We start from the raw sequence: 66,128 nt of genomic DNA, 5'->3' as shown, positions 1-66,128 counted from the left end.
GCATGAATTTCAATCTTTAGTGAAGCATTTTAACTTACAATGTGGGTCTCAGCAGTGTGTTCATTGGAGTCAGGAGAATAGGGGTAAGAAATGACTTCAGTGTGTGAAGTAAGCTGATGGGAAAAGGGTCAACAGAACGTTTAGCCTCCCTCCTACAGGTCCGTCCCTCCCCCTCCTGTTGAGATTGAGACTGATTGCTATTACATGTACGCATTAAGTGCAAAGCGGACTGTCAATTTGATAATAAATTCTGAAAATTAGATCATCAACTTTTATCTATCAATCATTCAATCAACAATCTGTTAGTAAATAAACTCAATCAATGTCATCAATCAAATATTCACCTTTTTCAATAAATTATCAATCAAACATTCAGCTTTTTCAATAAATGATTTCATAAATTATCATAATTAGTCAAGTTCTTAATAAATCATTCAATGGAAAAGAAAGACCCATCAACCATCAGTCACTTGGCATTTTAAGTTTTAAATACCAACCAAGAGAAAGAAAGGGGTGGAGGGCGGGGTGAGTACATGACATGTAATTTGTAAGAGAACACAAAGAAGAATGCCCCTTTAACCCAGTCTTACCCTATCTCATCCCCTTGCATGTAACAGGTACCATCACATTACTCTGACTCTCACAAGCACACTTGATAAGATCCACATAATAAACGAAAAATGCTACACTAAAATTACAATTCCTGTTTACTCATGCATTACATTTCAATTTAGTAACTCGTGAATTTGCTTAAGAAACCGAAACGGATCTCCATTTATCAGTAATTTAGCATAACACCCTTAACTTTGCAAGTTCCAAAGGACTCACCTAAAAAAAAAATGGAATTAAGGCTAATTCCTGCTCACCCTAGCAAAGGCTAGTCTCTCAGGAGGGGTGAAAGGGGTAGAGAGAGAGAGAGGGGGGGGGGGGTTAAGTGTTCTGTTGACCCATATCCCGTCAACCTACTTCCCCCACCTAAGTCCTATCCCTATTCTGACTTCCATGAACACATTGCTGAGATCCACTTAAAAAGTGAAAAATTGTATTTAATGTTCACTCATACATTAAATTTCAATTTAATAATTCTTAAAATTTGCTCTAAAAACCTAAATTGATAATGCTTGATCATTGATTTATCAAAACATCCTCAACTTTGCAAGTTCCAAGGGACTCGCATCTCAAAAACTGAAAGAAATTGGAAGGCTAATTCCTGCCCACCCTAATTTTCATACCCTTTGTTTTAGTGGGCAGTGCTCGCTCAAGCATGAAAAGTTTTCCAACTTTTTGGTGTCATTTTAAAGTTGACTTTATAGGCTTCAATGTATGTAAGTGTTTTCCCCCAAAGTGATATATTTTTTATTTGGCAGCCATTTCAAAAGTGTATAGTTTTTTTTGGGACGCACTGTATATCTCTAGTCTGTGTAACAGGTATTTGTGATCAATTAAATCGAACGTTTGTGACTAATCTCAACGACTATCTAAATATACAGACGAGGTCGATCTGAAAATTTAGTTCAATCAATAGCAACTCTTTGTAAAATGGGCCTAAGATATCATCTGACCACTAAAACAACAAAAATGTCAGAAGGATGTAAACTAAGAATATAATCTTCTGTGTCGTGGCAGAGACATTGAAATACAAAACATAGATAAATGAACACAAACATTTTTTAAAGAAAAAAAAAAAAATGCTTTCTAATTATCTACAAGGTAGCATCAAATACAAATAATGTAATGAATGTGTGTGTATGAGAAATTTTGTTTCACTCATATCAAAGGTGATGTATATAACTGTACTATATAAAACAAATCATTTCATATAAAAAATACTAATTTATTTAGCACGTAAAAAATATGTACATAAAAACAATTCAACATAATACTTGTAGGCATTATATTTTATACAGCAAATATAAATGTATCATACAAAATTCAAGTGGTATCACTTCAAGTGGTGGCACCTTTTGATTGAAAGGAAGAAGTGCATCAGTAGCTTATGCCAAACATGGCACATCATCTTATAAAGTATATACACAGTATATGCCTTCTTGGCTCAAAATATAAATTCAGCCTTGCAATCAACAGCAACCATTATACTATCTCTTATATATATATATTTATATATATATATATATATATATATATATATATATATATATATATATATATAGTATATATATATACTATACTCAGGGCTGCGAAAAGGAAGTTACGAATTGTAAAAAAGAAATAAAAATAATGCGACTAAAATACCACAAACAACCCCCCTCATGACAATCTGCAAACAATTTAACCATGTTTAGAAAAAATCCAAGTTCGATTGAGTGGAAAACCACAAAGAAAAGCGATTTCAAACAAACGGAAGGACACACAAGATTAGCCAAATTATAGTAAGGATAGTAAAATCATACAGTGCTGATAAATTTTACTTTAAGAATATCCCTTTGCCCCCATCATTGTCTCCTCATGGAGTGGATCTATTTTAGTATTCATATTCACTATCCAATGGAATGTAAGTCAAACAACCTGAATGAAATATGACACAGCTACATGTATTTAGGTTCACACAAGAGATTCACTGCAGCAAAAAAAAATGTCAGTTTTAATTCATATGTATGAGAAATGAATGCACACAAAATTCTAATTTAATAATCATAATAAAAAAAATTGTAATAATTATCACATGATTATTATGTATGTACAGACCTGCTTATAAAAAGCCACTGGATGAAAACCCATTACAATTTTTGAAATCAAATCAAATTCAATGTATGTATTTATAATAGGATATGAAATGCAAAAAACATATTGGCCTGTATTCTGAAGTCAGACCATGGTCTAACTCTGTGCTAAACTCATGGGGAGCCAAAAGTTCAAAAATTTTGTTTATATTGTATATTTTTTATGTTTATTATTTAGTTTCCTTTTGCTTTCATAATGAAGAAAAATACTTCAGTTATCATTCCCAGACAATTAGGGTGTCATATGAGTTAATAAATTGGATGTGCACTCTGAGGGATTCGTGCCCCAATTGGCCCTCCATAGTTAAACCACAACTTTAAACCGGGGTTTAATTTAAATTCGAGTTCAGAATTGAATCTTCCTCCCCCCCAAAAAAAACCAAATAAAAACAAGAGAGTAAAGGTTGGGCATTGCATTTTCAACAAAGTTTCAGTTCAGGCAAAATCTCACATCATGTCTGATAAATCAGTTCTTTACTCATTTTTGTGGCATGAGTGACTTTATATTATAACTAGATTAAATTTCATTACACAAAGTGGGCTAAAGGCTCTGAATCATCATAGAGCTGTAATAGCTCCATGGAATCATATACTTCTGATAATGAGAACCTCAGGAATCAACTTCATTTCTCATACAGCTCTAAGAGGATTTTCAGATGACCAACTCTCTACAGGAATGTTCCTAGGTTTATCCTCATTCACTTTGAGTGGGTGGCTTCTATAACGTACACTGGCTGATAATGTAGACTCTGGTTGAATCTGAAATATATAATTGAGAGGTAGAAATATCATTGGATACAAAGCAAGAAAAAACATGTAGTGCAAATATGCATTTGTAGAGTGACCAAGAAAATATACATCTATCATCTATGCCTATGTGCCAACTTTCATGTGTCTATATTCCAATAAAAAGCTTGGAAAAGTGCTTGGAAAAGTGATCTCCTTTCACAACAGGGGGTTAAAGCAATATTTGTTATCAAGTACCAGTACATGGAACAAACTTTACTGACGCTCATGACATCATAGGTCAGGAAAATAACCCCCTTTTTTCTTCTTTATCTGCATCTCAAGAGAATTGAAGACTCATTCAAGTTTCTTGGCTACATTCCAAATGAAAGTGAACTTGTATTAAAGAAAAGGTTACCCCCACACGTCCACCTGCCCAACAAAGAAACACTTGAGGGTAAGCAGGGAATCATTTGAGACAGATATTCATTGATTTTAACTGACAAATGTTATAAGCTATAGAATCTTTTTGCATGTGATTTGCCAAGATTAAATTTGTCAGTTGAAATCACTGACAAGATACTTTATGAAACCGTAGAAAACTGCAAATGCCCCCCAAAATCAAGAATCATGCCCTTTCTGTGACCCACTGATTCATAGAAGCTTGCTACAGAACATACTGCAACTTTTCTTTTGGTGTATTGGTGGTTATTCTAACTGACTGCATGAATGAATGCTTGAAAGCAAATAAACATAAGGACCAATGACTTCAAGTCCTCCATGAGGGACATGGTAATGAGGAGCAATGCCTTATCAAAAGACAGCAAAAACATTATTGTGATCCCTCATTTGAACAACTACTGGACTATAATCCCACAGATTTAAATTCTGAAATGTAAACAACCCATTTCAATAATTATGACACTAAGAATTTAAAGAAAACCCATATTTGTAAAAACTAATTTAAATCAAATTACTTCAGAATATGTATCACAGTAGTAATTCTCCAAGTTAATTGATGAATAGTATGCTGTTAGTTTTTAGCTCACTGTTCAAGAATGGTAAAGTCAAATGGGTTACTGTTTATTTCAGATAGTTTCTTAGCACAGATTTTGAGCATAGAGAATGTCTCCCAGCCAAGTGCACATGGCCAGGATGAGCACAAACCCAGCAGCACCTCAAAAAACAAAATTTTGAAAGTAGCATTGCCACTTTCGAGGGACAAGTACTATACCTACACAGAAATGTGTATTAACTTTCATCTTATTTTACTTGTGTAAGGTTTTGTTGTGCATGCTAGAACTGTAGTAAATTTCACCACTTTCCCTCTTTTTTTCTGACTGGAGGCCTATGAACTCAACATGTCCGATGGGGCAAATGAGGCCACCCGGATTAATACATAATTAAAACTCTATGGTTACATCTGTTAAAACTTTAAAATGCAGGGTATACATCACTACACTTGATTGTATATAATGTGTCCACTCCCAATAAAACATGTAGATACGCAATAATACTACGACAATAGACAGCACAATATGAGAATCTCTTTTCTCCATAATATTGGACATGATTAATAAATTAATTAGTAAACTAAATTTACTTCATATACAGCAATATTAAATTTTTTTTTCTTCGGGTGGCCTCATTTGCCCCATTTCAATGGGGCAAATAACTGTGGCCATCCAACAAAAATATGTATGGCTCATTAATATGCAAATTAGGCTAATTAGTTCTAACATTTCTAATGGATCATGTTTATCTACTCTAGATCTAGTAATAGACATCGTATCATGTTTCTACTGGTTTACATTAAAAAGATATAATTGGAATTATAAAAAATGTGACCTTATTTACCCCACCCTCCCCTACTTATGAAGGAGAATATACTGCAAATATACATATCAATGAAGTTGATTTACAACCTCAATATCACAAAGGTAGTTTGAATCCATGGTTTGAAACCATGATTTCATATGTATATTATATTTCATGCACTGACTATGCTTTTTATTCAGTGCATACATATAGAGTACCGAAGTGTGACGGCATCAATTTTCAAATTATGCAAGTCAGTATTTTGATACCATATTTTGGTAGAGCATGATGAAATACCTCCACTACCAAAATTTGGTACGAATTGGTCCATGGGGGCCTGAGATATGACCTCCTGAATACATATTTAGCCCCATTGAAGTGAATGTATTATTGGCCTGGTTCCCAACTTTTAGAACCAGGCCAATAGTACATTCACTTCAATGGGGCTAAATATGTATTCAGGAGGTCATATCTCAGGCCCCCATGGACCGATTCACACCAAATTTTGGTAGTTCATTTCATCTTCAATTCATCTTTATTTCACAAGCCAATTAAAAAGGCTCTTAAAACAGTTCAAAGATAACAATGTCGAGCAGCTCATCACAGAATATGTAGATGTTCAATAATACACTGAAATTACAGTGAAAATAAAAAAAGTGTTCTAAAAATAATGAAAGGTTTGTGAGGCACATCCAAAAGGGCCTAGAGGCCTGCTGGCAAGGTAGCCTAAATAAGAATAAAAATAGCTATAGATAAAAGAAAAGAACACAGGGTTGGAGCAAGAGGCTAAAAAAATGGGTCAAGTACAGAGAAGAGACAAGAGTTGGGAGAAGAGGTAGATGTAAAAGGAAATAAAAGGTAAAGTGAAAGATAGGAGAGAAGTGAAGAATAAAATGAGCTCCAAAGTAGAAAAGATGAGCAAGAGAGACTGGATAAAAATATGCAAGTATATAATAAAAGGAGACATTCCTTAAGGCCAGACAAGCCCAGCACAAAACAACTACATACACAAATGGATACCCTGATGTAATGCTATTATTCAATGTGAGCTTGTAGAAAAGACTTGTCATATTTTTAAACATATTTAATGAAGGTGAGTTCTTCAGGTCGGATGGATGGATGCTTTGAACCATGCATTCACTGTTTGATTTCAGGAATGGGGTGCGGAGATGTTTGTTTTGTCTAGTGTAGTAAGAATGAAAGAAGTCTGCTGTAGAAAACATAATGTCAAAAATATGTTGTAGAATTTGTTTGTGGTACTTATCCCAGGGGGGGGGGCCACTTCCATTGACAAGTGGATACCATGCGCGACCATGTGGTCTCGAAAAGCACCCTAAACACGTATTTTCAATATTCTGAAAATACACCCCTTAACAAGTATTGGCGTCTGAAACCCTACCCTTAACAAGTATTGGAAACAAAATGATACTCTTGGCAAGTATTCCCTGAAATGAACCCCTAAACAAGTACAGCGATATTTTATTGTTGTCACGGGTCCGTTGGTCGTCGGTTTTAACACACCATTTGGTTTAGTACGGCCCCACCTTCCAGTGTTGTGGCAAAAAGGACATCCTTTATAAAACATTTTAATTTTGTTTTATCATCCCCGCAAATTTGACCCTAAACACGTAGCTTTCCTAGCGAAATAGATACCATTTTTTCATTATTTTTGTGTTTTCGATACCCTTATCACGTTACGTACGTAACGTGCCCTATCTTGAAAAAGACATCCTTTTTACATGTTTTTTTGGTCGCACATGGTATCCACTCGTCAATGTAAGTGGCCCCCCTGGGGTACTTATACATGAATAAAGCCGTTTGGTATTTTACAATGTCTGGAAGTCGTAAAAATATTCAGCTGCATGGAAAGTGGAGGCAGTGGAGGTATTTCATATGTAGGCTATGCATTCACCTGACAATAATCAAGTCTAGTGTATTCCATGCACTAGCATCAGTGTATTATCATATTTCAATTCATTATTACACCTTACCACCTCACCACTCAAATTAAATGAGGTCAATGGTATGGATCTATCATTTTCTATAATAGCCAAGGGGCTTTAATATTGGTTCACAAACTTCCAAAGCTATATACACAATGGGATTATAAAAGGCACAATGGGATTATAAAAGGCACAAAAGAATGAGCAAGGTTGCAAAAAAGGTCAATTGATGTATATAAATGGTAAAGCTCATAAGAGAAAAAGGAGAATTCCATTATATGTTGGCAATTACATTTTCAGTAGAAAAGCAAGTAATTTTTCTTCGCTTTTCCTAAACATTAATAGAGGTATCATAATAATTTGCTTTGATTATAAGAAGCAAAATATAAAGGAGTTACAAATTATATTCAATAAACAAGTGGAATGCCTCTGGCGGTCTCACCTGCATCACGCGATTCAATATATAGTCTGGTCCAGATTTTTGAAAAAGTGCTCAGAAAAAGTTCTTTAGGCATTTTGTGTTAATGCTGATTTATCAATTGTTTTTAGGTAATTCAGGGATGCTGAATCCAAACATGGTGTTTGCCAAACTTGATTCCCACGTTTTCATTGTCAAATTTGCAAAAAACAAAATGGCGGCATTTTGAATGCGCTTTCCCCTATTAAACAGTTTCTATAGGCATGGACCTATTCGTAATAGGTCCATGCTATAGGTGATTATATTTCAGAAATTTTGGTCTATGCTTTATTTTTGATACCCATATGCAGGGTTGCAAACGTAAAGCATCCGATTGATTTGTCAGCCTTCTTTAATTCCAAGATGGCTGCCGTGATTCACAGCTGCTGATTGACAAATAATATGGCCAAATGTTTGATAATTTTTTGGAGATGCTGGCAAAATCATAACTTCACTCCAGATTCGAAGATTTTTTTTCTTGCCTGCATAGCAGAAGCAAGACATATGGACGTCGCCTTTCCGACGGCGTCAATGACTTTGGCGGCGGCGAAGTCAACATCAAATTTTAACCGAGGCCAAGTCTTTGAAATGTCATAACTTTTAGGGTATAAGTATCTATATCATGAAACTTATAAGGTTAAACAAAATCTAGTGAGACAGGTTATAATTTTACAAATGTCGTCCAGGGTACCTGGAAATCCAATATGGCGTCCAAAACAGCAGTCGTTGTACTATCAACTCCAAAAAATTAAATTAAATAATCTATTGCTTGCTGCATCGTCAACAAATTAATTTATATCAAAAAGCTTTCAAGGCAAAAATGCATCAGGACATGTTTACAAGATAGTCAGTGAGTGTGTCAGAGAATCCAAGATGACCTTCCAAAATGGCATCAATAAAGGACATTGTAACTGTGAAATGGTCCAAACTGATATAATATCCACCTGGTAAACATAATTTTGGGTTCTACCAAAAAGACAAGAAAAAAGTAATGGTTCCAAAATAATGAAAAAAATATATACATTGGAAAAGTTTCAAGGTTTGCCAGCAGTGCAGATTGTCAAAAAATGCTTGATGTCTTCAAAGATGGTTGCTGTTTATAAAAAAAAAAATGGATGCAAAGTGCATTCTTGCTGTCTACCTAAAGACATTTTTTTTTAATCTTTCCCATGATTTCAAGGGTCAAATAATATAGCTTAAGATGAATTGCAGGGATACGCTGTTGTCCAAAAATTGAAGAAGGCTCGCATAATTGCATTCAAGTTGGCCACCATTGATACAAAAATGGAAATACTTCTTAATTTATATTATCCCATGTAGAACCATTATTTTTGTGTCTCTGCTATGTTTTTAAGGCTCATAAAAATAAGTGTTACAAGGTACAAAATTAGGCGGTGGTGCAACAATATGTAAAAACCCGAATAAAATAAACTTTAAAAATTGGGTACACTTTTACCTGAAAAGTACTGTTAACAAGCTGATAAGTACTTCAAGACACGTCATTTTTGTGCTTAGAACTATTCTAAGGTTTCATGAGTAGGGAACAACAGTCATTTTTATGCAATTTTAAAAGTCACTTTGGATTTTTTTATTTGAAAAAAAAAAAGGAAATTGACCATCCTTGTTACTTGTCCCGATGTATTATTCGAATCTTCAAACCACAATAGCGTAGACACAAATTTTTTATCACATAGCTATGCCTATGACTATTTTTAACTTAATGGGACTCATGTTCGACACATTTTTAATCCATCTTTGAGGTTTTACGCAAAATGGACTGCTTCATACCATTGTAACTAATCCAAAAGTATTATTTCACCACTGAAACAATACGATAGACACCAAAATCATATCTCCCTGGTGGATTCTTAATGAACTATGTCCATTATTAAGTAACAGCAGCCATCTTTGACTCCTTTTTCTGAAGCCATCTTGGATTTTTGGATACACAGGACCACTGACTGTTCTTGTAACTTATTCTAATGTACATGTACATGATGCATTGCTTGACCATTTAAACAAAGGGTTAGACAACATAATCATATACCCCGGCAGATATTAAACACACTATGTCAGCTTTAGGTAATAACAACCGTATTAGACTCCATTTTTGGGAAACCATCTTTGATTTTTGGACATGGTGGACCACTGACTGTCCTTGCAACTTGCCCTAATACATTACTTGACCCTTTAAACCATGGGTTAAACACCAAAATCATATACCCCAGGCGGATATGAAACAATCTATGTCAGTTATTTGATAACAGCAGTCATTGTAAACTCCAATTTTGGAAGCCATCTTGGATTTTTTGACATACTGAAACCACTGACTGTCCTTGTAACTTGTCCCAATGTAATATTTGGCCCTTCGAACCACAGGTTATACACCAAAATCATATTCTCTAGGCGGTTATTTAAAGGACAAGTCCATCCCAACAAAAAGTTGATTTAAACAAATAGAGAAAAATCCAAGAAGCATGACACTAAAAATTTCATCAAAATCGAATGTAAAATAGGAAAGTTATGACATTCAAGTTTTGCTAAATTTCACAAAACAGATGCACATCCTGGTCGGTATGCAAATGAGGGGACTGATGACGTCACTCACTCACTATTTCTTTTGTATTCTATTATATAAAATATGAAATATCTTAATTTTCTTCTCATTGGAAGGTAAAATAAGCTTTGTTTCTCCATTAACACGGGGAATTACAATTGTTTTAACATTTTATGGTTCAGTAAAACTGGTCCTTATTGTCAAATCTGTAAAAATTGAAAAATTATATAATTCAAATAATAAAAATAAAAAAAATAGTGAGTGGAGGACATCACGGACTCTCTCATTTGCGTGTTACCGAGATGTGCATATAACTGTTTTGTGAAAAATAAGCGAAACTTTAAAATGTCAAAACTTTCTTATTTTACATCCAAATTTGATGAAATTTTCAACGTTATTCTTGTTTAATTTTTTTCTATTGATTCAAATCAACATTTTCTGGGGTGGACTTGACCTTTTAACAAACTGTGTCGGTTTTAACTTAACGACAGACATTTGAGACTCCATTTTTGCAAACCATTTTGGAATTTTGGACATACAGGACCACTGACTGTCCTTGTAACTTGTCCCAACGTATTACTTGACCATTTAAACCATGGATTAGACACCGATATCATATTTCCCAGGCGAATATTAAACAAACTGTCGGTTTTAGATAACAAAAGCCATTTTAGGCTCGGATTTTGAAAGCCATCTTGGATTTTTTGACATAGTGAATCGCTGACTATCCTTGTAACTTGCCCCAATTTACTACTCGACATTTAAAACCACCATTGAATGAAACCCAAATCAAACGCACTAAAATAGGTAAAAGATAAACTGTGAAATTTTAGGTTATGGCAGCCATTTTGGATGCCATCTTGGATTTCCAGGTACCCTTGCATGCTTATTTTCACCCTGCCTGTATCAGTAGACCCTTTACCCCCTACACCATTGAATATGCATCGAAAATGGATGTCTAAGGTGAATAAAGAGTTGGATATGTTAATTTTCAGTGAATGGCGACCATCTTAGACGCCATTTTGAAAATAACCACTTTCCCGGATGCGGATTTTTAAAGTTTTCAGTATGTTATTCCTGAGATCAAATAGTACCAAAAACAGTCGAAAAACATTTTTGTTGCAAGTTTTTGGGGTCAAAATAGAGCAAAAAAGTGTGTAGAATGGCGACCATATTGTTTTTGCCAATTTGAGGATTTTAACATTAAATTCAAGGTTGGCAAACAACATATTTGGACTCAGCGCCCTCGAATTATGTTAAAACACTTCTTAATTCAGCATTAACACGATTTGCCTATGGCAGTCTACTTTTCTCAAATCTGGACCTGACTAATAGCAGCAGTGCTATAAAATAATTATTCACAAAAAACACCATTCATATAATGATACAATACTACGTTCATTGACATTTGACCTTGATCATGTGACCTAAAACTTGTCAGTGATATTTGATTACCCCTACATCCACATTTTATACACTATATCTATAAACTTTGAAAGGTCATGTGACCTGAAACTCGCACAAGATGTTCAATGATACTTGGTTACTCTTATGTCCAAGTTTCATGAATCAGATCCATAAACTTTCAAAGTTATGATGGTAATTCAACAGATTCTCCCACATGGCCAAAGTTCATTGACCTTTGACACTGGTCATGTGACCTGAAATTCGCACAGGATGTTCAGTGATACTTGATTACTCTTATGTCCAAGTTTTATGAACTAGACCAATAAACTTTCAAAGTTATGATGGTAATTCAACAGATACCCCCAATTTGTCCAAAGTTCATTGACCCTAAATGAACTTTGACCTTGGTCATGTGACATGAAACTCAAGCAGGATGTTCAGTAATACTTGATAAACCTTATGTCTAAGTTTCATGAACTAGGTCCATATATTTTCTAAGTAATGATGACATTTCAAAAACTTATCCTTAGGTTAAGATTTTGATGTTGATTCCCCCAACATGGTCTAAGTTCATCGACCCTAAATGACCTTTGACCTTGGTCATGTGACGTAAAACTAAGGCAGGATGTTTAGTAATACTTGATTAACCTTATGGCCAAGTTTCATGAACTAGGGCAATATACTTTCTAAGTTATGCTGTCATTTCAAAAACTTAACCTTTGGTTAAGATTTTGTGTTGACGCCGCCATCGGAAAAGCGGCGCCTATAGTCTCACTCTGCTTTGCAGGTGAGACAATAAAACTGAAAAGAAAATCCCTTTTCAAAATTCTCTCTCTCTCAATATACGAAATAACACAACTATATCAAGGTAGCTTCCCCTTAATGTACTCGTGCTGATAAAGTGGTAGAAACAGAACACTAGAGGGCAAGTTAGTGGAAAGTTAAATGGATAGATTAGGTACCTGAGTTTAGTCACTGCTGGGTGGATAATTCCTTGTAGAGAGATAGTCAGAAACAGAGAGTGCGGTGTAAGCCCAGCAACACAGTAAATAAGAACATGTCTTGAATAGTAAAGAAATACAAGGAATATAGAGAATATATAGGATGAAAATCCACCACAAGCATGCAGGTTGAATATCAAATATTTGAGTTACAGTTGCAAACTTGTGGGTTTTACGATTGGACCTAAGAATTATATGAAAAAAAAAGATAAATTCTAAATGATAATCATATAACTAATTTTGGATAAAATATACATATTTTTTACAATATACACATATGTATCTTATATAACTGATTTTAGATGAATTTAGATATTCATTACAATATATACATATGTATCTTTAAAAAACTAAATCTATGAATTCTTATTCCTAAAATAGTTTCCTCAATTTTTTTTAATCTAATTTTAGATTACACCATATTTTAGAGTAAATCATATTTTGGCATTTAATTCAAAACTTTTAGTGTACTGAGCATATTGCAAGAAATATCAACTATCAGAGCACACCTTGCAAATAATCTAGTCAGTCAAGCCAAAGGAAAACTTTCAAATCTAAATATGTTCATCATGACTGATAACAAAGAACTTAAAAGTAATTTTATCAAGATGTGTATAATCATTCTTCCTATTAAAGCAAATACACCGGGAAAAAAATATTTCAGTGTTAGAATGCATACCACAATTTTTCAGAATGGTTCACAAATTTGAATTAATGACAGCAACTGTAACACAAATATTTGATACAAGCCTTTAATCACTCTGGACAATGACATGCAATTATTTATAAGCCACCATAAATATCAACCATTCACAATCAAGGAAAATGGCAAAGCCAGGTTTTATGGAAAAATATTTTTTTTTAATATTCTACTAAGTAAAAAGATTTTCAGAATAACAATCTTGATGCAAGAGTAAATTCCCCCTTCCAGCACTTTTTTAATATGAATTTCAATTGAAATTGTTTGAATATAACTCAATTAAATCTGCATAAGTGCATTATGCAAGCTAAATGCCAAGGATAATTGCCCTGCAGTGTAAACATTCAATATAAAGTAGATTAAAGTAATATGCACTGAATGATTGTGTGAGATTTTCATGCTTTCAAATTAGCTGATTGTTCAATTAAGAGCTGTAATGAGATAAATGAGCAGAAAATGAATCTTGTTTTCAAAACTGTCACACATAATGATGGGTGACTAGATGGATAATAACTGAAAAAGACCAAGAAGAAATAAAGTGGCATGTCCACAAGTCTCATGATTTAGCCTGAATTCACAAAGGTTTTTAAAACATGGAGTGTGTTTAAACCACAGTGTACATTTTTTAGTGCACATTGCCCATGTGTGCATACAAAAAATTAGATCAGAGTTTTAGCAACAAATAAATTATCAAAAGATAAATAACACTTCAGAGGATTCACAGTCTCTTTATGAATTCAAGCTTTTCTGTTGTTTCTGCTGTTGGTTTATGATTTTTTTTTTAGTTAGTTTATTTCACCCGTATTTAAACAGTTAAAAGGAGGGAGAAATATGGATAGTATACACTGTGCTAAAATGCTCTTTGACATGAAAGATGGAGAAATAAATAGATACATATTGCTAAATATAAGAAAAATGGTGCAAGCAAAAAGTGAAAAGCAAGACAAAAATTGTTAGGGAAAAATGAACAAAAAAATAATAGAATATTATGAGGGAATAGAAAGCAAATATATAAAGATGAATCTGGCAATCATGTTGTGCACAAAACTCAAAGATAGCACAAACAAGAAAGCAGATATGAACTAAGAGTGTTACAAATTCAATCATATTAAATAGGGTTGAAAATCATGAAAAATACATCACATTACTTAAAATGTACGTCTCTGACCTCTCATTTCAACACCCATTCATGCACATGTGACATAAATTGTTTTATGAGATCAAAGCCCTGTAACATATGGGTTAGCAATTAATCTCTAAATGAAATGGCCTAGCAAGATAATAATACTAATATACAGTTCTTGTATAGCGCATATCACAATTATGAAGATCATCATTGCATGCCCATTTTGCTCAGTAGAATGGCTAGGAACCAATCAGAATTGTTCTTTCAAAATAGTTATTAATCACTAACCTTTGTGTAAAAGAGCCCTCATGTCCAAACTTCCATGAAAGCGTATTTGCGTAATTACTACCCATTCCAATCACATCACTTCGAATTCCAGTAAACTATAATCAGTCCACTAATGAGTGTTTCTACTGACCTTTCCAACTTTACTATAATGTTCAATGTCTTTGACCATCTTCTTCTGCATGATCCAATCTGATGCTTGCCTCGTCATTGATGATGAAAGCTTGCGCTTCTGTTCATCAAATAAATCGTTTAAAGATATCAATACATACATTTTTTTAACATAAAGATTTTCTATAAACATTTCCAAAGCTCTATGAAGGAGGAAATGATCAGTAGAATTAAGAAGAATTAAGAAGAATATCATTGATGTAACTCTCCCTTGTACATGTAGTTACAGTTATGATGACTTGACATATTCTAAATGTTTTACAAACCATGCTACACATTATCAGTGTGAAAAATTGAAGAAAAACAATTCTAATAGTAGAATGCAGAAAGCAAAGCAATTATTTAATACAAGAGGCTCAAATGCTTACCATTTACATTTATGCATATTTCTGTTAAAAATCATTTTAAAATGCTTTTCACATTACATCCATCATTAATAGTTTTCTGTGTTATGATTGTCATTTGATTCAACTTAATTAAATCAACATGGTATTAGAGAGGCATTGATTACACAGAAAGTAGAAAAGTAGTTTTGACCATAGGTATACCATTCAACATTACAATTCAAGAAAATTAACAAAATTTATCCCTTCCTCAGAACAAGATCCCATAACAAAAACTTGTCTTGCCTCTCTCTTCCCTGTACTAATGACTAAATAAATGAAATGTACCTCTTCCTGTTCTTTCTTTAGTCTTCTTCTTAGTTCATCCCTCTGACCTGAACAAGTTGCAACATGATTCTGAAAAAACACATGTATGTGAACATGGAGATAAAAATAAAACAGAACAGATACAACACACTCTGTGCTTTATAATTACTCTCAAGAATAAAATCTCCTGTCACAGGTCAGAAAACTATCAAATACGACTTGCAAACCAGTGACAAATTTGATTGCTATGTCTAATGCAATCTCAGCCAGAGCAACAATGACATCATCTGCAAAACTTAATGCAAGAGATGTTCCACAAACATCACATGGAGCTAAAGTCACTGATGAAGTCCAAGTCTAAGGCCAATTGCACGAAATTTAACATTCGCTATCATGGCAACATTCTCAACAGTAAGCAATTAAATGTTCAATGAAAATCTTACAATTAACGGCAGGTTTTTTACATTCAAGTAAATTATTATATAAATATGTGCCCTACTATGGAAATTCCAGAGAACTGAATACTAAGATTAACATTCAAAAGTTAATATAAAATGACTCTGAAATCTTTTAAACTTTGGCTTAACAAAAATCCAATGTACAGCATTATCTGTATAATCTTGTATTCCTTTTCTTTTTTTGTTTTATTTAATGTAGGATGTGAGAGGCTCAACTGCATCATAAGGCATAAATCTGATAGTAATGTACACAATGAAGGCTTCAAAAATGGAAATCATATGGATTTCATGATTAGCATTTCTCTAGGGGTTAACTACAAACATGTATGGAATTTTATCTATGATACTATAATTAGCTGAAATTTCAAGACCTACTTTAATTTCAGAAGATACGAGTAGGGCTCATTGCCAGGCCCTGAAACATCAACACCACTTTCCTCTAATCTTTAATTGTTTCTGATTGCCTAGCAACGTAGCCTATGAACGCTGAGTCATAGAAGTAATCTACTCTATATAGGAAGTTATACTCCTTGATTTTATGGCTTATTGCTTGGACCAAATCCAAAGACCTGCTAAAGGGTGATACTGTTGAAGGTATTCATTGAGCCAAGAGGAAGATTATACCTTAAATTTGAAACTGTAGATTTGATTATTCATGTATACTTCTTTCTAGTTTTATTCATGTATTTATTCATTCATATTTTTAATTCCTTTTTTTGTTTATTCATTTATTTTTATCTCTATTTTTTGGACATATTTCTCCACTTTCTGTATTGATTTCTTCATTAACATCACGTCACATGAATGGCAATTATCGATCATCCAACATAATGATATAAATGTAGTTACTACATGCCTTTTATGTTAGTCTTAAATAATCAGTTATTTTGAGTATGTATACATGTTTAGGAAAGACATCTCTTCATATGATATCAACCCCTTGAGGAAATTAATCCAATGCTTACCTGAATAGTTTCAATATCCCTCTGAGCTTGCTTGCTCTTCCTTAATAGATGTACATTATCATTCAGTAATCTATCTACTTCTGCTTTTAAGGCCTTATTTTCCTCCGTAACAGACTAATAATCAAGAAATGGAAAAGAAAAAAACATTCAAGTAACTTTGTATTATGAACAGCCCACGATGACAAAAGACATATATCTTTTATAGCAAAGTCTAGGGTGGTTAAAATGGTTATAAAAGTTTTAAAAAGTGAATGATTTCAATAATAATTGAGTCAGATCTCTTGACAAAAATGCAATTCTATTAAACCATGCTTTAAATATGTAGTTTAAAAATGGGTATTCACCAATTTACTATAAAACTTATAAATATTTTCAGTAATTTAAAGAATGTAGAACACCTTGTTTTTCTCCAGACTTGGAGGCAGATGTTAAATCTGTGATGATATCATGATTACAGACATATATCTACAAATTGTTATTTCATTAAAAAATATTGAAGTCAAAGAATAATGTTAACTTGAGTCATACCTGGTACTGAGGGTCGATGTGATATGGGTCGATTGGTGTTGACTTTGATCTTTTCACCGAAGTCTGAGGTCTGTTTATTAAAACAAATATGTGAAGAAAAATATGTGATGCTGATAAGAATCTACATCAACAAACTGCAACTAGAAATACCACCGACAATGACTCTAATCCCACATCCTCACTCTACAGTGTTGTTCTCTGATGAGGTAAATAATATTTTGAGATTGTTTCTGAATCCATATCCTCTTTCTTAAAAGAAAAATCCCACAGATGTCAGAACCTTGTCAATTTCAGAATTTATGCTTGCATCACTTAATTCTTAATGAGGTAATATTAAAAGAGATGTTTGTAAAGCTAACATAAGGTCTTTGTAATTAACGATTCTTGTTTTACATGCATGTGAATGCATAGTTTTACCATTCAATTTGATTGTGGTTGAAATGAAATCAGTCCAAAAACACCAGGGAAAATTCTAGATATGTCAAGACCATATTCCAGTCATTCGTAAGCAAACACTATCAGTATACCGGTAAGTATGAAAGTACTCATGATAAGACCCATCTTTGATCCAAATGTAAAAATCCAAAAGTTAAACTTTAATAGCTCTTAATAATCTTACCTTGATATCAAGACTGGTCCTAAACCATCACCCTCATCATCTCCATTCTCCATCTTGAATCTATTCTTTTCTCTCTCTTTGTGTTCTTTCTCAAATCTATAATTAGACTCTTTCTCAGCCTCATACATGGCTTGGTACTGCTTGGCCTTTTCTTGGGTCCTCTCCATGGCTTCACGCAGCTCACCTATTCTATTCTCAGCTGCAATCAAATTTAGATGAAGGATATATATTACTAAACCATTAGAGGGAACACATATTGTACATATAATGATCAATTCACTACAAAATAACCAACAACTAAACTGTTGAAGCTTGTTTCAAGTAAACCACAACACTAAAATTTATGGGCATATGATGCAATTAAACTTAAAAAAAGCTTTGTTTATCTGAGAAGTATCATTAGATAAGAGGTAGTGTAATGGTTGATGATTTCCTTTAGCATTTGATACAGTTGTACCAAAAAAATCTTATCTTGAATCAATGGACTAATGCAGCAACAAAAATAAAAAACAATCACCATTCTAAACTCTAATGATAACCTATAAAGTTCTAACCAAATAACTTCTTTTGATTGTTCCTTACAGACACAAATTTCCATGAAAGCCCTGACATTACTCACCTTCTACTGCCTTTTCTTCAAACATATCAAGAAGATTCTTCATCATTTTCTTGGTTTCCACAATCTCCTCTTCTAGTTTATCAGCTTGTTTACCAGACTCCTTAAGAGTCCCCATATGCTCCTTAAGTCTGGTCTCCAACTCTGCTTTCTCCTTATGGAGAAGGACATTATGATTTAGTTGGGACTTCAGCTGGAATTCCAAACCAGACTTTTCAGCTGCAGATGACCTTGACACAGAAAGAAAAGATTAATAAAATGCTAGTGATAATGTCTTCTTTATCCAGGGTAGCCGCTACAGCTCTCGTGGGGCCCTGCATAACATAGGCTCCATATTAAAATGCAGCGTGACTCATTAGACGACAGAGGGTACCATTTCTAAAGTCTTTGGTATGAATTGGCCAGAGATTGAACCCATGACCCACCTCCCATTCTTGCCTAATAACAGGATAGTAAGAAAGCATGGAAGTACTAAATGATATTTGACATTACACTCAGTACCCAAGAATCAAATAATTATAATGTACTACATGTTAATATGCTCGAGAGAGGAAATACAGTGTATGAAATAAATAAATTTTGCAATCTTAGCTCAGCCTGAATCTATATCGACCATTAATAAAAGTGGACAGGGTTACCAGAAACGGTGACATAAATTGTCCAGGCATAATGCTTTTTCATTTTGTTACCATTCACTGGCAAATGTAGAGCAGTTGTTCACTCATAACAAATGACCTTGAACTTAAGGTTTGGAACTGTATTTGCTTGTCATTTCATCAAAATCATTTTTTTGTTATTCGCTTTCTAATCATAGTATATCATGTGTGAAAAATGAATTAGTGAGTAATTGCTTGCAAGTCTGCTGACAAATGGAAAGAACCTAGTTTCAACCTTCCTCCAGAGAATATACCTAATAACTTAATTACTATTTGAAGAATATGTGTCAAGGACACATAACTCTTAATCATCCGCATGATAGACAGTAGCCAAGTAATTCTGGAATTACTCTAAATATTCCAAATTTACTGCATCATGCAATATCGTCATTGACCTCAAAATTACTAAATGAATTTTCAGGGCAATGATGGTCTGTCTCTGGGTATTCTGAAGAGAATCAGAGCAAAGAGGGTTAATTCTGCTACTCAGTAACTTGTGACCTATTCCCAACTTTATCAACACATATTAAGCAAACAGAGCTCACACAGGCTGAATAAAATATTCATAACTTATGATTCAAACTTGTAATATACACTGTGCTACTTATATCTGTTTCTGTGAGTTCTAGTATTCCTTCCTTCCCTCTATATTACACCAAATCCATAGGTATCTTCCTATAAAAGATGGTATTGAATATACATGTACAGGGGCCGCGGAAGTGGGGGGGGGGCTTCAGCCCCCCCCCCCCTTTTTTTCCAAAACCGTGTGCAAAAACGTAAAAATGACCATACATTATATGATTGTGATTTTTTGCATGGTCACTCCCCCCACTTTGAAAACCGTTCCGCTGCCCCTGATAAATTTGATATTTAATCTAAGACAGAGATTAGGCCAAACCCCACTGGTAGAGATGTTGCTTTGGCATCAGTATGCAACTGGCATTCCTTCAAAAATGCAAGATGTATTTGTAGCTCTTTATAACCTATAGATTGGGGCCAGAACAGGTTTAATGCAATATAATTTTGGCATTTAATCAACATATCATCATTATGAACACACAAAAAATCTGCACTACACCATGAATATTTCCCTAAAAAAAAGTCTAAGCCCATGAATTATTAAATAATCAACACATCACTCACATCAATCAACATTCTGTCCAAGCAATTTGATATGATACCCATGTTAGATGATTCATTAACCTAATTACAACAACAAAATTGGTGCAAAAGTGCAAAATATTACAAGCAAAATCAAGCAACAAAACAAACTTGAAATTGTCCTGAATAAAAATATTGCACAATGTTTTCAATTAAAATACCAGTAAACAAATAGTGCATCCACATCAAGCCAAAGTGTGATAAAATGCAGTTACCTCCTTCTGCCTTTCCTTGGTGTACTTCCTGTGCTTTGCCTTTTTAATGTAAATAACCAATCACATAGATTTACAAAACAATTACAAATTATTGTTTGGAATCAGAACTGTGTAATCATTATTTCATCAACAGTACAATACATCAATATAAAGTATACCTTAGGGGTCAAAATAAGGTGCCCAAAGTCAATGTTAGAAATGACTGTATATGGCACGAGCTATCATTCAAATATCAAGATATTCTGTTAGAAGATCACCAATAATTGAAACAGCTGAAAATGTGCAGAGGCGTGAGCACTGAGAGATGAGTTCTTATAGTACTGGTAATTACAGGTATAACATTTACCGGTATTTCCCCAAAAAATATGTTGAATAAAGTTCTGCCAAATACCAGGCATGTTTCTTTCTTTGAGGAAATATTTTGATGTCAATACAGTCAACATTTAAGTTTCTTATAATTTTTACAGGAAAGACAAATATTTTGTGATTTTCAAGCAGAATATAAATATTAATAGAATGAATCTGAATATCTTTATCATCAGTTGTCATCTATCCTACTACCCTCATTTCCCTCTTTCCCTATGCCCCCCCCCCCCTCTCTCTCTCTCTGAGAAAGAAATACCAGTGAATGGTGTACGGTATATAAATTATACATTTCCTCATCCAGTAATCATTGTATTCAATGATGAAAGTATAGAACATAATACCAGCATCTAATGGCAAAGCCATCAATTACAGTGTTGTACAATATGTGGAGTGCCCTTGACTACCTTGATCTATAAAAACTTCTATTTTATTGCTAAATACAAAGGGAATATGAAATAAATTGCTATTTCACTGTACATTAACATGAGTATGAAGTCCTCGCATGCCTCCTAAATGTACATGTGGCATAATGAACAATTTTCAGCAACTATCATACAATACCTATATAATGTACAGCCCAAATATAGACCTACTTTTCCATTTTACGAGAGCATTTTAATCAACTTTCATACAGGCGGTTAGTTACAATTTGACACATTTTTTAAATTGCATGAAAATTAGTCTTTAATAGTAGGTGACATGTAGTTTGTCTAGTTAAGTCGAGCAAAATATCTTTTTGGGTACTTATTCTCACATAGGGATATGCACTTCATGAAAAAAAATATAGTAAATTATAAATAGGAGGAGTCTGTTCAGAATTGGTTTTGATATAAGCAGAAAAGAACAGTGAAAATTTTAATCATTGTGAACCTCTTTTCATCAAATTCTATTTTGCTGTAAAACTGGTATTAGGTTTGGGTCAATATAAACCACATATTTCACAAATCCAATTTCTTGTCAGATAAATGAAAAATGACAAAATTAAACATCATGTAAGATACTTGGTCCAAAATTTGATATGAAATAACATAGGGTTTACATTTAAAATGTCTAAGGAAAAGAAATTAGGTTCCAAAAAAGTGCAGTGGATCAGCCCGATCTACATAAATAAGAATGATATATACCTGTACACGTACATGTACATGGGCGATTCCACTGTAAGTCACATTACACTTTTACATGTCTTCTTTAAACTTGGTGCCGTCAGTTTTACAGGGGTCAGTCTTTCTGTCAAGTTTATACTATCAATTTATCTTGACATCTGAGGCTTTAGAACAATACATACAGAATGGTTCTAGGATGTATATTGTGGACACTGTGACATCTAAAAAAAAAATCGGTCAGTCACCTTAGATAAAAAGGACATGGAAAAAACATGACGGATTACTTTTCTATAGTTCTTTAAATCAAAACACTGTTGCCATATTTCAATACCTGCAAAATATTACTTAAATATAGAGGTGTCAAATAAGACATTTGAATTTGGGAAGCAACTTCAAGTTTCTCTTGTGGATAGAAAAAAATCTGGTCAGTCGCATTACACTTTGTCTGGTTCCACAAATTTGACATTTTTTAACCTTTCCCCCAACCTATATTTGAAGTTTTCCTTTTAATATGATGATGACCTTCAGATTGTCCTACTGAAAATAAAAAAAAACAATAGTTTTCTGTTAAATTGATGTAGTCTCATGTGTATAATTTTTGGTATGGTTCGGATTCTCCTATAAGGAGATGCAGAAGAAAAATATTTGAGGCTAGTAATGATCCCCTTTGTATTTATGAACTTCCATGAGTTTTAAAAGAAAATATTGATCCAGATTTTAAATAGAGCCAATTAAATGTCCGCTTTTGCTTGGAATCGCCCACATACATTATTAGGTGGTCTGTCTGTGACAGATCACCTCTTAATTTCGTCAGAATTTTCTTTATTATTTATTTTTTGCACCTATGTTTGTCGCCAACTTTTCTCTGAATCGGCTATATCAATTTTGCTGAATTTTTCATCATATATAGAGTCTATCATAGAGACGCGCTACGTAGCTTTTCAAGGTCATCTGGTCATGATGACTTCATCTACGCGCCATTTTGTAAAAATCTTAATTTGATCATATCAACATAATGGATCATCAATAATAAATCATATTCACATGAAATAAACTTTAGGTCAAAGGTCATCTGTCAATGTCATCAAAGGTCATGCAAAGGTCATAACGCGCGCGTCAAGGCAATAAAAATGCACAAAAAAATCGCCTATAATTAATTTTGGGTACGTTTTAGGTCATTTTAAGCATTTCAAGATTTTGCGCGTTTTCATGCGTAACGGTATTACGCAGCATAAATTCGCTGTTTTTTCTATGCGTATCTATTATTGATATAATTCTGATCGAATTAATACCTCGATCAGCTCTCTATGATCATTAATTAGGGAATGAGCACCCATTAAAGTTTGCAGCACGCGTGCGCGCGAGCTCTTTCCATAGGCTCTATATGGGCAAAAACATGCCTATTAAAAATTCACTGTAGCTCTTCAGAACGAACGGGGACCCCCAATTTTTTTTTATATTTCGATAGAGTATGAATCATACATATGATTTCATGTCTCATTGGACCCTAACGTATATTATGACGTCATCAAATTGGCGTCGGAAGTCAAAATATCCATCTTGCGTGTTATGACGTCATAATAATTACGCAAATTTGGCTCTAACTCCGTGAATATTGATCAATTTTCGCCCAATTTTGGATATGTTGTAGCTTAGTTCTTACTCTTTCTGATTTATTGCCTTTAATTTTCATTTTGATAAACGGATCATCCTGTAAAATTGCAAATAATAAAGGCATGTCATTTTTACTCATTTTGCGTGTAATCTCTATGGGACATGACTTTTTCTCAAAACTAGATTCTACATTCCTATATTTCGTGAGCCATATCACCATTTTTTCTTGTCAGTTATCCATGAGCTTTTAATATGTTGTAGCTGAGATTCTAAGCTTTTGCAGATGTTGCCTTCATTTTCCGATCAGATGCCGGAATCATGCCCGTATTTCACTTGCAAAATTGGATTTGAGATTCTCATATTTTGCATACGTGTAAAGTCTATGGCAAATATTGTAGCTCAATCGGTTAGGCGTCAGACTTGCATCTCATTCAGTCATGCGGGCAGGGGTTCGAGTCCGGGGGTGAACATGATTTTTTTTTTTTAACTATCTTGTGCGCGATTATTTATAAGAAGTCCAATGAATAATAGTTAAAACATTGCAAAATAAAACAGATTATAATTACTTTTTTCATATTATATCTATCAAATCATATCCATCTATCTATCCGCTATCTATGTTATAAATATATCTATCTATCTATCTACCTACATGACATATCTATCTGTCTATCTATCTCTCTGTTTAATATATATCTATCTATTAGAATATGTATATCTTTCTATTTATCTATCTATCTATCTGTCTCTCTCTCTTTTTCACTCTATCAATATATCCATATGTCTGTCCGTCTATCTATTTATCTATCTGTCTATCTATGTATCAAGATATAATTTATCTACCTTTCTTCTATTAATCTATCCACTTATCATTTATATCTCGATCCATCTATCTATTTATTTATCTTTCTTATGTGTATCTATTTAAATATGTATCTAATACGTATTTATCTGTTTATATATACATGTATCTCTATATCTATCTATCTGTCTATCTATCTATCTGTATGTCTGTCTGTTTGTCTGTCTCTCTATCTATTTTCTATCTATCTATGTTCTATCTATCTATCTATCTATCTGTCTATCTATATTTAAAGATATAATTTATCTACCGTGGAGCATTGTGGCCCAGTGGATTAGTCTTCTGACTTTGAAACAGAGGGTCGTGGGTTGAAATCCCAGCCATGGCGTAATTTTCTTCAGCAAGAAATTCATCCACATTGTGCTGCACTGAACCCAGGTGAGGTGAATGGGTACCTGGCAGGAATTTATTCCTTGAAATGCGTGTGCGCTGTAATCTTAGTAATTACGGCTGCCAAGCTACAGCTGGGGTAATAATATCCAAGTCCTTTGGAAGCGCATAGAGACATTATTCATGTGATATGTGCTATACAAGAACTGTATATTATTATTATTACCTTATTTCTATTAATTTATCCACTTATCATTTATCTCTCCATCCATCTATCTATTTATCTATCTTTCTTATGTGTATCTGTTTAAATATGTATGTCTATCTGACTGTCTATTTATCTTTCAATCTAATATCAACTCATTTGTTTAAATAATTATGTCTGTTTATCTACTAGTATTTATCTTTCTACGACAGACCACCTAATTCATCCGCATGACGAATTAAAATCTAGTTTGTCTTTGTTTTTGTCATTCTTGGTACAAAACATTTTCTCATGTGTGGAATAAAACAATTTCAAAGCTTTCTCATACTATTTAAAATATTATAAACTTTAGGATTTAAAAGGGCCTTAGTAAAGAAAAACAAAACACCACTGACTACTGAAAGAGGGTGATAAATCTGATTTAATTGTCAAATTAAATTCATTAAGGAATAATTATAGATAGTATGATGGTCCCTACACTGAAAAGGATTTTAAAAGTGTGTGTGTGTAATTTGGGTTTATACCATATGCTCACTCTCATCAAATCATACTATGCAGGGGGCCTGTGTAATGAATTGACCTTTTCAATTAGTACAAGAGGAATGTTTGACACGACCTTAAGTGATTGTGTCCACATAATATACCAAAGTGTTTGTATGTACCAACCATGGCGAAGGGAATGTTTATTTTAATTTTATTTGTCTTTTCCTCTTTCCTTAATACTTTCCTCTACCCCTCTCCAATTCCTATCACTTGCCCCTAAAACTCTCTTTTAAATTTGAAATAAATTTGAAAAACAAGGACCAAATATCTTGGATCTGCTCATACATCTGTATGTGTGTACAACTAGAACCATCCATATTGTCACCAACCTCAGCATGATGACGTACTTGCAGGCTTCATCAAAATAATTGACTATATTGATTTCTACCTTCTTTGAATGCATTTCTTAGGCACTGATGTCAAAGCACAATAAAGCACATCTCCATGCTTTGATCTCACAGATAATAGAGCAGGATGATTCAAAGAAAACCTTTTTATGTTCAAACTCTGTTTATGTACTCAGAGGTAGACCCTCTCTCAGAATAAAATCAATAAAATAGTGGAGGTTTAATCTGTGTCAAACTACCATTTCAAAATGACGCTGACTCAACACATGTTTTTTTTATTATATTTATGTTTACTTTATACATTAAAAATTCCCATAAATTCAGCATCTCACATACACATACGTACAGTGAACATATTTACCACAGGCAGACTGAGCAGACCTGTATGTAAATTATGTAAATCTGAAGTCTTTACAAAAATATTGGTTTATGTTTCCAATCATGAGAAGTATCATTCTATCATAATAGAGGGTTTTAGGAGCAGTGAACGTGAACGACGTAGCAGTCCTCTGATCCTTCGAGTCAACGTCGTCGTCTGCCCTTGTTCACTACAGATGCGAATACTTAAGATTTCACTCGACTTGTACGTGTACGTACGTCCACATGAAACAGCGCGATAACCAGCGGGTCATGACACGCTGCCCGACCCGGAAGATCTGGCGCACCATCGCCTGGCGACCCGGTCGGGTGATGCGAAGGTGCAACTTGTGCACATGTGCCCTTTCACTTGCTTTGATTCCTTTTTACGCGAGTTAGGATATATTTCGATGTATATTTTGGAGATCAGAGAGCAATTTCAAATATGATAAACATAAGTCATCGTACAATTTACATTAATTTTGTGAAAAGTCGCTGAAAACTGTGTTTTAAAAGGGAAAGGTTGATCTTCATGCTGGGCTTGAACGGTTAAAATGACGTCACTCACGTGCACGTCGTCTATGATTTAGGAGAACCGCAAAATGGATGTGGCGAGGTTCTCGATTTTGAGAGTGGACGTGTGTGAGGACGTGAGGCATATGGCAGGCCAAAAAATGACGTCATTTCGTACCAGTTCACTATGTGGACGTACATTTCTAAAAGTGCTCAATAAAACAAGCTAAATGTATATACTTTTGTGAATTTTCCCTCTTTTGGAAAATTAAAGAGATGTGTATCTACAATGTGAATAATATCTCTAGAATCTCCTTTGTCATATGATTGCCTTGTTATAAAGTTCACAGGGTTCTCTTTGTTGGTACATGTAGCAGTTTCCGATGCAGGAAATCACATGTGGAAAAAGAGAAATTTACCAAGATAGCTGTTAAGTATAATACCAATACATGACAATAAGTGTGATTCTACCACTATGGTTGACTGGGTTAACAACATGAATACCACTGTTGTTAAAGATACATGGATGAATTGTTGTGTTCATACTTACTCTTCTGCATCTGCACTTCTTTTTTCCAGTTCAGTAACAGCAAGTCCAATAGAGGTACATTGTGTTTGAATATTCTCCTCAAGCTGTTAAGAAAAACGACATGTATGCAAGTCATCCTCAGTCATACAGACAAGAAGAAATGTAGTTTCTTCATCAAGATGAAAAATAGAAAGATATTTTAATTGTTTTCTTATTAATCAGTCCACATACTGTATCATCATCAGCTCATACAGAAAAAGCTCAACGATAAAGCTCAGCAACAAAACAATATTTCTTTCTACAAATTCAATAAATATGAGGCATTAAAACATGTTGCAAGGCAACAAAAGAATTCTACAAACCTATCATATCATCAAAAAATAAAGTGTAGCACAAATGAAAACAAGAATGGGCAAGATTGTCTGTCCAGATTCCCTGAAATCCATGACATGTTTCAACATGACTCCAGGGGGGTGTTTCATCAAAGTTGTCAGCACTGACTAAATGGTCTTTGCTGACTATTCAGTGAAATCCTTGGTTTTGATTGGCTAAGAAGCACTGGCCTCTGACTGTTGCTATAGTAACTGTCGGAGAAAGACAACTTGTCAGTGCTGACAACTTTCATGAAACACCCACCAGGTGTAATATACAAATCATTCTCTTGACATAAAAATGAAATCAATGACATGAAATAGTAATAGACTTGAAGTGTATAATACAGGTATGTGAGACAATGTGTGTAGCCATATCTGGACACTGACAAAATTTGGTGAGTTTGGTTGCATCATATCTACACAATATTACTTAAAAGTCGTTTCAGTATGTTTGACCCACCTTACTACTGATAAGTCTGGATTGTCTGATACTCTTACTGAAGTTTTCCCTGTCACTTGAGGAGCCATTCTTTAAGAAAATCTTCTCTACTTCTTCTAAGTGTTTGAGGACATCTTCATTCCTAGTCAGTACCAGACTCAACTGAAGCTGAACTCCCTAGTGTTGGAAAACAAGACAAATTATTGAAGTTACTAAGAGATTAATAACAGCCTAGATTAAAGGATAAGCACTAAATTACATAAATTTCACAGCCAGTGAGAACTAAAGAAAGTAGCAGTTATTAAGAATTTAGAAGGGATCAAAATTAAAACTTTATTTCACATCCGATTTTGATAATATATAAATCTTAAAATTATTTGTTTGATATTAAAAATTAACTATTTGATGGGAAGGACTTGGCCTTTACGTATTGATGATGAAAATTTCACACCTCTTTTTCAAGAGATTTCCAATACTAGTAAGTCTGGGTAAATTGTAATATTTACCAAGGGTCAACACATACTTCACAAGTCTTTCCCATCACTATGGTGATCAAATTCAATATTTGCTACAAATTCAACAAAGAAAGACTTCCAAACATTACAAACACTATCAAGAACCAAATAACAAACTTAAAAACTATGAATACAATTTGTGTAATTACTAGGATCAATGGGCTAATGTCTAATAAAATAATTTCTAAATATTAAAAAGTATTATGGGTGTCCTAATAATGCTTAGCTATATGATTCAAATACTACGTAATTTCTTAGAAGACCTGTAAAGTGGAAGATTAACTTAGGCTTCATGAAATATCAGAATTATAGGAGAAAGCAACCCAACGGACAAGATGTTTTAAAAGAAAGTGGGAAATGAATAACAGAAGCAGTTGGGGCAAAGTTGAAAAAATTCTGACAAATACACATGTGATATAATGGATTTCTAAAAGTTGTAATCATTGTATACCTATGGGTATTACCATTCACTGTATGTATACTATCAAAACCATTTCACGCCATGCTACCCTCTTCTTTACCAAAAATGTATTTTGTCATTCCTTTTTTTTCTATTTGATAGGGTGAGGCAAAGCCACAAAGATATATAGGCCCTTATTCTGAACCCAGGTTTAAATTAAACCCTGGTTTAAAGTTGTGGTTTGATTATGGATAGCCAATTGGGACACAAATCACTAACAGTAGGCCTACACAACAAATTAATTAACTCATACAACACTAACATTTTTAATAATTGTCTGGGAATAACTATTTTGAAGTGTTATTCTTCGTTATGAAAACAAAATAGTAAACACAATAGACAGAAATTTTGATTTTTATTTTGGTTCCCCATAATTTTAGCAGAGTTAGAACGTGGTCTAAGTTAAACCTGACTTCAGAATACGGGCCAGAGCGTGTAATCCATCCAAAAGATTTCCAGATGATACTTAACGTATATTGGTGTAAAATACATGACTTACTCATTGACAGTCGGTTATGAGAGCTATTGTACAGTATAATCAGAATTTAGATCAAATGATCTCATCATTATAATTAGAATAAAGAAATTTACCTATAAACTCTATGTCATAAATGTTTAGACTCCTGATGAAATAATTTATTTTGGTAGATTTACAGGATGTTTAATGCTCCATTACATTACTTTCATATAGGGATGATGTAGAAATACAGATAAAATTTATAAAAACATAACTTCAAATCAGAAATGCAAAGTACCAAAGGCAAACTGCATACAACAAAATATGTTTGTAACATTTTGACTATGAAATTTATTAAAGGTGATCTGAATTTTAACCAATAAAAATGAAAACCAATTTTCAAAATTGTATATTACTTAAACTTGTAAAACATACATGTACAATGTAAACTTGTCAAAGTTGAGAGGTGAGAACAGAAGATAATAATTCAGACCATCTTTGACCTTGAACCTTGAAGAAGTACTCTCCCAAAAAAGCGTACATGCTGTCCTGGAGAGGGTTGTGCTGTGTCAGGTGCTGTCCGTGCTTCAGGTGATGTGGTGATCCTGTGGTGGTATTCTTGGTGCACTATGTACATTGTGCTAGGTGCAGTGTGCGGGTGGTGCATGTGTGTCCCTCTTACAGCATCTTAAGGGGAGGGGGAGGCAACATTTGCTGAATGATAGGCAATGTTGCTCCCCGGAAGCCAGCTATAGAGGTTGAAGTTACAGCAGCGTTTGGGAGAGTATTCCAAATACGGATGGTTCTTGGGAACATACTGTACATACATGTAGCAGTTCACTCTACAAAAAGGCTGGGTGTACTTGAGCTGATGTCCAGTGTGTTGTGAACGTTGTGGACGAGAATTGCTGCTTAGCTTAATCTGATGTGGCATGTTGATGTAAACAAAATTGTGATGAATTTTGTAGAACATCACACATCTGACATTTGAGTTTAAAAGAGTGACACCAGTACAAAGTTTATTATCCAAGTACAGTGTAATTTTTAAAAATGTGACACTTTTCTTTAATATCTATTAAAGGAAAATATACCACCTAGTCCTAATGTGTGTATATTTTTTCTGATGTGACCAAACAAGCAAGCCTCATAATGTGCCCACACATTTGGAATGCTCTCAAATTCCAAATAAAGTTGAAATAATAAGAATCAGACAATTCAATTCAATTCATTTATTTCTCTTGATAAAAATAACATATATACAGGTAAATAAGAAATACATAATGACAAGAACGAAACAAAGTAACAACAAGTGGAATGCCTCTGGCCGTCTCACCTGCATCACGCGATTCAATAAAGCAGCAGTGCTGATTTTGAAAACTACTATAACTCGCACAAGATGTTCAGTGATACTTGGTTACTCTTATTTCCACGTTTTATGAACTAGACCAATACACTTATAGAGATATGATGGCAATTCAACAAATACCCCCAACGTGGCCAAAGTTCTTTGACCTTACATGACCTTTGACCTTGATCATGTGACCTGAAACTCGCACAGGATGTTCAGTGATACTTGATTACTATTATGTCCAAGTTTTATGAACTAGACCAACACACTTTCAAATTTATGGCTGTAATTCAACAAATACCCCAATTTGGCCAAAGTTCATTGACCCTAAATGACCTTTGAACTTGATCATGTGACCTGAAACTTGCACAGGATGTTCAGTAATACTTGATTACTATTATGTCCAAGTTTCATGAATCAGATCCATAAACTTTCAAAGTTATGATGGTAATTCAACAGATACCCCCAATTCGGCCAAAGTTCATTGACCCTAAATGACCTTTGACCTTGGTCATGTGATGTGAAACTCATGCAGGATGTTCAGTGATACTTGATTAACCTTATGTATCAGTTTCATGAACTAGGTCCATATATTTTCTAAGTTATGATGACATTTCAAAAACTTAACCTTAGGTTAAGATTTTGATGTTGATTCCCCCAACATGGTCTAAGTTCATTGACCCTAAATGACCTTTGACCTTGGTCATGTGACATGAAACTCAGGCAGGATGTTCAGTAATACTTGATTAACCTTATGGCCAAGTTTCATGAACTAGGTCCATATACTGCTGTCATTTCAAAAACTTAACCTCAGGTTAAGATTTGGTGTTGACGCCGCCGCCGTCGGAAAAGCGGCGCCTATAGTCTCACTCTGCTATGCAGGTGAGACAAAAATGATAACACAGTAAATAGTGTACAAAACAGGCTTCGAGTGTGGACTGGCATTAAAGATCTGTAGGATCTTAGAAGTTCCAGCCCAATAAAGAAAGAAAAAGAAGGGATACAAAATAGAACATACATGTACAAAGACAAAATAATACAAGGGAAAAACAAGCATTAATAAAGTTAAAATGAAGTGTTTGCCTTTCTAGGAAAATGATAGAAAAAAGGTAAAGGACTAGCGTATGTAGAGGGTCACAGAAAATCGACAGGTGAAATTAGTGAGAATAAGTGTAGGAGAAGGGCAAACACAGAAATTATAGTCATGTTACGCAATTACTTAGTTGTTATTGGATGCGAACGTTGTTAACAGAATTTCTTTGTACTGACGTTGAAAACTATTAAGGGATAAACTATTTTTAAGTGTAGGGGGAAGAGTTCCATAATTTGGGACCTGAATACATTATAGTTTTTTTAGTAAAAGAAGTACGGACGGAGGGCATGTGAAAATCAAATTGTCTACTAGTTTGGTGAGAATTGGTAGTAGTATTGAGACAAAAATATCTGCTTACTGATTCAGGAATTATCTTTTTGTGACAAGAATACATAAATGATCCAAGGGATAGTTTATAAAGGTCAAATACACTCAGGACTTTTAATCTTTTAAAAAGGACACTACTGTGGGCATTAAATGAAGTTTTACATATTATTCTTACTGCTCTTTTCTGTAATTTAAATAATCTTAACATATTTAGGTTATTGTTGGCTGCGGTGGCCCATACAACATTACAATAAGTTAAAGGTAAATTCCAGTTGTGGTAATGATATCAAAATGAGTTCGTACAGAATCCAATGAAATGACCACCAAAGTGTCTGTTTGTATAAATAAGACATATGTGCCAAAGGATTCTGGAAGAAATTGTGTAATTGCTGAGAAATCAGCAAATAAGCACAGGATTTGGGTCAAGCGTCGGGCCGACATTCAAAGCAATAATAATACACTGTCCCACGTGTGCTTATCTGTGTTAGTGATCTTCAGCATGAACATTTTTCAGCGTAGATTTCAAGATTTCACAAAGTTTAGTTTATGTAACTGTACCAGATCTAGATCCTCGATGATATACTGACAATTAAGCCTGGTTTTACAGTTTTTCCTCATGAAATCATTGTTTACTGCAACTACTTGCATTTCTCTTTAAATATGGATAAACCATTGTATAATAAAGGTTGATTAATATGTTTTGGGGAAGGAAATTTGATTTATTCATTACACCTATATTTCTTGAAATAATCGAACATAAGTATAATTAAAGTGATTGGACCAGGAGAGTTTATCGTCAAGTTGGATGCCAAGAAATTTTGTATAAGATGTGTGTTGAATTTTCTTACTGCTGAGATATATACTAACATCGTTGGGATTGAAGTGGCGATTTGAAAATATAATTGATGTTGTTTTAGAAATATTTATTATAAGTTTATTCTTGACTAACCATTCTTCTACATGAACTAATTCTTGATTGAGATTTTCACATAATTTATTTACATTATCATAAATTGACAAGGAAATTGTTGTATCTTCAGCAAATATTGTAAAATGCAACTTTTTGGAAGGAAATCTGATATCATCTATATATATTAGAAATAGAAGGGGACCTAAGATTGACCCTTGAGGAACACCATGCATTATGATCTTAGATTCAGAATTATGCTTTTTATAAATAGTATATTGTTTACGCCCCGACAGATAGCTGTTAACCCATTTTAAAGCTGTACCTCTTATTCCATAGCAGTGAAGTTTATACAATAATAGTTTATGGTCAAGACAGTCAAAGGCTTTTGATAAATCGAGAAATAAGCTAATAGTTGTTTGTTTGGTTTCAATAGCATTAGACACATAATGAATAAATTCAATAAGGGCAGATGACAAGACAAGAATGTCTCCATTGGCCACCTCTACATGTATCCACTTGCTCACTGCAACCATCCTGCCTGTGGGGAATCTACAGGTAGTACTATGGTATGCCAATGCTGTACATAGCACACACTTTAAAAAATCATTAAAATATCACTTTTGTAACCAAAATTACTAATTTCCATACAATTGCAATTTATTTTCCATTAGTAACTTGGGAATAATTTTTGTATTCACCAGAGCGCTCAAAAACTTGAATTTTGGGCATATTTTTGTGTACGCCCTCTATTGGTGGAAAGTAATATGGCAAGAAAATTTTCATTTTTCAATCTCTATTTTTAATTAAAGGAGAATGAAACCCTTGAAACCAGCTGAATCCATATCAAAGAGAAAAATCAAAGAAACATATTGTTGAAAGTTTGAGGAAGATTGAATGAATAATAAGAAAGTTATGAGCATTCGAATATTGAGATCACTAGTGCCATGTAGATCCTCCCAACGGCAATGCGACCAAGATCTGTGATATCACACACGTACAACTCCCTCATTACTTTAGTACTTATTTCACTTATATTCTCACTTTTATAGAGTCTATCACAAGGTGAGGTGTTTTCTTTATGAGATGACAAGTACAGAGGTTTCACAACATTATATCATTGATGAATCGTTTGTCATATGATTAGAATGAGCAAAAAGAGATGTTTTGGGGTATATTTTCAGTGTCCAAATGGGAGAGTTGTACGTGTGTGACATCACAGATCTTGGTCGCATTGCCAATGGGAGGATCTCCATAGCATTAGTGATCTCGACATTCAAATGCTCATAACTCTTTTATTGCTAGTCCTATTTTACTCAAAGTTTTGTTGATCTTATTCTTTGATTTTGCTGCTTTCACAAAAGCTAACTTGCTCCAAGAGTTTCATTCTCCTTTAAGAAAAAATAATTTCTTAAAGGGGAATCCAACCCAAATAAAAACTTGTTTTTATAAGAAAAAGAAAAATCAGACAAGTTGATAGGTGAAAGTTTGAACAATATTGGACAAGCAACAAGAAAGTTATGAATTTTTAAAAGTTGTAAATATTGGTAATCACTATACCCATGGAGACTTCAAATTGGCCGCATATGGGATGTCATAGTGATGTAAGGCAAGGACTACTCTTCCATGTACTCCAATACATATTATGGCTAAAATGTCATTTTCCCCAAAAGTTTTAATTCAAATTATATTTTTCTTTCATTGGGACATAAAACAATATACTACCTGTGTCATATTTAGATTACTGCCCCAGGGGAATGGGTACTTAGGAGAAAACCACAAATCCCTGATAATAAAGTACATGGCCAATGGGAAAGTTGTCCTTGCCCCTTGTCATAATATACTTACCCAGTTGCCAATTTGAAATCTACATACTATTAATGATCTCAATTTTAAAGCAGCTATAACTTTCTTATTGCTTGTCCGATTTCTTTCAAACTTTCACCATTCTGTTTAATTTATTTTTCTCCTTCCCAACACAACATTTTATGGCCAAGGCTGGATTCCCCTTTAATTTAAAGAATCAAATTTACATAAGAGCCAAGTTATATGATGAATAGCTGTAAATTGTAAAATGACAGTGTAAGAAAATCAAGCATTTGTCCCATAGAAAAAAAGAAAATAAGCCAAAATTGCTACCCTTATTTTGCAACACATGGAGATGTAACTGAGAATAAGGTTATATCCAACGAACGTAGAGGGCAGCAACACACAAGCGTGTTGCTATTAGGAAGGTCCACTCGATACGCGCATACAAATGAAGTGCGCGAGCAATTTGGTAGTCATGCCAACGAAACCATGATCCAATACAATACACTCACGGAGTAACAGCAAAATATAGGTAAACTAATAGATTATGACAATAGCAGATTAAAACAATGAAAACAAAAAATATATAAAAAATTAAATAATAATGTACCGAATTCTTAAAATAATATATCACTAAATTATTGTCATATTTTTTTTGTACATCTTCAGTAAAACAGGATTAAATTCTGTCATAAATAAACCAGTCTGCTAATTTCACCCGGATTTAGCCAAGTCATTTTGTGACCACCGAAAACTTCTCCGAACACTTTTTTAGTAGATTGTAGAGTTGATTTATTTTCATTTCCTCTTTATCATTATTTTTGCTTGAAATGTTTTTACATTAAATATCATGCTTAAAAATATGATATATTTGTTCCTGTATTTTTCATAAAATATTACAGGGTGGTGACAACAGTTTTATGACTTTGCATATCAATATGATAACAAGTATACGTACGTCTTCATCTAAATTTCGCTGCACCATAATGCGCCTACACAATCCAGCACCGCCTCTTATACAAGCGCCATGGCTGGCATGACCGCGACGGCGCCCCGGGCCGGTCGGTGCTGAGGTAGGGTACGGTGGGCTGCATGCATATGCTAACACAAATTTTTGTAAAATTATGAAATGAAAAAAAGTAGATGTGACATAGACCTTCGCCCCTTGATAGTTCGTCTCAAGTCAAGACCCGTCGGAATATACATAGCTCGATACTGAACCAGATAATTTCTGTCTAATATTATGTCCATTATGTCTAACGTTAGACTGGGACTTGGCTTTGCTGTTTAGTGGTCGTATTCGATCCTGCCTGATGGATTGCAAAATGTGGGTTGGATTTGTGGATATAGCATAATTATTTTAGATTTTCGGACTACTATCTACACTCTAAGTGAAAATTAAAATTCTAACCTTGAATATTTATCGTTGCTCATCCGCCATAGTGCCACATCAATGACAGACCAAGTCTATATCTTTCAAGTCCATATCTAGCTAAGTCGAGTCACGTCAAGATTATCATGCCAGTGCAGTGCAGTCAGCATTATCATTCACGCAGCGCAGTACGCGCACCGAGGTACAGGTGACCGGGGAAGTTTCGGCGCGGCTAGACCAGAACATCACGGTCTTGGCTCTGGCGTTAGCTTGTGTAGATTTGGTAGGGGCAGCGAAATTGAGCAGAACGGTAACACAAATGTCATCAGTCTATGTATTTTTATTGTTATGTAAACTACAAGAATCATGATTACCTTTTGTTTTACAATTTCTAAAAAATACAAATATGCTAAAATTATATTATTTAACATATTTTCTTGGAGGTTTTATTATCAATAATAAATAGTAAAATTGAACAAACGAAAAAAAATCAACTCTACAATCTTCCAAAAAAGTGCTCTGGGAGAAAATGGTCACAAAATCTGAGCGGAGTGGACCTTCCTAAAAGCAATACTGCAAAGTGCTGCTGCCCTCTACCTTCGTTGGTCATATCATAACCTTGTTCATTGAATGAGTGCATGTATCTGTGTACATGTTCATGAGCACCCTGATGTAAAAACATGTGGAGATCATTGACTTCATACGGTGTATTCATGTATAATTATTTGCAATAATGCGCATTATTATCTATAAAGAATATTTTAGTGATGCATGAAAAGCACATCTTGGTCTGCATCATTTTTCTGTCCTGTACGAGAGTGTATTGAACAAAGTACTTACAAATTACATATAGGCTACTGTAAAAAACTTTCCGTTCAATATGACCATATTTAACAGTCTAATACACATGTATGCAAGAATGCGCAAAAAATACAATACCATTACTGAAATGCAATGCGCAACTCAGTCAGAGCACAACATTGTCCCCAACTCTTGGAATATATCCGGTATTCCATTCTGAGTCATCCAATATGCCCTATGATATAAATATCATGCATATTAAGGCTACTGCCTGATCCAGGGGGGGATGGCACAGCCGACCCGTGTGCAACTTTTGAGAGCCATTATCAAAATTTGTAATGTAGATATACCATTTTTACCCAAGTGTGCCCACCCGACCCCCCCCCCCCCCTTTTAAAAGTGAGGACCTTTTTTTGCTTTTCAAATTTTCCGCGGACACAAAAAAGGTTTTCTTAGTTGAAAACAATTTTTTTTTTTTGGGGGGGGGGGATTTTCAAATTTTCCGCAGACAAAAAGACCTCAATATTTAGGTGAAAACAGTTTTTTTTTTGCTTGTCAAATTTTCATCTGAAAAAATGTGCCCCCCTTTTAGAAAATCCTGGATCTGCCCCTGATTAAGGTGACAAGGTCAAGGATTGTTGGCAGCGTGAGTTAGCTGGCAGATATTAGCAAAATTTTGATTGATCAATGGCTTTGGTCAGTATAATTTGTCTTTTACAATTTAGGTTTCACACATATTATAATACAAAGTGTACAATTTAAATGAATTCCAGAAAATTTCTATGATGATGCTTGAAACTCTAAAAAGTAATATTGTCTTCTGTACATGTAGAACAAAGCATTCAGCAGAAAAAACAATGGTAGGCCTACACAGACTAGATGATAATGATTTTCATCCCTAGGCAATTTGATGATGGCTTGATGATGCACCTAGGCTACAGAGACAGGGTACGGTACAGGCTACAGTACCACTACCAGAAACCAGAAACATTTAAAAACTTTTGGAATGAAATGTGCAAAAAGCATATCCATTCCTAATGCATTTCTCTTCATTTCTTCTCTAATGCGACAGGGGTAGGCCGATGACAAAGGCAGAAATTAGTATTTTATTACCGATTTGTTGTCATTCGTGTCGGCGGACTCCTACGGTCGTTCAGTCGCAATGCACGCCGAATTTCAGGGACAGGGGGATAGCTGCGAGCTGTTTGCACCATAAATCCAGACCCGGCCTTAGGAAGTTAGGCTTATCACGGATTGAAGAATAAAAATAAACTCGCAAAACCATCACCATAAGATCATTCGATCATCAACATCAACTTCATGTTTAAAAATCTTACCTGTAATTTCTGACAAACATCTGACACATCACTAGCCATTTGTTCTTGACGAAAAAGTACACAAAAGAATTAAAACCGATAGCGCCGGCTGATCCTGTTACCGTACTGAAATTGTTTACACCGGTAACACGGAACTACCTATACCGTATACCCGCGGTACGTATACCGGTACGGTACGGTGCGCACGACTTCACAAGATATGGGATATGGGGGTAATCGTGACTGGGACTGGGGTACGAATAATGCATATAAGTGGAGCGCCTTTTGCAGTCTCACCTAGCTGCATTCAATACGGGATTCAATATACATGTATAGCAGCAGTGCTTACTTTGAAAACTACTTAAAAAAATATTATTCCGGCACCACACCATTCATAGAATGATACAATGGTACAGTATGTATAATACTACGTTCATTGATGATATTTGACCTTGATCATAATATGTGACCTATTAAGACATATCAGTGATACTTCATTGATTACCCTATATAGGCTCTGTCCACATTTCATAAACTATATAGGCTATCCATAAACTTTGAAATTAAGTTATGACAGCAATTTAATGATTACCTCCAACATTGCCAAAGTTCATTGACCTTAAATGACTTTTGACTTTGGTCATATGCATGGGCGGAAATCCCAGGGGGGACAAGGGGGACGTGTCCCCCCTACCAAAAATAGTAGGGGGGATCGACACAATATCAAATGTCCCCCTACTATTTTTGGTCTTTTATGATGGAGAAAATGCATCATTCACATTCGAAATAATACATATATTTTGGACTAAATGACCTTAGTTACATTTTTGGTGAAAACCTTTGTTTATTTTTGCTTGTCAAATTTTCAAGAGTGAATAAAATAAGATGAGGGGAAAACTTGGAAAGAATCTTTCATGTCACTATTATAAAATTTTCGCTCGCGCTTTGCGCTCGCATTGCGGCGGCGTCAACATCAAATCTTAACCACAGGTTAAGTTTTTGAAATGACAGCATAACTCAAAAAGTACTATGGACCTAGTTCATGAAACTTGGGCATGAAGTTAATCAAGTATTACTAGACATTCTAGTTGAGTTTCAGGTCACATGACTCAAATCAAAGGTCATTTAGGGTCAATGAACTTAGACCATGTTGGGGGAATCAACATCGAAATCTTAACCTAAGGTTAAGTTTTTGAAATGTCATCATAACTTTGAAAATATATGGACCTAGTTCATGAAACTTGAACAAAAGGTTAATCAAGTATTACTGAACATTCTGCCTGAGTTTCAAGTCACATGACCAAGGTCAAAGGTCATTTAGGGTCAATGAACTTTGGCCAAATTGGGGGTATATGTTGAATTACCATCATAACTTTGAAAGTTTATGGATCTGATTCATGAAACTTGGACATAGGAGTAATCAAGTATCACTGAACATTCTGTGCGAATTTCAGGTCACATGGGTCAATGAACTTTGGTCACAAAGGTCAATGAACTTTGGCAATATGGGGGGTATCTGATGATTTACCATCATAACTTTTAAAGTTTATGGATCTGATTCATGAAACTTGGACTTAAGAGTAATCAAGTATCTTTGAACATCTTGTCCGAGTTTCAGGTCACATGACCAAGGTCAAAGGTAATTTCAGGTCAATGAACTTTGGCCATGTTGGGGGTATTTGTTGAGTTACCATCATAACTCTTTAAGTATATTGGTATATTTCATAAAACTTGGACATAAGAGTCACCTAGTATCACTGAACATCTCATGCAAGTTTCAGGTCACATGACCAAAGTCAAAGGTCATTTAATGTCATACTTGCCATTTTAGAGGAATTATTAGATTGCTGTCATAACTTTCAAAGTTTATAGATATACATGTAGTGTATAAAATGTGGATATAGGGGTAATCAAGTATCACTGGCAAGTTTTAGGTCACATGATCAAGGTCAAATGTCAATGAACGTAGTATTGTGTCATTATATGAATGGTGTTTTTTGTGAATAATCATTTTATAGTAGTTTTCAAAGTCAGCACTGCTGCTATATTGAATCGCGTGATGCAGGTGAGACAGCCAGAGGCGTTCCACTTGTTCAATATGGAGCTTAAATATCATGTTTGGAAGTCAATATACATTATACATTTCACCTCGGAAATCGAACTTTCATTATTTTGTGTGATTTACAAACGGATTTTTTAAAAAGTGATCTATAAAAGTTACAGCTTTATGGTCTAAATATTGACATTTTCTACTCGCACTGAGCGCTCGCATCAATAGTTTAGTTATATACCTATTATATGTTTAAGTTACAAAAAGTGCTTAGAATTTCCAGTCTTTAGGTAAACATTTTTAAAAATTTCAGCTCGCGCTTTGCGCTCGCATGATTGTTGAAATATGTAACGTCTTCATGGCTAATTGCAAGCAGTCTTTAACAGGTACCTTTTCCATCAGTTAACTTCTGCTCGCACTTCGCGGTCGTAGTAAATATTTAGTTGTATATACATCTTTTTCAGGATAACAAACATTGCCCAAAATGTTCAAATTTTAGGGGAAAAAATACATACATTTTCCCTAAAAATTTTGCTGCGCTTCGCGCTCGCATTATATAAATAAGGACAATGATGTCATATATTTAGGTTGATTTATAAGAATAAAGCTAAAAAGTGACCATGAGGACTACTCCTTCAATGAAACAGACAAAAATTACCTTCGATCGGCCGATCGGGATTAACATATGGCTGAAATGTTTCCCCCCCCCCCCCCCGAAGGCTGGATCAGCTCGTTGTCCCCCTACCTTTCGGGACAGATTTCCGCCCATGGTCATATGTGACCTAAAACTCGCACAGGATGTTCAGTGATACTTGATTACTCTTATGTCGGTATGTCCAAGTCAGTATATGAATCAGATCCATAAACTTTCAAAGTTATGATGGTAATTCAGCAAAATATATACCCCAACTTGGTTAAAGTTCATTGACCCTAAATGAACTTTGACTTTAGTCATGTGACTTGAAACTCGAACAAAATTTTCAGTAATACTTACCCTTATGACCAAGTTTCATGAACTAGGTCCATACACTTTCGAAGTTATGACGAAATTTCAAAAACTTAACCTTAGATTAAGATTTTGATGTTGATTCCCCCGGCCGGCCAACGTGGTCTAATTTCATCATTGACCGTTAATGACCTTTGACCATATAGTCATGTGACCAGTAACTCGGGAGGGATGTTCAGTAATACTTGATTAACATAATACCTGTATGCCCAAGTTTCATGAACTAGGTCCATATACTTTTTAAGGGTTCTAGGACAAATTTACCCCAGGACAATCACCCCCGGACAATAACCCCCGAGGACAATTACCTCCGGACTATTACCCCCAGGACAATTACCCCCTGAGGACAATCACCCCTAAGAACAATTACCCCCCCCCCGGACAATTACCCCCCCCCCCAAAAAAAAAAAAAAAAAAAAATTACCTCTGAGGATACATGCCCCAGTACAATTACCCCCGGAAAATCTTCCCTTCCGGCCTCCGGTATCGATCGATGTCAGAATCAAGCAGGACCCTTTGTAAGTCTTGGTCGGTGGCACATGTTTTCGAAATATTTTCTACTTTATCTTATATTAACTTTCTCTTTCTCTTTTATATTGCTCTTTCTCCTTTTCTCTCTCTCTCTCTCCTCTCACTTTCTTCTTTTTCCTTGCTTTTTCCTTTTTCTTTCTTTTCCGCCTTTTTTCTTCCTTTTTTTTTGTTTAGCGGCGCCGTCTGCATCATGAAAGGGGGGGTGGGGGCTCGAAAGATAAGACTTAAGAACATCTATTATTCACAAAAATATAGACATTGTCACATTATATTCAAACAAAATTGTGATAGGCTTTTCAAAACTATCCCGTTTTTATTGATACACCCTGTAGAATTATACATAGCTCAATAAAAATGAGGAGACTGATGACGTCATCCACTCACTATTTCTTTCGTATTTTCTTATATGAAATATGAAATATTCTATTTTTCTCCTCATTGTCAAGTGAAACAACAATAATTCAATTCCTCCCTGAATATGTGAAGCTAGCATTGTTTAATACTTTATGGTTCAGTCAAGTTGGTACTTATTGTCAAATTTGTAAAAATGAAATATTGTACAATTCAAACAATAAAAAACGAAAGAAATAGTGAGTGAAGAATATCATCGACTGTATCGTTTGCATGTCACTGAATTGTGCATATCACTGTTTTGTGAAACTTCAAAATTTTTGAAATGTCATAACCTTTTTATTTTACATCCGATTTTGATGAAATTTTCGACGTTATGCTAGTTTGATTTTTCTCTATTTATTCAAATCAACATTTATCTGAGGTGGACTTGACCTTTAATACCGGAAAGTGGAAATTGCCAAAAAAATTGTGCTTGCGCTTCGCGCTAGCATACTCGGCCTACCGTTATGAGACATCTTATCTTATTTGTATAAAAATATACTTATATACTTAAAACTTCGGACTGTGACCCATTAATAAAAACAAGACAAAAACAAAGTAGCTTTTATTGTCCGATCTGACGCGTATCCAGCGTTAGATCCTGCAATTAAAGCATTTCACGGGCCCAAATGTCTGGGGACAAATAGTGACTCTATATGCTTGTGCCGAATGGGCCCATACTTCTTTGTCATGGTTGATGCTAGATACGCTAGGGAAGCTTAGAAAATGTAGATGAAATATTTTTCCGCCCCCCTCCATATTGGCGAAAGCTGCATGCATGGATCCGGGCCTGTATTTCAGATATTAAATATACATGTATATTGGATATTCAGGCATACAACTTGTCATGGAAAATGACTGCCCAATCACCGTCCAACTAAATTAAAATTTCCATAGGCTAAAAACTAATTGGATCGGTAGACACATTTGTTAAAGTTTTGTTTCCTGTAGAAAAGAGGAAAAGAGCCAGGAGGTTATATAAAAAGACGGAACTTCTTTGAAAGTGCCATAGTTGAAAATGAGGTTGGGGGCAAAATTCCTCACTGACGAGTTTTTAAATGTTTGGTAAAGTGAATCCCCTAGTTTTTGAATGGAGACGCGCTTGTAAGTTTCAGTCAGTGTCTGTGCCTGCAGACTATGTAAGACTGACTATCGCCAATCGTGAATCCACCGATTGGACCAGGGAAGTGTTCCTGATTGGACAGTCGCAATGAATTTCTGTGGACAGTCATAACCCCGAAACTCTGGTGCAGGTCACTGATCTCTCCACTAATAGGGGAGAGATCAGTGGTGCAGGTATGGGATAGTCTGCTGGGCAAACCCTTCACTCGAGTTAAGGGTCTGAATGTGCAGCCTACTCATGCCTTGTGTACTGAAGGCTCTCTAGCTCAGGGTCTGCTTCATCTTTGGAAGTTGGGCACAAATTTTGCTATGTCAATCATTGTGAGTTTGTTACCATGACATTCCCTCTCTGAACTCTCCTCCCACTAGCTGGTCATTTGGGCCAGTCACCTGCTGGGCAGGAGATCAACTGGTGTTTGTTTAATTACACGCTGCATCGCACTTATACTCCTGATTGAAACTCCAGTCTAGCATTATGCAATAGCCGTATAGTGGCATACATATATGGCAAATGTCTTGCCATGGTCCCTGACTCCCTAAATAGCTTTCTCTCTTTTTGAATCTTGATAGTTTTTTTAATTGTGCATGTTGGTATTATTTTGGATCACACAGTTTTTTTTTTAAAACAAAGCCCTTTTCGTTGCTTATAATTAACACTGTACAGCAAAGTTTTATCAAACAAAAATAATCTTTGACATCGCAGGCATAACATTTTATCCTACATGTATAGGCATTAGAAGGCAAAGAAAGTTCGGGAAATATTCTCCAAAACTGCAACATCAATATCAATTTTGTTGATATTATCTTAATTATCAAGTTTTAGTTTGTAGGCTTATATGGGTTTGTTTTCCCCTATAATTATTGGAAAACAGCAAAGCATTTATCAATTTACACTCACTAAATTTGATATCAAAGATGCTCTCGAATAATTCATATTCATCTACAATATGCCTTTTGTGGTTCCACATGTACAAATTTGCTCAGTCATATTAATAATTTTTCATAATATATGATTACAAACAGAAGGAATTGAAATATTTCACATCATAAGATGATGCAAATGAAAATGGTGTGTGACATGGGTAATTCTCTCATTTGCATGATGATCAAGAGGTAGGCCTTCATGTACAAATGCATAAACATTAAACTCAATGTTTTGTGAAAAATTAATGTCATAACATTCTTACCTTAAACACCAACTCAATTACTTAAAATGGTAAAAGAAAGAAATAACATTTTATAGAAATTACACTAAAAATGAGAGCAAAAAGCCGACCAAACCCTGGAAAATACAAAACTACTAAAACCTATATATCAATTGAAATACTGATCGAAAGAAAAAAAAAAGAAAACATTAAAGGTCAAGTCCACCTCAGAAAATTGTTGATTTGAATCAATAGAGAAAAATCAAACAAACATAACGCTGCAAATTTCATCGAAATTGGATGTAAAATAAGAAAGTTATGAAATTTTTAAGTATCGCTTAATATTTCACAAAACAGTTAAATGCACAATTCAGTGATTTGCAAATGAGAGTCTGTGATGTCCATCACTCATTATTATTATTTTTTTTTTTTTTAATAATACAATATTTCAATTTTTACAGATTTGACAATAAGGACCAACTTAACTTAACCATAAACTGTTAAAATAATGGTAATTCCACATGTTCAGGGAGAAATAAAACTTTGTTTCACTTGACAAGGAGGAGAAAATTAGAATATTTCATATTTCATATAATAAAATACAAAAGAAATAGTGAGTGGGTGACGTCATCAGTCTGCCAATTTGCATACCGACCACATCTAACTGTTTGGTGAAATTAAGCGAAACTTTAAAATGTCATAACTTTCTTAATTTACATCCGATTTTGATGAAATTTTCAGTGTTTTGCTTGTTGAATGTTTCTCCTGTTTTGAAATCAACTATTTGTTGGGGTAGACTTGTCCTTTAAGTGATTTGCTTTTACGAATTTCAGTTGGAATTGAATTCCAAATGGCAGGGTCTTGATAAAATACTGCATTGTGAATAATACAAAAAGATGACAAGTGAAAGTTTGTTGCATTCGTTATCATACATATATGTATTGAACTATTAACACACAAATATTGCAAAAATGTCCTTGGTAAAACATTATTGTGGCAAGAATACATGAAAATTGCCATGTTAAAATTATAATTATAGCTTCGACTGTTAGTACTATAATATTTGAAAATGTTGGTTCAGTATAAGCAAGGAATGGGGCGTGATTTATTATTCTTCCTGCTATTTTTGTGTGTAAAAGGGGTAATCTGTTGATATGAAATCTACAAAAATTTCACCAGACTTGGTATAAAATTAGAATTCCTCTATGAAAGCTGCATGCCTATTGTATACACCAACATTTTTTGCAATCTTATTACAGATGACACCATCATGTTCACCCCAAATAAGCTTCTTATCAACAGTTCACCTAAAAATGTTAATGAAGACACCTCTTGAATTGTTTATGTCAATATTATCTTTCTTGTTTTAAAAACAAAAACATACATTACGTATGTGTTCTTGAAGTATTTAATGTTAATTAATCATTGATATGTTTATTTGAATATTGTGTTCCAATAAATAAAAGTAAGATCATCAACTCATTTAATGCATCATTATTTCTTACCGTGTACAGCAAGTTAACTTATCATAAGGGAGGCATATCAAACGTATGAAAATGAAAATTTTGGAATAATCATGATTTCTACATGACATAAGAAGAACTAAAGCGGGGATGTGACATCATCAGTCCATATAATGAATATTCCTGACAATTAACATGCATTATTTTACAAAATATTGCTTACCTTTAAAATTAAATAACTTTGCTATTTTTTAAATCATACTGTGATTATACTTTAAGCATTGTGTTCAGTGAATTTTATTCTTACTTATTTGTTTAGATAATAATTTTTTCCCGAAGTACCCCATTGAGGATTGCTTATTGTTGCAGTGACTTCAGAATTATCTCACCAATTATCTCACCAATCAAAATTATCACCAATCACCAATCAAAATTATCTCACCAATCAAAATGAGAGCGTGAAGCGGGAGCTGCAATTTTTATATATATAAAACTTTAAAAAATGAACATTCGAAGGAATAAGCACCTTTTGGAATCATGAACAGGATAGGTATCTAAATCAACAATAATTGATGCGAGCGTGAAGTGCGAGCTGAAAGGTTTTGGTATTTCAAACACCAGACATTTTAAAGAGAAGTATACGAAAGCGATAGAGCGAACTGGAAACTTGATATTGAACACTTTTTGTAATCATGAACAGGATGATGTATCTCTCATATAACAATAATGAAAACTCGAATCACTTGTGCATATTGACTTAAAACAGAATCATGAGAATATTTAATGTTCCATGTTATCTTCCGTGCTATCTCGTTCAATAGGCAAAACCAGCATAATTTTAGGTCAAGTCCACCTCAGAAAAATGTTGATTTGAATCAATAGAGAAAATCAAACAAGCACAATGCTGAAAATTTCATCAAAATCGGATGTAAAATAAGAAAGTTATGACATTTTAAAGTTTCGCTATTTTTCCACAAAATAGTTATATGAACGAGTCAGTTACATCCAAATTAGAGAGTCGATGATGTCACTTACTCACTATTTCTTTTGTTTTTTATTGTTTGAATCATACAATATTTTAATTTTTACAAATTTGACAATTAGGACCTCCTTGCCTGAACCACAAAATGTTCAAATAATGGAATTCCACATGTTTAGGGAGGAATGAAACTTCGTTTCACATGACAATGAAGAGAAAATCAAAATATTTCATATTTCATATAATAAAATACAAAAGAAATAGTGAGTGAGTGATGTCATCACTTCCCTCATTTGCATGCCAACCGAGATGTGCATATTACTGTTTTGTGAAATGAAGTGAAACTTTAAAATGTCATATTTTACATCCGATTTTGATGACATTTTCAGCATTATGCTTGTTGGATTTTTCTCTTTTTATTCAAATCAAGTTATTGTTGGGGTGGACTTGTCCTTTAAAGGACAAGTCCACCCCAACAAAAAGTTGATTTGAATAAAAAGAGAAAAATCCAACAAACATAACACTGAAAATTTCATCAAAATCGGATGTAAAATAAATAAGTTATGACATTTTGAAGTTTTGCTTGATTTCACAAAATAGTTATATGCACATCCTAGTTGGTATGCAAATGAGGAGACTGATGACGTCATCCACTCACTATTTCTTTTGTATTTTATTATATGAAATAGGGAATATTCTATATTTCTCCTCCTTGCCAAGTGAAACAACGATTAATTCCTCCCTGAACATGTGGAATGAGCATTGTTTAATACTATATGATTCAGTCAAGTTGGTCCTTTTTGTCAAATCTGTAAAAAATGAAATATTGTATAATTCAAACAATAAAAAACAAAAGAAATAGTGAGTGAGGGGCATCATCAACTTTCTCATTTGAGTTGTGCATATCACTGTTTTGTGAAAAATAAGCAAAACTTTAAAGTGTCATAACTTTCTTATTTTACATCCGATTTTGATGAAATTTTCTGCGTTTTGCTAGTTTGATTTTTCCCTATTTATTCAAATCAACTTTTTCCTGGGGTGGACTTGACCTTTAAAGCTGAAAAAAAGAAAGTGATAACAATTTACATGTTTGCTTCATTTCACCAGGGAGTTGTGATGTATTTCACAACAATTATTTGAACATCCTGGTCGGCAGTGGCGTAACTACGGGAGGGGGGGGGGGGCACGTGCCCCCCAATCGGCTGACACCCCCCCCCCCCCCAACAAAAAAAAAAAAAAACAGGGAAAAGGAGAAAAAGAGGGAGAAAGGAAGAGAAACGTACTGGGAAAGAAGAAATTATTGATGTTTTGTTAAATTATAATTATGTTATGTTATATTACATAAGAAATATCTTTTTCATAACTTTATGAAACATTAACTCAGGGCCTATGGCTATGTCTTCATTGTTCCTGGTGCTCGCATTGTCTGTTTAAGAATATATTTAATCCTGTTGTACTAAAACCTCCCGTTTTCAAGTCAATATACACCAAATATATTTTTTCGCACTTCGAGATATTGTTTTATGCACAATAGTATGCTTCTTTTTCATGACTACTTAAAGCGATTGCCTAATTTTAAGGTCTTGATATAAAACATTTCCTGTCCGTGCTTACGTTCGCAATTAGTGGATTGGTGAGGTATAACTGCCCTCCATGAGTTCCTATAGAATCAGTACTTAAAATATCCCTTTTTCTGATCTGAATGTAAAAAAATTTCAGCTCGCTCTTCGTATAATGATTACACAAATTTGATTATAATGTCCATTTTTAGGTCTGAATATCCAAAGTTTTCAGTTCGGGCTTCGCGCTCGCAATATTTGATTAGTGAGATGCGTATAATGATGATTACAATTACTACAAGCATGACAAGTGCTTAATGCGTTTAGATGCAATACTAAAAAAATCAGCAAGAGCTTGGCAATCGCATTAGATGACTATGGTGAGATATGTATACTCTTAATGGATTCCTAAAATATAGTCCTTAAAATCTCCGTGTCTGAGGTCAATATATACAAAAATTTCAGCTCGCGCTTCGCGCTCGCATTGTTTAGTGAGACAGGTACGTATAATGATTACAAAAATTTTTGAGTCCCTTTTTAGGTCTGAATATCCAACATTTTCAGCTCGCGCTTCGCGCTCGCATTATTTGATCAGTTAGATACATATACGAAGCGCGCTCACTAAGTGGCTCAGAATTTTTGCTGGTGCCCCCCCCCCCCCCCCCCCCCCATGCCGTGACCCACAGTACGCCACTGCTGGTCGGTATGCAAATGAGGGGACTGACGACATCATTTTTTTTTGGTATTTTATATATTGAATATTGATGTTTCAAATTTCTCCTCATCGTCACGTGAAGCAAAATTTTCTCTTCTAAACATGTGGCATTGCCATGGTACTAACATTTAATATGTTCAGTCAAGTTGGTCTTTTATGTCAAATCTGTAAACATTGAAATATCGTTAAAACTACTTTTTAATGAAAGAAGAAGAAAGAAAAAGTATAAAATGAGGGACATCATTGTCTTTCTCATTTTACATGCCATTTTAAGTTGTGAATATAAAGTCTTCACTGTTTTTTTTTAAGTATTTGAATTTAATTTTACTATTTATAACCTGCACACAGTTTTCTGTTGCCAACAGCCCTGGTTGTAATGACAGATTGGAATTAAAGATGTAATAATATTTAACTAGAAAAAAGAAAAGTGATTAAGGAGTAATGAGATAGAATCAAATAAATGTGGAGAATAGGGAAGAAAAATGAGAGCCAAAGAGAAATGGACTTCGTGCAAATTATATGAAATCTTAAAGGTCAAGTCCACCCTATAATTTTTTTATTTGAATAAATAGAGGAAAATCAAACTAGCTAGGCTGAAAATTTCATCAAAATCGGACGTAAAATAAGAAATGTATGATATTTTAAAGTTTCGCTTATTTTTCACAAAACAGTGATGTGACATGCACACCTGGGATGCAAACGAGACAGTTTATAACCCTAACTCACTATTTCATTTGTTTGTTATTGTTTAAATTGTGCAATAAGGACCAAGTTAACTGAACCATAGTAATAAAAAAGCTGATTCAACATGTTCAGGGAGGAATTGGCCGTTGTTTCATTTGACATGAGGAGAAAATTAGAATATTTCACATAATCAAATGCAAAAAAAGTGGATAGTCTCCTCATTTGCAAATCGGACCAGGATGTGGAAAACTGTATGTGAAATTAACAGAAACTTTAAAATGTGATTAAACTTTCTTATTTAACATTCGATTTTGAGGACATTTTCAGTGTTATAAAATGTTGGATTTCCTTTTTTTATTCAAATCAACTTCTTTGTTGGGTGAACTTGTCCTTGACCTATCATTCTGAGTTCTATGAATTTGTATTCTGTACCATTGTTTGTGTTTGATATGGTTTGAAATAAATACTATACTATACTACTACTATACTGATCCTTAGTTATATTCATAATCTATTATAGGGCTAATAAAATACACGAAGGAAGTTCCAACCTATATAAAGTGAAAAAATGACCCAACAGAAAGATATAAAGAGACTGTTTGCATGGTATTGGAACAAACTATAATGGGCCAATACAAGAAATAGACATTTCTATAGCTTACGTGTACTTCCCTGCTTTGTTCTAGCAGGGATATGTGACCATTTCCTATGGTATTATACCAAGGAGATATAGAGTGATATCTCCTTGATTATACAGTAGGCCCTGTAATGACCATTTCATTTCTGCATTTGGATGTAGACCACAAGATCCCTGGAGGGATTTCTGGGCATGGGACATTGTTTATGTTGGATTAACTACTGGCTAAATCTTATCTGAGTTATCAATTATCTTCTCACTGGCCACTGGTAGCAGTTCCCCTGGGAGGCTGATTGACAATGTTTACTAGCCAATGGAAAGTGACTCTGAAAGGAGGAGGTGGGGCTTGATTTGGAGCGTGAGAATTGATTTTTGGAAGATTATGCAGACCCTGTATTGGAACAGCAAGTTTTGTATGTGCTAGTCTTTGCGTGGAGGCACACTTATTGATCAAAGTTCCAATCAGGGTCTGTGCCTGCAGACTAGGTATGGGAGGGGGCGCTTCCTTCTTTGCCTGTCTCTCTTTTAGTCAATGCAAATCATTTTTTTTTCTTTCTTATTACTTCTTGATTACATAATTATATTCTCTCTCTCTGTCTGTCTTACGGTTCAAAAGTAATATAACCCAAGAAAAAATATCTTAGGCTTACTGAGATAATTAGAATTGTAACTTATATCTATAAAAAAATATATATAAAAAAAAAAAAAAGGAAGAAGGAGACTGAATCACAAATCTAGTATTAATGCAGATAAGTGATGCTACACTGCAGGGGCCGCGGAAGCGGGGGGGGGGGGGGGCCACTTTTTTCTAAGACCGTGTACAAAAACGTAAAAATGACCATAGGATTGTGATTTTTGTATGGTCGGCCCCCCCCCCCCCCCCCCACTTTGAAAACCGTTCTGTGGCCCCTGCACTGAGAATCTAACTTGTTGAAATCTCTATGTACCTTGGTCACATTTGTTCTACGGCGGCCGTACGGCGAGTCGAAAACAGTCGTTGTATTCATTTTTATTAAACCACCTATATGTAGCTCGTACCAAAAAAAATGTTAAAACGGCTGTTTTCGACTCGCGCCGTACGGCCGCCGTGGAACAAATGTGACCAAGGTATTATTCATCATTTTTTTTGCATGTACTAGAATGTTGGTGTGTTGATCCTTATGATTTGATTCATATGATTAGAATAAATATAGAAAGAAATATAATGTATATAAATTTAAAATAAAAAGATAAATGAAAGAAAAAAAAATTAAGAAAATGCTTATCCTACTTGACATACAGTGTGTGGCAAAATAGTAAATCATGACTTATTGCCAAATAAAAACAAGTAATCATATGGAATGGAATGGATGGAACACTGCACTGATCTGAATACAAGCAAGCAGGATCAGTGAAAACCGGTACCACCAACCTTACCTATCACCAACCCGGCCCTACTCGGTTCCGGGTACGGTATACGGTCCCATTTTGCATGCAAATTGCCTATTTGATAGAAGAAGTCAAGCAGCTTTCCGCCACGTCGCTTTAGCTTTTCATGAATTAATTGTAAAAGTTCTGGGCAAGATGGTAAGAAAATTATTTATTCATATATTACATTTTAAATTGATGCATTTCAGTTCTAATGAAATACTTTGATATCAAGATTTTCAACGTTTTAAACCCAAAATAGCTCTTTCAATGAATAATTGTTCTGTGCTCAGTCCCGTATGTGTCAAAAGGTGTGGTGTTTTATCCTATGAAAGGGGGGGGGGGGGGCATGTCTGCGCCACTCATCATACGAACTAGACAGCTGGCAGCAATCTGTTTCGAGTATTTTTTTAACATTTTAATATTTTTAAAAACTTCCTTGTACACAGACGGCTCGCTATCGTGCAGCCACCATTATCAAAATCCCCCTGACGCGGCTCATCGATTTTTGTCTTTAAGTTTAGGCCTAGGCCTAGGCCTATTTCAAAAAAAAATTATAGCCTTTTATAGGGGGCCTAAAACGAAATGTACCAAAATAAAGATTATTATTTCGTTTCGGCCTGAAATGCACCAAAACGGAGAAAAATAACTTAAAAGGGGAAAAAACAGTGACTTACTTCGGCTGTTGCGCAACTTCACTTTCCTGTTTTATCTGAACTTATTTACACATAGGCCTATGGCCATTGTCCCTGTACAGATTGAGCTAGAACTTTGGTCTCTGTATTTGGTGAGTGGAGCCAACAGAGTTCAGCGGAACAACCAACATAACATTTCATCCAGTGCTCAACTCGCACCAATTGCTTAGTTTAAGAACTCATATATTCCACGCACCATCAAGGACTGGAATTCTCTACCCCCCGACATCCAATCAATCTCACTCTCAGTCTCCGATAACTTCAGAACACAGGCAACTATATACTTTCGCAACAAAGACTTAAGCAACAAGGACTAATAAGAAATGAAGTGTGCACTCCCAATTCCTCCTCGGGTGGTTCCTAATAGTAATAAGGATGTTGAGGAGTATAATCAAGAAGAAGACCGAAGCTTTAGTTTTGGTCTACACACGAACAAGGTTATATAGCCAATATAACCTTGTTCTCGGCAGCATACTGTAGCATGGACAAAAAAATCAACTATTTTCCTCCCCATCCCTCGCCCCAAGTATCACAACCTGATCGAACTAGATCTGTGAATACTTCTAAGATTAGTCACTAAGTCAGTGATAAAAATTAGGCCTGGGATGAATGTCATTTTTACCATTCGATTATTTCCTGAAAAAACAATCAAATTATTTGATTGTTCATCGGAAATCACATCTTTTAAGTCACAATAGTTCACCTACTTTATGGTGACCTCCCGAATGAAGAAATCTCCATCAAAGTCACATGTTTATCATAAATGAAAGTAGGCCCTCTTCCCCCTTCTCCATGATTTTCAAAAGAAACTACATGAAATGAGATTAAATCTTTCAGTTTATTGTTCCAATGAAAATCTTTCCTAAATCAATGCTGGTACCCTGGTATTAGGTTGCATTGTTTTGAAACATGAAATGAATTCTCTGGCTCCCTCTCCCCTATCTTTCTCTCTCTCCCTCACACACACACAGATGGGGAGGGGTCAATTTATTTCTGAAGTCATGACCTTTCCTGATAAGGGAACGCATGTGGCTTCTTTGTTTCCCAAAAAGTTTCATTGGCTAATAGAAGGTCCAATCAGCTCAAGTGAGCTGGTTGTGTGTTTACTTTCTGTTTTGAGCACGCAGACAATGACTTGTATTGTGTATCGAGGGCAAGGCCGGGTTGGATTAACATTTTCGGAGCTCTTTCAGGTCGGAGTTTAACTGTGAATGTGATACAATCATTGATCAGTTTTGACAAATTACCTTGGTAACATCATTTTTAAACCTGTATCAAGTATTCAAAAACCATTGTCATCATAGTTATCCTGTCATTTTTTTATTATTACTTGGGTATTTGAGTTATCCCAACGTCATAATCGGGATCTGCCAAACATTCGGTCAGTGTAAAATTTGCTAATCGATTGGCGATCGGTGGCAAGCCATTCGATCAATCGATGTTTACTCCCAGGCCTAATAAAAATTAAATTAGATAAATTTTCACAATTTTTTGTTTCTCCTTCAGGTTTCTGTAATCAGTACTGTGGATACAGCTCATGAAGATATGATTGTAAGTCATTTTATATACCTTTAGTTTAAATTTTTTTGGATAATAGTATATTTGCACTCATGTATTTGCTTTGTAACTTGATCTTTATTGAAATGCCAAATAAGATAATAATGATAATAAGAAGAAAAGAATAAACATTAGATTAAGTAAGAGACCTGGGGCCTGTTTCTCAATACCGGGACAAGTTAGTTGTATTTCTTTCCAACAACCACAGAGTTAGCGCCAATATACAATGTACTAACACGTTTCACAAAAGGCTTATTGCGTGTATTACTAGAATCTCTCGATATCGATTCTATTGGCAGAAAGAGCTAATGAGACGTAGCCTTATGCCCAGTTGACACATGCAGGTATTGTGGTGCCCGCAATTCCCTGCATTGATGCGTGCCAGTGCGGGACACTTTATGGCACGACTTGGATATATCAGTTCACGCATTGTCCTGACACGTTCGTAACATGTTTGCGCGTTGTTATTATTATTATTTTGTTTTGGCGTCACCTGTGCCTGGGAGGCGAAAAGCGAACTGAATCACTATGACCCGCAGGTCTCTCCTCCCAATATAACTGATTGGGGGGGATGTATATAGAATGCGTATAGTTCGCGCATAGCTCACGCAGTGTTCGCGTACTGTCCCGACCATGTCCCGACATGCTTTCAGCAAATATTCTTGACACCCTACGTTCGTTGATTAGGACGACTTACACTCAGGGGCGGATCCAGCCTTCGCCAATAGAGGGGGGCCCAGATTTTTTTTCAGCCATATTTTCCCTGATTGGCCGCTCGATGATGATTTTTGGTTTGTTTGAAGGGGTAGTCCTAATAGTCACTTCTTATAAATCAACATAAATATATAATATCATAATCCTTATTTACAGTATATAATGCGAGCGCAAAGCGCGAGCTGAATTTCTTTGACATTTTTACCTAAAGAATGGAAATTCTAAGCACTTTTTGTAACTTAAACAGAATAAGTAAAAACTAAACAATTGGCGCGAGCGGAAAATTTCAAGATTTAGACCTACTGAACGAGACACTCTATTCATGTTTTTTTAAATCATGAAAAGGATGAGTACCGTAATCAGGGATCTTCTTTACATTAATAATGCGAGCGCAAAACGCGAGCAGAAAATTTTTATATATGTTTTGAGCTGATCGAAAAGGTATTAATGACTGCTTGCACTTAGCCATGAAGACGTTACATATTTCAGCAATCAAATAATGCGAGCGCGAAGCGCGAGCTGAAAATATTTTGACATTTCTACGTAAAGAATGGGAAATTTTAATCAATTTTCGTAATCTTGAACAGGATAGCTATATAACTAAACAATTGATAATTTGATGCAGCTTCGCGCGGATAAAAACCGAGATTTAGACCTAAAAACGGGACACTCTATTCACGTTTTGTAAATCATGAAAAGAATGAGTAATAGGAGATCTTCGTACATTAATAATGCGAGCACAAAGCGCAAGCAGAACATTTTTGATATTGTGATTATAAACTGGAAAATGATTTAAATCAAGAGAACAAGTTGAGTATCTGTATAAACATACACCTGTGTTTCATATTTAGACCTAGAATCTAGGCATTTAAATAATCTTGATATTTAAACTCCATATTGAACAAGATATGAAAATCACCTAACAGGCAATGCGAGCGCCAAGCGCGTGCGAAAATTTTATATAGTGACATGAAAGATTCTTTTCATTTTCCAAGTCTTCCCCTCATCTTATTGTATTTACTCATCTGCCTACTATTTTTTGCACCATGAAATTTCTATTTCGATGCCACGCAGTGGCACGACTTGGTTGCGCATATTTCACGAATTTGTAATGCGTGCCAAAATTTTCAACATGCACCAGCATGCACTGCCATGCACCTATCCGCAAGCTGGCACACATAGTTCGCACATTGGCCCGCATGAGTGTGTGCCCATGCAGGAACATCAATGCGGACAAGTGTCAACCGAGCTTTAGTCACAAAATAGCATGATTTTCTGAAAGTATAATTAGGATGAAACTGCAATTGGGCAATTCCATCTAGGTTGGTGGACATGAGCTCAATGTGTCTTTGTACATATAGCCCATCTGAAACTTAACGTGAGTAACCACTTTATCTGCACCCATAGTAAAAACCATGTGTTCTTTATTTTTTTAATCACAATGTATATACAAATTTGTCTCCCTGATATACATGTACTTCTTTGAAATGGATATAATCAACTTTCATAAAAGCCTTCTATGAGGACACTTTTCACTTACGTCCACTTTTCATTTTATGCATGTCCAAATCATGTAACATGAGTAACCGACACATTTCAAAGATTTGCCAGGAGCATAATGAAATTTCCCAAGTTTTGTTTTTATACAACTGATAGTCAGACTGCGTACTATGTTGTGATAAAGAGATGTTTAGTTCCTATCAATAATAATGGAGTTACAGCTCCAAGTATGAGTCAAAGTGTCTCCAAATGTAACGTGGGTAACCGTGGAATAGCCCAATTATTGTGATGAATTGGGAATACATCTAATGAAAATAATAGCAGAGACAAAATATGCATCATACAAACTTAAACCATGAATACTGTACTAGAGTATTCAATTGCTGAGAAAATCAAGTTATGAAGAATTGATTTCATTACTCAAAATTGCATGAACATTGAGATGGGTGCCCCTGGGATATCAAATTTTCAGTTTACCAAAGTAAGCCATAAAGGCTTCCTTTGTAAAAAAATGATGATAATTATACACTTCTTTATGATTCTAAACATCGTTAAGAGAGTGTGACAAAAATCATTTAAATCTTTAGATACCAAAACATATGATTTGACAAATTCTATGGATAAATTAAGTAGAGATAGAATTCATCAAGATGTTGATAAGGTCTTAAAACAAAAAATACGAGTCCAGTTATGGATGGCCTGAGGTGGACTAATCTTTATCGATTCAATTGTTTTACTATTTAAAATGAATGGTTTTGTGGTGTTTTAACAACAGTTTTGATAGTTTCTGTGCATTAAAATTTATACAATGATTTATCCCACTTGTTTTGCAATGTAATTTCAACTTCTATATTTGATTACGTAAGGTTATAATTTTCAAATTTCGACGTAATTTTTTGCATGTCATAGTCTACCCATGTGATGCCACTGCGTCAGTATGAAAGAAGTTATGACAGGGTTTGAGGTGTCATAAATATTTGGCCAGGTTGTTGTCCTCGATCTTGGCAAAGAGGGCTTCGTGAAACAGATAGCGGACAAGTAACTCACCATTTCCGATTTGGTCAAGAAGTTAGATTTATGACGGTGTTGAGAAACAGGCCCCAAGGTACATACATGTATATATATATATATATATATATATATATATATATACCTTGGAAGTCTTCTTGTTTTTTAATGGATATTTATGAGAATCAAATTCTTTGTGTATTTTTTATATTTGATATGATATGTGTAATAAGTCAAATTGACGCTGAGTTGTTGACTATGTCACTAGCTGTGACTCATATTTTATATGACCTCGTGAGACTGAAGATGTGAGAATGGTTTTAGACCTACATTTTATAAAAAAGGTGACTACCCATGGCTTATATAAATTCTATAACCTATTCCTTTGATAATTCCGAACCTTTTCTGATCTATTTAAAACTAAAACTAACTGGAAGAGGGTTGTGCTACATTATCATGACTCTTACATGTTCTTTGATTTTCTTGATGTTTAAACCTTTAGCATGATGCTCAGATGGACTACTATGGTATTAGACTTGCAACATGTTCTTCAGACAGATCTGTTAAGATCTTTGATGTAAAGGGTGGACAACAGACACTGGTTGCTAATTTGAGAGGGTATGCCATTGGTTACATATCACATTATATACTATACCTAACTTCACTTATAATGAACAAAATATATATGTAGATTTAAAGAGAAATCAAGTGAACCCTAATTCTAAATGTTTTGCTGTTGTTTAATGCAGAAAAGCCAAAGTTTATAATAGATGAACATCAACAAAGGTTTTGTAAAACCAACAAAGAAAAAGAGAGTTATGAATTCTGTAGCTTTCTGTTTTAAGTCATTTTGGCCCGAATTCACAAAGCCGGTTTTTAAAACCATTGGTTGAATCCATGGTTTATGCAGAATTCCTGAATAAATTACGCTTATTTACCACGTATATTAAAAAAGTTCAATGCTGATGCGCGCTTTTGTCACTGTGCGCCAAATTGACGCCTGTTGCTGTGGTTATCCACTCTATTTTATTCATGAGTCCACTGTTTTGAATTAATGAGTCCATTCTTCAAACAGTGGACCCATGAATAAAATTGTGTACGTAACCATGGCAACAGGCATCAATTTGGCACACTGCGACAAAAGCGTGCATCAGCATTGGACATTTTTTAATTAATTTGGTAAATAAGCATACATAATTTATACATGAAATCTGCATAAACCATGGGTTCATCCAATGATTTTGGAAACCACCTTTGTGAATTTGGTCCATTGAGATTGTTACAACATATAGAATATGATGGCTGACAAAATTGCTATTCTGCAGATCTAAATGATTATTTCTATATTTCCACATTTAGTCATGAAGGGCCTGTTTGGCAGGTGGCTTGGGCCCATCCAATGTATGGAAATATCCTGGCTTCCTGCTCCTATGATCGGAAAGTGATTATTTGGAAGGAGACTAATGGTGCTTGGGATAAACTATTTGAATACAGCAACCATGAATCATCAGGTTAGACAATTTAAACACACTTTACCTAGATACAAAATGATAATAACAATAGCTAGTCTCAAACTTAAGAAAATCACAAGATAAACAAGAAAAACAAGATCTGTTTATTTGATTTTCTTTAAATGAAACAAAACTATTTACTTGCAGTGCAGTTGCTGACTGCTAGACAGAGTATAATTATCTTGAAATATTATGTTTCTGACATTTAAAAAAAACAAACTTTGATACAGTGAGCAGAAATGATCTTCCATGATATTTGTTTATTGCTTTGTATATTTTAGGGGAATGCTTAAAAATATTTCAATTCGTAATTATAATTAGCCATCAGCTCATGGGGGTGGGGGCACATCAAATGCAATTTGTTTACAGATTGAAATGTTTGATATGAAATTGTCTTTTTATTCCTAGTAAATTCTGTCCAATGGGCACCGAGTGAGTTTGGTCTAGTCTTAGCTGCAGCTTCATCTGATGGATCTGTTTCAGTCCTTACACATAATGATGGTAAATGGGATTCACAGAAGATCAAGGATGCTCATGCTGTAAGATATTTCTTCCCTTCTTTCTTTCACCTCCATCTCTTTGATGTTATTTTGCCATTTCATGATACATGTCTTGACTTTTCATATACTCATCTGTATCAATTCTGTGACAATCATAATCTACTTCCTGTTATTATCATTATAATTATTTTTAAATGATATCTTAATTATTATAATTAACATTTATTCTAGATTTTACACAAAAGCCTAAATTCATGCTGTGGAAATGAATGTATAAGGCAATAGTAGAGTTTTAAATAAAAAGAGAATAGCTAATGAATTTTGAATGTATATCTCATGTATATTATTTGCTGGAAACCATTCCATTGATTGGAATTAATTTCAGATTAGTTGTAAGATACAGCTAAATTTTTAAACTGAATTTGTTGTTGAGATTTTTTTTCTAAGTTATTGATGAATGAAAGTAAATTTGTTGTATTTCAGATTGGTTGTAATTCAGTGAGTTGGGCTCCAGCTGTAGAACCAGGCTCTCTGATTGAACCTCCATCTGGTCAGAAACCAAACCTAGTCAGGCGATTTGTCACAGGAGGATGTGATAATCTTGTCAAAGTCTGGAAGTAAGTCTTATCATTGAGCAAGTCAGAGAGAAACTAGTTCTGTGGATTTATTTTGTCAACTCACAATTCCAAACTGACTTTGGTGAATTGCTGTTTGTATGACATTAATGTTTATGGCCCCATGTTCACTGTGTATAGATGACATTTAATGTCTGTAAAGTCACCCCTACATACTCCAAAGGAGCTAAACTGAGAAGAGTTTGTAGCATGATTCATATGTTATTCTTACTTAAATTTGAGGTGTATTTTCATAAACAGATCTGTGCGTTAATTAATTTGAATATGTAATCGTGTTTTAATATGAAAATAAAATGTTTTGTATTTTGCTCAAAGTTAAATGAAATTTGTTATTTCTCTTTGAATAATCATCATATAGGGAGGAGAATGGAGAATGGAAGGATGAGCATGTACTTGAAGCACATAGTGACTGGGTAAGAGACGTTGCATGGGCGCCCTCTATAGGTCTTCCTCATAGTGTCATAGCAAGCTGCTCACAGGATTGTAGGGTTATCATCTGGACCAATGATGAAGGTACCGGTAGTACATGGACTCCTAAGGTATGTTTGCAGACACTCATCACAATTATTAAAGATTGCTTTTGTTTTCTTTTTGTATAATGTAATGGTTACATGTAGATGAAATAAAATTTATTCCACCCTAGTAACAGGATCATTTTCATATTTTAGAGAGTGGACATATCTTGAACTCCAAGAAATTGTTTATTTCTGTATAATGTAATGGTTACATGCAAGTAACAATTGCAACTTAATAGTAACAAGTAAATTTTTTATGGTGTAGATATAACCTGAAATCAAGAGATTTTTGTTAAGTTATTATACAGGTATAGTATAGCATGCTTTCATGGATTACAGGTATAATAATGATTGACGATTGTTTTGATTTCAGATTCTGAATAAATTCAGCGATGTTGTTTGGCATGTAAGCTGGTCAGTGACTGGTAATATCTTGGCTGTATCAGGAGGAGATAATAAGGTAAGAGAGAGATTGATGTATCATCTTCTTGTAGTTCCTGAAGATAGTCTAAAATTAAAATTTGAACTCAACATGATCCTATCTCAGTTTTATTCCTCACACTCCATGCTTGTAGTACAACCTCATAATTTATAAACAAGGCATTTGCAGTTTCAGCACCAGCATTGTGGAATTTCTCCACCTTTAGCTGTAGCAAATATTATCTTCCCTCTTTCAATTTCAGAGCACTCTGAAGACATACATTATTATTTCCTAATATTAGATGTTTGTTTTCTGATGTTTAGATGTAAATTTTCTTGGTAATAATTTGTTCCCTGTGATTATCAGATCCTTTTACTAGATTATATTAGAAGAGATTGGCATTAATATATTTCAGTGTATTGTGATACAGAATTAAGCATTCATTATGATGTGCTTGATACATCTTGAAACTTTGGTTTTTGTTTTAACCTAGCTATATCTTGTTTATATTTCTCACAGGTGAGCTTATGGAAGGAATCATTAGAAGGTCAATGGGTGTGTGTTAGTGATGTCAATAAAGGAGAAGGTCAAACAACACAACCAATCACAGCTACAGAACCACAACCTGAACAATGATTATATTATGCAGATAATATACTGTATTAGCCACTATGTTCCTATCAATCCTAATTTCATGAAGAGTGCATCTGTAGTTTAAGACAAATCAAATCAGAAATTATACAACATCGTAAATGAGAACATTAAATACATGTGTTGCCATAGAAAATGTTGTATTAAGTCTAAATTTATGTATCTCTGTCAGATGCAGTGTGGTGTATTCCTGAAAATAGTGGCTTATACAGTATTCCTTGAGAATAAGAAGATGCTCTGTATGTTTAAAATAGTACATATTGAACATTACATTTGGTTTGATGTTCAATGGTGCCATCATGAAATATATTATAATGTAAATTAGTGGGAATTTTATTGTTCAGTTAATTTCTTTGTTGACCCTCAATTTCATACAGATTGTGTAACTTAGGCCCAGTTAGAAAAAAAAGGAAATAATGGTTCTTTTTAAAGAATAAACATAAATTGGTGTGAAAGTATCATATGTGATACAAATTATTTAAGCAATGGTCTTTATTTGTCAAAATCCCCAAAACTCTTAACCCAAGTGGTGGGATTTCAAGATATCAGAAGGTCATTTACATAGGCCTTGATCAAAAGCAAATTGTTCCATGGCTCAATATAATTCCTAAGAGCAATATTGGTTTTATCGACTGATTCACTTAGGCACTTGATATCATTATAAGCATTAGATTAGCTATTAAAGCTGAGTGGGATATTAATTACTTCCAACGAGTCACAAACAGCCATTACATCTTAAGACTAGGTAAATGCCCATTCCCAGTTGGCTCTTAGTGAGTTGTGAGAGCTAGACATAGGAGGAGAGTTTGAATTTAATACAGTGTCATTATGCAGTCAACTGATAATACCAGCTCTGTCCTGACTTATGGTTGTGGAAACTTCAGTCTATTATACAAAATTCCAGATGATTTTCTTCATATTCAGGCAATAAATTAGAAAGTCAAATATCTAAAATAGGTGATGAAAGTATTGATTTGGAAGACCAAAATTGATTGTTGGGTCCAAGTACTTTTTTATGAACATTCATATACTCTGATGGAATTGACCCCAACCTCAAAGCAATTTAGTGAAACCTTGAGTGGGGATTTAATGTTGAGCCAGAAATTGCTGTAAGGAATATCATTTAGCAAATCAACCCCCTAAAGGCATGCTCATCCGCTTTCACTATCTTTGTTATTATTCTAAACCTTGAGCTTACTTGAAAATGCTTTCATCGATTTAGCTGAACTTGTACAAAGCCAAGTTGAACGATTGTTTTGTTCTATTATTTCATCAAGCTACATTTAGTTGTGGTTTTACACCCCCACAGATGATTTTGATTTATTTACAAAATTTTATTTTTTGAGAAAAAAAGGGGTTTGAATTTTGCTGAACTTCCTTTTTGCATTCATAACTTAATAGATCAGAGATAAAAGACCATTAATCAGTGTACTATGTACAATGAATTAGTGCTGCCTTCCCCCTTTTTACCTTATCTATAATATTCGTTACTCTCCATTTTGTCTCGTTTTGTTATTTTTTTCTCTGTATTGTGCATTAAATTAATACATACATGTAGGAATTTCACTCTTATTGATGTTCTGAAACCAATATTTGTTATTCTGTGATGTTCTTACTATTGAATTTATTTCATTTTATGATAGCCAGCTGTGAAATAATGAGGGAGATTTAGTTTTTTAGTTAGATGTACATGTACTCCCCACTTCCCACCCTGTAATAATGGAAATAGACTTGGACACAAAACTCTGATATAACACATTCTGATTTGATGATAGATATTTCAATTCACAAGGATGTTTAGTTATTGAATGTTATTGATGGCCATCAAAACTTTGGTGTTATTCAATTGTATATAATGTGATATTAGAGAATAGTATGGTGTTATTCATACTTATCTTTGATTACAAGTCTACAGCTTCTACATATATGAAATGGCTAAAGTATGTTTTGTAAATAAGCATGCTTGTGCCAACCTAAGTAAATGAAGAAATCTTTCTTCATATTTATCCTTTGTTATAACTAGAGGAAAGTATGTTTTCTGATATGCCTGGTGCTCCTTTCCAGCTTACATTCCATAATAAAAAATTAATATAATTTGATTTAGAGTCCCTTTAATTTAACTTATCAATGGCAAGCTTTCAATTTTTCCACTTTTCTGTCCCATTGTTTTCTTTAGAGTATAGGATGTGCTTACTCCTCCTGCCTTTATAGATCTACAATTATTTTCAGTTTCTGTTATTTTATGACATGTTTTATAGGAGCATTATACGTGTATGTCAAGTATGTATGTCTTATTGGTTGCCATTTCCCTTTTGTTTTATTTTTTATTTGTTCTTTTCTAGAGATCATTATTACATGCATGGATAATAAATGCTTACTTGTAAATATAACTATGTCTTGACTGATTTTGTTTTGGTTACTAAGGTCCTATTACATAAAAGGCCCGTTTCATAAAGGACTTACAACTACCATGGTAACAGGGCTCATCAGCCAAACAGAATCAAGGTTACCATGGTAGTTGCCATAATGGCAAAGTTACAACAGTTGCAAGTCCTTTATGAAACGGGCCCCAGATCACAAGGTAACATCAATACCAACTACATGTACCATAGCAACGATGCTCAATAGCCAATCAATATCAAGATTTCTATGGTAGTGAAGATGCTATGGACGAATGTTCTAGTTTAGTCAATGAACTCATTGTGATTTTGTCTATATCAATGCCTTCTTCCATTCAGTACATGTTTCTTAATTTTAGCCTCATGAGGGCAGCTGCCAATTAATTAAAATAGATTCAAAATAGTGAATTTATATACAAGCACAGAATTTTAAAAAATTGGTTAGATCATAGGAAACTGATGTGCATTTGATGTTCCAATCATTTCATTTTGAAAAGATATAGGTTATATTTTGATAGATTGATGGTTATTCTGAATACAGTTTCCTCTTCATTCCTTCAAAATATTCCAGAGTTACGACATAAAAGGCCGTATTCTGAACTCTGGTTTAAATTAAACCCTGAGTTTAAGTTGTAGTTTAACTATGGAGAGCCAATTGGGGCACAAATCTCTATTAGTACGTGTTCAATTTATTAACTCTTTAAAGACACTCGAGTCATTTATAACTCTCAGAATGATAACTGATATATTTTCATTATGAAAGCAAAAAAGTGGTAAATATAAGAAATATACAATACAAGCAGATTTTATTGAGTTTTTGGCTCCCCATAATTTTCGCAGAGTTAGACCATGGACTAAGTTAAACCCGACTTCAGAATGTGGGCCATAGGGTTAAGTAGGACATGTAGGTTGTGTTGGTGTGTAAATCAATATTTTTTGTTTAATTGCTGAAAGCTTGTGTCAACTTCGCTTATCCCCATTGGCAGAGAATTGTAATTATCTACAAATGTCATTAAAGCAATTCATAGTAGTAAGCTGCTCCTTTGTCAGTAATGAAAAAAAATACACCAAATGTTTCATGAACATGCAGCGATCTTATTTGATCAAAGAAAATCTTGGGTTGAATGTATATCTAAGATAAGTCCATATCTATACTGCCATCCACTGGAAAATAGAAGCAACTCTGATTTTTTTTTCAATTAACTATTTTCTTGATTTGGGATATTTTATTATGCTCTGATGCTCAATGAATTGGAGTCACATTGCCCCCAATTTCTGAAATAAGATATTTCAAATTCAAGTAATTCTATACATTTCACAGGAGGCTTCATGATACAGTAATTTAGTTAACTTTATTTCTGTCCCTGGTGTTTGAATGGTTGATATTTCTTATCTTGTATAGTTATACTGAATTGTATTTTTTTTCTTTGCCTAATAAATAATAGTAATAAAAATTTTCCAAATTTTCTAAGAAACCCATACCACAGAGTTACTTCATTTTACCAGAAGACAGCAGTATACTTGTATAGTTCCCAGTTATCTGT

The 66,128-nt window shown here is 34.4% G+C and overlaps 2 protein-coding genes across 2 annotated transcripts; one reads left to right on the top strand and one right to left on the bottom strand.

Moving 5' to 3' along the window:
* Positions 1 to 14,133: 14,133 nt before the first annotated feature.
* Positions 14,134 to 28,923, bottom strand: LOC129255452 (uncharacterized). The gene is made up of 10 exons (XM_064096036.1): positions 28,906 to 28,923; positions 28,404 to 28,559; positions 27,591 to 27,673; positions 20,801 to 20,839; positions 18,772 to 18,998; positions 18,153 to 18,351; positions 17,534 to 17,603; positions 17,006 to 17,119; positions 15,604 to 15,672; positions 14,134 to 14,993 (listed from the first exon to the last, which is right to left on the bottom strand). Exons 1-10 carry the CDS (start codon positions 28,921 to 28,923, stop codon positions 14,874 to 14,876), a joined length of 1,095 nt encoding a protein of 364 aa, XP_063952106.1. The 3' UTR covers positions 14,134 to 14,873.
* Positions 28,924 to 52,352: 23,429 nt separating this feature from the next.
* Positions 52,353 to 64,575, top strand: LOC129256893 (protein SEC13 homolog). The gene is made up of 9 exons (XM_054895110.2): positions 52,353 to 52,637; positions 54,680 to 54,724; positions 58,455 to 58,570; positions 59,312 to 59,463; positions 59,872 to 60,002; positions 60,447 to 60,580; positions 60,957 to 61,137; positions 61,487 to 61,573; positions 62,054 to 64,575. Exons 1-9 carry the CDS (start codon positions 52,635 to 52,637, stop codon positions 62,168 to 62,170), a joined length of 966 nt encoding a protein of 321 aa, XP_054751085.1. The 5' UTR covers positions 52,353 to 52,634; the 3' UTR covers positions 62,171 to 64,575.
* The last annotated feature ends 1,553 nt before the right edge of the window (positions 64,576 to 66,128 follow it).

Source organism: Lytechinus pictus, chromosome 3 (assembly GCF_037042905.1).
Source record: "Lytechinus pictus isolate F3 Inbred chromosome 3, Lp3.0, whole genome shotgun sequence".
Classification (NCBI taxonomy): Eukaryota; Metazoa; Echinodermata; class Echinoidea; order Temnopleuroida; family Toxopneustidae; genus Lytechinus; species Lytechinus pictus.
This window is presented reverse-complemented; position numbering and strand designations above follow the sequence as displayed.

Excerpts from the sequence above, each read along its gene's own strand:
- LOC129255452 (XM_064096036.1), bottom strand. Across the intron at positions 18,999-20,800 it reads CCAAGGAAAGGCAGAAGGAG|GTCATCTGCAGCTGAAAAGT; the intron begins GTAACTGCATTT and ends TTCTGTGTCAAG. Across the intron at positions 17,120-17,533 it reads ACATCGACCCTCAGTACCAG|TCTGTTACGGAGGAAAATAA; the intron begins GTATGACTCAAG and ends CTTGATTATTAG.
- LOC129256893 (XM_054895110.2), top strand. Across the intron at positions 54,725-58,454 it reads CAGCTCATGAAGATATGATT|CATGATGCTCAGATGGACTA; the intron begins GTAAGTCATTTT and ends TTAAACCTTTAG. Across the intron at positions 60,003-60,446 it reads AGATCAAGGATGCTCATGCT|ATTGGTTGTAATTCAGTGAG; the intron begins GTAAGATATTTC and ends GTTGTATTTCAG.